The sequence below is a fragment of the Fistularia commersonii genome, chromosome 7, assembly GCF_037954325.1.
Source record: "Fistularia commersonii isolate RoL2024-O1a breed Wild chromosome 7, RoL_Fcom_v1.0, whole genome shotgun sequence".
In the NCBI taxonomy this organism is placed as follows: domain Eukaryota; kingdom Metazoa; phylum Chordata; class Actinopteri; order Syngnathiformes; family Fistulariidae; genus Fistularia; species Fistularia commersonii.
The window spans coordinates 3,890,632-3,957,500 of record NC_141290.1 but is presented as its reverse complement, the minus strand read 5'-3'; the positions used below and the strand labels follow the sequence as shown (position 1 = coordinate 3,957,500).

General features: G+C 42.8%; 4 protein-coding genes across 7 annotated transcripts in view; 2 read left to right on the top strand and 2 right to left on the bottom strand.

The window, feature by feature from the left end:
* The window catches only part of LOC147232402 (alpha-1,3-mannosyl-glycoprotein 4-beta-N-acetylglucosaminyltransferase C-like), an 82,469-nt gene extending 75,240 nt beyond the window's left edge, over positions 1 to 7,229 (top strand). The window contains exons 4-6 of one of the 2 annotated variants that reach the window (XM_086149230.1): positions 2,850 to 2,992; positions 4,263 to 4,395; positions 5,865 to 7,229. In XM_086149230.1, coding sequence (XP_086005356.1) covers positions 2,858 to 2,992; positions 4,263 to 4,395; positions 5,865 to 7,033 — 1,437 coding nt within the window. In that variant the 5' untranslated portion in view covers positions 2,850 to 2,857 and the 3' untranslated portion in view covers positions 7,034 to 7,229. Of the gene's footprint in view, positions 1 to 2,849; positions 2,993 to 4,259; positions 4,396 to 5,864 lie in introns of both variants that reach the window. The other variant, XM_086149229.1, reaches the window with a different exon arrangement.
* Positions 7,230 to 13,863: 6,634 nt separating this feature from the next.
* rnf141 (ring finger protein 141) lies at positions 13,864 to 23,324 on the top strand. The gene is made up of 6 exons (XM_086149228.1): positions 13,864 to 13,953; positions 15,476 to 15,676; positions 16,265 to 16,373; positions 17,724 to 17,905; positions 18,778 to 18,885; positions 21,134 to 23,324. The coding sequence occupies exons 2-6, from the start codon at positions 15,540 to 15,542 to the stop codon at positions 21,282 to 21,284; spliced, it is 687 nt and encodes a 228-aa protein (XP_086005354.1). The 5' UTR covers positions 13,864 to 13,953; positions 15,476 to 15,539; the 3' UTR covers positions 21,285 to 23,324.
* Positions 23,325 to 24,421: 1,097 nt separating this feature from the next.
* LOC147232400 (AMP deaminase 3-like) lies at positions 24,422 to 44,451 on the bottom strand. 2 transcript variants are annotated; one of them, XM_086149226.1, is made up of 15 exons: positions 44,352 to 44,451; positions 40,507 to 40,729; positions 40,128 to 40,305; positions 38,964 to 39,129; positions 38,086 to 38,305; positions 37,407 to 37,536; positions 37,074 to 37,268; positions 36,574 to 36,705; positions 34,954 to 35,117; positions 34,063 to 34,189; positions 33,083 to 33,246; positions 32,494 to 32,614; positions 27,194 to 27,367; positions 26,795 to 26,905; positions 24,422 to 25,991 (listed from the first exon to the last, which is right to left on the bottom strand). In XM_086149226.1, the coding sequence occupies exons 1-15, from the start codon at positions 44,407 to 44,409 to the stop codon at positions 25,818 to 25,820; spliced, it is 2,337 nt and encodes a 778-aa protein (XP_086005352.1). In that variant the 5' UTR covers positions 44,410 to 44,451; the 3' UTR covers positions 24,422 to 25,817. The 2 variants fall into 2 exon arrangements, with proteins under 2 accessions (XP_086005352.1, XP_086005353.1); XM_086149227.1 differs by lacking the exon at positions 44,352 to 44,451 and adding an exon at positions 42,996 to 43,277.
* Positions 44,452 to 51,935: 7,484 nt separating this feature from the next.
* Positions 51,936 to 55,455, bottom strand: admb (adrenomedullin b). Of its 2 annotated transcripts, none has more exons than XM_086148764.1 (5): positions 55,320 to 55,455; positions 54,865 to 54,980; positions 54,131 to 54,229; positions 53,751 to 53,998; positions 51,936 to 53,421 (listed from the first exon to the last, which is right to left on the bottom strand). In XM_086148764.1, the coding sequence occupies exons 2-5, from the start codon at positions 54,966 to 54,968 to the stop codon at positions 53,285 to 53,287; spliced, it is 588 nt and encodes a 195-aa protein (XP_086004890.1). In that variant the 5' UTR covers positions 54,969 to 54,980; positions 55,320 to 55,455; the 3' UTR covers positions 51,936 to 53,284. The 2 variants fall into 2 exon arrangements, 1 of the variants encoding a protein (XP_086004890.1); XR_015106318.1 differs by having other exon boundaries at positions 53,289 to 53,421; positions 53,514 to 53,998.
* Positions 55,456 to 66,869: the final 11,414 nt, after the last annotated feature.

Sequence of the window (66,869 nt, the reverse complement as noted above, 5' to 3'; positions counted from 1 at the left end):
TCGCTGTGGCGACGCCTAAAGGGAAAAGTCTCAGCGCCGTCTCAGACTGAGATTTTACAAAGAGCGAATCCTACAGAGTCGCTATTTACATGAATTCAACTAAATTCCATCACCGGTTGTTTCCAAACATGTGTTTTCCCCGGGTATTTGCAGACCCTCTGCTTTTTTTCTCCATGGCTTTTCCTTCTCCGCTCAATCCGCTCAATCCGTCGCCGTTCCCGTTCAAAAACCGTCTGGTGATTGTTTGCCTGCCGTGTTTCCTGTTTCCTGTTCACTTCAAGCTCATCTATTGGTTGTTGTTTGCGTCGCGTCACGGTAAAGACTTGTGATAATATCAAATACGTTTTTATTTTATTTCTCCTTTATATAACCAGGAAAGTCCCATTGAGATTAAAAACCTCTTTTTCAAGGGATATTTGCTTTTGTTGTAAACCCAAGATTCGGAAAAGACAGAAGTAAAGTAACCCTTCACGGCCGAAATGACGGGAGAAATGCGGCTCCGACTCCTAAACTTTCCTTCCGACTTTCAGCTTTTATTCCGCGACCTTGAAAATCTTTAGGTGAAATTCCAGTATTAGTGTGTAAGAAGTTACTTTAAGCTCTAAATGAAAAGCTCCCCCGACCTCCTCCTCCTCTGAAGGCATCTTCTTCCGATCTTCAAGGTAAAGACACTTATTAAAAACAGTTTATTTCTTTAGATTTTCTTATCTTGTTATTTTTTTCACACGGATTTTTTTTATTTTATCACGCACTGTTTACTTATTTGATTTTTTTTTTTTTTTTTTTTTTTTTTTTTGCTTTTACCACAATGTCATTTTAACTCTTTTTATTTCAATTATTTCTTTAAATTCTCGTTGAAATCTTCTTGTCTTGGCAACTCAAAAAATTCAAAGTCAAGACAAGAATTCACCGTGACCTGGATGCCCGAGAACCTCCGCAGATATTTCTTCAAATCGGTTATTTTTTTTTTTGCATATCTATACGGTGTTCTGAAGGCGCTTCAATAAAATCCATTATTATGACTTCAATTCATTTTAACAGGGGGAATTAATTTTATATCCAAGCAAACCCGAGTGACCGATTCAGTCACAGAAGCGTATAAACTCGCATCTTTTTAGCAAACTTTGGTCCGTCTTGGCAACTTGGAGACCCTGAAGTGACTTGCTTCTTCCACAGCTTCTGTTGTTGTCGTTGTTGTCGTTGTTGTTGTTGTTGTTGTTGTTGTTTCTTCTCCGCCTCCCAAAATGGGATCACCCGACAGTGAATATTAAGTTGTTTATCGGGTTACAGGGGCCCGGCGGCGCTCTGTTTGTGTTATGTAATACCAGATTACGGGGAGCGCGTTGTGGGGTTTTCAAATGAGTTGTCTTCACAGGGATGTGAGGAGAGTGAGAAGGGAAATAGACGTTATTGAAAACACTCCGAGAGAAAATATCACTGCGAACGCAGCGCTTTTTCTGTTGTTTTTTTTCCCCTCCCGAGCTGTCAGATTAACCACACACACCATCTATTGCGGCGTAATCCGGAGTAAAAAAAAAAAAAAACACGCGTGTTAAATGTCGACCCCCGTCGTTTCAGAGCCGGAATCGTCGATAGGTTTCGATCGGCGGCTGATCGGATGATCGGATGTCTGCAAGGGGGTTTTCACGTGGAATTAACCCCGGATTATCCACATTTTGTTCGTCCTGTTTAATCATTTTGTTTCAATCCTGACAGATGTTACCCCTTGGATTAAACACTTAATAAATAGATTTTTATGAATTATAGAAAAAATAAAAAATAATGAAGGTTTGTTTTTTTTTTACATTACAGGTAAAAATGCCCAATATGTCATGAGTAATATTCCAAAAAAAAAAAACAACAACTTTGTAGATCCAGATCGTATGTGTAAAGGTGAAAGCAAAATCAACAATAGATGTGGATAGAGGGGGTGCAAATACATTATAAGTCAAAAAAAAAAAGACGAAAAAAAGAAAAAAAATGTCATTCTAATACTGAATTTTATCATGAATAATATCGAGAAAACGATCAAATATAAAAGCTAAATCAAGGTAGAGACCTCAAATGTAAAAACTGCAGTTGAGGAGTGAAAATAAAATCAAAATAATGAAGAAATAAAGTACCACTAATAGGGTGTGTACATTGTAAATATATATTTTTTACTCCAATGCCCAATTTTGTAATGAATAATATTGAGGAAAAAATAAACATAAAAGCTAAATCATAGTAAAGACCTTCAATTATAAAACTGGATTTTATATTTAAAAAAAGTGTAGTTGAGGAGTGAAAGCAAAATCAAAGAATGAAGAAAAAAGTCTCAATAAAAAGAGTTTATGTGTCTGTGTGAGGTCTGTAATGTAAGTACACTGTAAATAAAAAAGAATAGAAATGAAAAATATTATCAGGGGCCTCTGTTGGTCGCTGTCCTTGGGTTAGAGTCAAATAAAAAATCCAAATTCACAACCCAGAAAAAAAATAGCTAAAATTGAAAAAAAAAAAAAAAAAAGATTAAAAAAAAACAGAGTTAATGATGTAATTCTGTTTTTTTGTGTCTATCTGTGTTATCAGCGTTGTGAATAATTTATGAGCTCATTGATTGAACCAAATGAAAACAACAACAGCAAACTCGGGAAAATGGACCAAAAAGAGAAAATTGCACGTTGATTATTCAAGCCGCTTTTTACAAAAAAAAATAAAACATCCCAAAAGAGGAGAAAAACAGCAGTTTTAGGTTTTCCTCATTTTTTTTTTTTTTTTTTTTTTTACAAATCAAATTTTATTCTCCAGCTCCAAGGACACAGTCTCTGGAAATGATCACCTGTTATATTGAATTTCTGGATTTTGGTCAGGGCGAGACATGATCGCCAGGCTGATGTGGAAGTCCATGGACAAGATGAGGTGCTTCAGGAAACGTTCCATGTTGCCCTTCCTCGCCTTCCTCATCACCTTCCTGCTCTTCTTCAACCTCTACACGGACGACGGATACGTGCTGGTGCGTTTTTACGATTCGATTTTCAAGCCGACCGTCGGGGTGTCGTCTTCGAAAAAAACGCGCGGAGTTCTGCAAACTTCTTTTAAAACTTTCCGTCGTATTGCGATAAAGTTAGAGGTGATTAAATCCCAAGCAGCGGATCTATTGACAAATTTAGCCTATAATTATAAGAATGACAAAAACCGGACCATAGATTCCGGAGAGGTCGGGAACAAACAGCAGAAATAAACAAACGCTCGCGTCTTTCATTTGGTTTTTGATTTTCTATTCATTGTATTTAACTTGTCGGCGACACGGTGTCACTATGAGTTTGTTTTAATTGGCTTTTAGCCGTTCCAGTTCTTAAAAAAAAAAAAAAAAAAGCTAAAAAAAAGCTAATAACAAAAGAGCTATTTTCTTTGCACAGCAGCAGAAACAGCAGGTCTTCCTTTTTAGTCCTTTGGGGGAAAATTCTACATATATATGTGTGTGTGTGTGTGTGTGTGTATATATGCATTTATATGTGTGTGCACTTATGTATATGTATATTCATGTATTTTCACACATGCATGTATATTGTGCTTTTATGCATGTGTAAATGTATACACATACATGCATATATATGTGTGTGCATGTGTATAAAAGTATATGTATGTACATTTAAATGTATGTGTAACCAAGTGTGTGTGTACATGTGTACATGTGTATATGTATGTGTGTGTGTGTACATTTGTTTGTATGTCTAAACACACATAACCGTACAAGGTATTTATGTACACATGTTTGTATGTCTATATTATGTGTGTATGAATATTTGTACATGTGTTTATATGCATACATATATATGTGTGCGTGTGTATTTACGGACACTTAGATGTGTGTTTGTGTATGTATGTATATATAAAAACTGTGTATGCATATATATGTATATATGTAAACATGTGTTTAAATGTGTGTATGTATGTATACTTATACACATATATATACATGTGTGTGTTCATATGCACGCTCAAAATGCTGTAAAATTGTCCGTCGCTCGAACGCCTCCGTCTGCGTGATTGACAGCTCGCCGGCCCGAGTTAAGCCCCGCCCCTCACCGCGGCGGATACACACAAGTCCGTGAAAGTTTGACCAATTTTTAATCGGATATCGGCTTGAAGAGGGTCAAACACACACGTCCCTCTTCACCGAGACAATCTCCACCATCGAACGCGTCGGTCCCCTCTGCTCTTTGGCCGATGGATTATTGGTGTGTGTGTCTGTGTGTGTGTGTGTGTGTTTTCTCAAGGAGGCCGAGAAAAGACAGCTGCTGCAGCCGCCCGGCTCCGACAGATACGTCCACACCTTCAGAGATCTGTCCAACTTCTCCGGCATCATCAACGTCACCTATCGCTACCTGGCCGGCTTCCCTCTGCCGCGCAAGAGTAGGTCCTCATTCAGGAGCCCCAGGAAACACTCCTGCTCTCTTTGAGTCTTTTTGAAGTTTGAGTCAGATGGGACGTCGACACGGCCGCAAAGGAAAGGATGACGATTGTGGGAAAGTTTGAATTTCAGTGGGGAGTCATCGGTAGTTTGGAAGGGAAAGGCATCCATCCGTCCATCCAACTCTCCATCCGACCATCCATCCATCCATTCATACATCCAACTCTCTATTTATGCTTCCATCGATCCATCCATCTGTTCGTCCGTCCGTCTTTCCGTCCATCCACCCGTCCATTCGTCTGTCCATCCATCCATCCATCCATCCATCCATCCATCCATCCATCCATCCATCCATCCATCCATTCAACTCTTTCCATCCATCTGTCCGTCTATCCATCCAACTCTCCATCCATCCATCCATCCATCCATCCATCCATCCGTCCATCCATCCATCTGTTCATCCCTCCATCTGTCCGTCCATCCATCTACCTAACTGTCTGTCTGTCCATTCCATCCATCCATCCATCCATCCATCCATCCATCCATCCATCCATCCATCCATCCATCCATCCGTCCATCCATCTGTCCATCCCTCCATCCGTCCGTCCATCCATCTACCTAACTGTCTGTCTGTCCATTCCATCCATCCATCCATCCATCCATCCATCCATCCATCCATCCATCATCCATCCATCCATCCATCCGTCCATCCATCTGTCCATCCCTCCATCCGTCCGTCCATCCATCTACCTAACTGTCTGTCCATTCCATCCATCCATCCATCCATCCATCCATCCATCCATCCATCCATCCATCCATCCATCCATCCATCTACCTATCTGTCTGTCTGTCCATTCTGTTTATCCATCCATCCATCCATCCATCCATCCGTCCATCCATCCATCCATCCATCCATCCGTCCATCCATCCATCCATCCATCCATCCATCCATCCATCCATCCATTCATCCATCCATCCATCCATCCATCCATCCATCCATCCATCTACCTATCTGTCTGTCTGTCCATTCTGTTTATCCATCCATCCATCCATCCATCCATCCATCCATCATCCAACTCTCCATCCTTCTATCCGTCCATCCATCCATCTGTCCATCCCTCCATCCGTCCGACCATCCATCCAACTCTCTATCATCCATCCATCCGTCCGTACATCGCACTATCCATCCATCCATCTGAATGGACAAATCCTATCTATCTATCTATCTATCTATCTATCTATCTATCTATCTATCTATCTATCTATCTATCTATCTATCTATCTATCCATGCAGTCACATGTATATCGGGTTTTAGGTCGATTTAAGAAAAGGTGGACAAAACAGCAGAATGAAGGCGGAAATGGTGACGGGAGCTAAAGATGGGCCGAGTCCATCAAGCGCGAATGTAGAGGGGAAACATTGGACCCGGTTTTAAGTTAACTTTGATTCCAAACCCTTGTTTTGTGCCAGAGTTCCTCACCATCGGACTGTCGTCCGTCAAGAGGAAAAAGGGCAACTACCTGCTGGAGACCATCAAGTCCATCTTCGATCAGTCCAGCTACGAGGAGCTGAAGGAGATCGTGGTGGTGGTCCACCTGGCCGACTTCGACCGGGCCTGGTGCGAGAACCTGGTCCAGGAGATCACCAGGAAGTTCTCGCACCACATCATCGCCGGACGCCTGCTGGTGATCCAAGCTCCCGAGCGGTACTACCCCTCGCTGGACGGCCTGAAGCGGAACTACAACGACCCGGAGGACAGGGTCCGCTTCCGCTCCAAGCAGAACGTGGACTACGCCTTCCTGCTCAACTTCTGCACCAACCTGTCCCACTTCTACATGATGCTGGAGGACGACGTGCGCTGCTCCAGGAACTTCCTGACGGCGCTGAAGAAGGTGGTCACCTCCCGGGAGGGTTCCTACTGGGTGATGCTGGAGTTCTCCAAGCTAGGCTACATCGGGAAGCTGTACCACTCCAGGGACCTGCCCCGCCTGGCCCACTTCCTGCTCATGTTCTACCAGGAGATGCCCTGCGACTGGCTCCTCATCCACTTCCGGGGCCTGCTGGCCCAGAAGGACGTGATCCGCTTCAAGCCCTCGCTCTTCCAGCACATGGGCTACTACTCGTCCTACAAGGGCGCCGAGAACAAGCTGAAGGACGACGACTTCGAGGAGGACTCGCTGGACATCCCGGACAACCCACCGGCCAGCCTCTACACCAACATCAACGTCTTCGAGAACTACGACGCCGCCAAGGCCTACAGCGCCGTGGACGAGTACTTCTGGGGGAAGCCGCCGTCCACCGGCGACTTCTTCGTCATCGTCTTCAACAGGCCCGCCAAAATCAGCAGGATCAAGATCGTGACGGGCAGCGAGGAGCGGCGGGGCGACGTCCTCCACCACGGCGCTCTGGAGGTGGGGCAGAAGTGCGTGGACACCAAGCAGGGACGCCAGTGTTCCTCTTACATCACGCTGGGAGAGTTCAAGGGCGGCGCCGTCGAGGCGAAGAACATCGACCACAAGATCGGCTTCGACGTGGAGTGCGTGCGGATCGTGGTCACCGCCAGCCAGAAAGAGTGGCTCATCATCAGAACTATCAGTTTATGGACGGCGCCGCCGCCGCCGGGTCCCCTGCTAAAGTAACGGAAGGGGCGTTTGGGTCCACCTTCTTCTGGAAACATCTCGTCCGTCTGTACAGCTTCTCGTTTGGACGGCGTCGGACGATTTAAGGACTTTGCTTTGGATGTTTTACGAATTAAAAAAAAAACAAAAAAAGACAAGAAAATCCGAATTCCCTTTGGTGTGTTTTCAGCGTGGATTTTCCCAGATAGATTAAAAATAGGAAAAGATCAAAAATTATGACTTTTTTTTTTGTAGATGGATGGATGGATGGATGGATGGATGGATGGATGGATGGATGAAGGACTGAAATATTTTCAACTCACCCAGACCCCATTTAATTAAATATTTTTCATTTCATTTTTCAATTAACTTCGTATATATATATATTCATATATATATATATATGTTATAACATATATACATGTTATATGTTGTATATATATTTTGTGTGTGTATATATATACACACGTGTATATATATGTGTATATACACGTATATATGTGTATATATATATATATAAAATATTGTTATATGATAGACATGCTCACTGCAATTTTATAAAATAACATATATATATATTATTTTAACTTATTAACCTAATAATATAAACTTAATTTACCCGCATTTTAATTTCAAGTCATAGACAAATTTTCCAATTGCTTCATTGCCTCCCTGTTAAAAGGAATATTCATTTGTACCTTTCATTTTTAATAATGACAAGAATTATTCAATTGTTATTGTTATTATTCATTTATTTATTTTTTCCAGTTATCTTGGCGGTCGTAGTTTTTTTGACCTTTGTTGAAAAATAAACAGGCAGATCTTTTTAAATGGAAATGATCACTTTATAACTCTGCAAAGTGGCACAATTGTGGCAAATGATCACTCGGGTTTAAAATTGAGTTTAAAAAAAACAATTGGCCCAGAGAACAAAAAAAAAACTTTTTTAAAAAATACCAAATCTTGTTCACGAACCACCTTTATTTCAGTGTTTCAGCACAGGATTTCCTCTCGGTCTGTTTTTTTTTCCACCTCCTCAGGAAAAAAAAATAAAAAATTCTCCGTATGAGGCTGAAGTGGAGGATGAAAGGTATGTAACGGAGCGTGACACTTGTGAAGCTATCGGATCAAACCGGGGAATAACATAAAAGCAAGAGGTCCGACTCGGAGATGGAGAGCGCAGGTCCTGGACTGCTGCCGCATCACCAGGGAAATTCATGGCGCTGTAAGATATCACCCGTGGATCGGAGGTGGACCGTACGTTTCCACCCGAGCGAAGGGCTGCGCGGCTTGGCGGCGGTCGGCGCTCCCGCCTCACAACAAACAGGCCTCTGGTTGGATTCCATGAGCTCCATGTTCTCCTGGTGTTTCCCCACACGAGCAAACACCGGCAGCAGGTTCACTGGGCACGATATACTGCTCAGATGTCTGAATGAGAGCGCGGTCGTCTAGAAATGACAGGAAATGAGAGGCCGAATGTGCGTTCGTCTCTATATGATGTGTGAAGGGTTGTATGATTCTACATGACATGAATAAAAGAATGAATTTTTGTTTATATGACATGAATGAGAGGGAATGGTTGTATGTTTCTCTTACGGATGAATGAAAGTGAATTTTTAGCTTATATGACATGAATAAAAGTGAATTTTTGTTTATATGACATGAATGAGAGTGAATGGTTGTATGTTTCTCTTACGGGTAAATGAAAGTGAATTTTTGCTTATTTGACATGAATGAGAGTGATTTTTTGTTTATATGATTTGAATGAAAGAGTGAATTTTTGTTTATATGACATGAATGATAGTGAATGGTTGTATGTTTCTCTTACGGGTGAATGAAAGTGAATTTTTAGCTTATATGACATGAATAAAAGTGAATTTTTGTTTATATGATTTGAATGAAAGAGTGAATTTTTGTTTATATGACATGAATGAGAGTGAATGGTTGTATGTTTCTCTTACGGGTGAATGAAAGTGAATTTTTAGCTTATATGACATGAATAAAAGTGAATTTTTGTTTATATGATTTGAATGAAAGAGTGAATTTTTGTTTATATGACATGAATGAGAGTGAATGGTTGTATGTTTCTCTTACGGGTGAATGAAAGTGAATTTTTAGCTTATATGACATGAATAAAAGTGAATTTTTGTTTATATGTCATGAATGAGAGTGAATGGTTGTATGTTTCTCTTACGGGTAAATGAAAGTGAATTTTTGCTTATTTGACATGAATGAGCGTGATTTTTTGGTAATATGATTGAATGAAAGAGTGAATTTTTGTTTATATGACATGAATGAGAGTGAATGGTTGTATGTTTCTCTTACGGATGAATGAAAGTGAATTTTTAGCTTATATGACATGAATAAAAGTGAATTTTTGCTTAATTGACATGAATGATAGTGAATGGTTGTATGTTTCTCTTACGGATGAATGAAAGTGAATTTTTAGCTTATATGACATGAATAAAAGTGAATTTTTGTTTATATGACATGAATGATAGTGAATGGTTGTATGTTTCTCTTACGGGTAAATGAAAGTGAATTTTTGCTTATTTGACATGAATGAGAGTGATTTTTTGTTAATATGATTTGAATGAAAGAGTGAATTTTTAGCTTATATGACATGTATAAAAGTGAATTTTTGTTTATATGACATGAATGAGAGTGAATGGTTGTATGTTTCTCTTACGGATGAATGAAAGTGAATTTTTAGCTTATATGACATGAATAAAAGTGAATTTTTGTTTATATGTCATGAATGAGAGTGAATGGTTGTATGTTTCTCTTACGAATGAATGAAAGTGAATTTTTGCTTATTTGACATGAATGAGAGTGATTTTTTGTTAATATGATTGAATGAAAGAGTGAATTTTTGTTTATATGACATGAATGATAGTGAATGGTTGTATGTTTCTCTTACGGATGAATGAAAGTGAATTTTTAGCTTATATGACATGAATAAAAGTGAATTTTTGTTTATATGTCATGAATGAGAGTGAATGGTTGTATGTTTCTCTTACGGGTAAATGAAAGTGAATTTTTGCTTATTTGACATGAATGAGAGTGATTTTTTGTTAATATGATTTGAATGAAAGAGTGAATTTTTGTTTATATGACATGAATGAGAGTGAATGGTTGTATATTTCTCTGACATATGAATGATAGATTGAATTTTTGCTTCATAAAAGAGTGAAGTTTTGTTTCTATGACATGATTGAGAGGGTGAATTTTTGTTAATATTTTTGTTTATATGACAATGAAAGAGTGAATGGTTGTATGTTTCTCTTACGAGTGAATGAAAGAGTGATTTTTTGCTTATATGACATGAATGAGAGTGAATGGTTGTATGTTTCTCTGACATGTGAATGAAAGAGTGAATTTTTGTCTACAAACCTGAATAAGAGGGTGAATTTTTGCTTATATGACATGAATAAAATATTTAATTATTGTTTATATAACATGGATGAAAGAGTGATTTTTTCTTTATATGACATGAATGAGAGTGAATGGTTGTATGTTTGTCGGACATGGGAATGAAAAAGTGAATATTTGTCTACATAACCTGGATGAGAGGGTGAATTTTTGCTTACATGACATGAATGAGAGAGTGAATGGCTGTTTGTCTATACATGACATGCGAATGAAAGAGTGAACGGTCATATGTTGTATATGTCATGCAAATGAATGAATGAAAGTTGTGTTTCTGTGACGTGAACGAGAGGGTAAGTGGTCATAAATGACATTTAAATGAGAGTGAATACTTTTATGTCTTTATGAAGTGAATGAAAGGGTGAGTGGTCGTATGTCTGTATTTGAAATGTAAACGAGAGACTGAATACATAGTTGTGAATGAAAGAGTGAATTTTAGTTTATATGACCAGAATGAGAGAGTGAATGGCAGTATGTCTATATATGACTTGTAAATGAAAGGGTGAGCGGTCATAAATGACATTTAAATGAGAGAGTGAATACTTATATGTCACCATATTACGTGTAAATGTTTGAATGAATGGTTGTACGTCTGCGTACGAAACGTAAATGAAAGGGTGAGCGTTCATAAATGACGTGGAAACGAGAGAGTGGCCTGTTGTTTTCAACTGCTGACCCCGGTGGTTATTATTTATATTCGGTTGCGTTCCTTGCCGACGTTTACGTCATGCTTTGGCACGGTGGGGGGCGAGGAATTAGTTTCTGGTCATTCGTTTTTCATTTTCACCAGTCTCTTGCTTATTTATCGTTCATTTCACGGGAATTAGGGGGCAGTTAGTGCTACAGCACCTTGGTTAGTCACAAGTTTAAGAAGGTGGAAATCCTACAATACTCAATTTCTACTTTATTTCTCTTTTTTTCAATCTTGTTCCCATATTTCCCAAGACTTCCGATGTTACATTTCTTGATGATCGGCGGCACTGAAAATAAGCTTCTTACTTGCGAAAAAAAAAAAAAAAACGTTTTTGCAGCACAGCTCCTTTTATATAACTCCTGTCAGCTTCCAACTCACTCTCACCTCATTTATTGGGATTTTGAATGAATCAAGGCACATCTGCTGGAGTTCACAAACAAGATGATTCAGTGTGACGTCAGTCTGAAGAGCTGCAGCCAAAAACCGGCCTGATGCGCTTTGCTGCCACCGAGCGGCCGAAAGGACAACAAGCCGAAATCCAAACGTGACTCCATGTAAGAGTCTTGTTATTTCGGTTATAATGATGCCAAAGATGCGTCTCTTTGCTTAAGTTGAGACGATGCATGCTTTTAATTTGACGCTTGTTTTTTTCATTTCCTTTTTTTTTTCCTACCTTGGAAGTATCAGGAAATTACCTTCGGTGGAGAGAAAGAGGAGATCTTTGGCATTAAAAGCCTGACCTTTGGCGTCACACCTGGTTTGTGCGTCTGATTCGGATGTGAGTGTGTTGCGTGTCGTCCTTTCCGTGTGTGTGTGTGTGTGTGTGTGTCCTTCAGGTGTTGCGGTTGCCAGGATATAACAGGTGGCTAAAACCCAAGCCAGTTCTTTTCCGGTGAAAATTGGACGTTGCAGGAGACGAGAGAGTTGATCCAATTTACCTGTGGCAGAAACGCTTCATTATAAATAAATGTTTGTTTTATTAACTGTAATAACGGTCACCGACAATTTTTGTCTTTTTTAGCGCGTGATGGCAAACAAGTGACTCATCTTGGGATAAACAAAACCAACCGCCATAACCAAACCAAATGACCACACGGCAACTTGGGACCGTGGCCTCGAGCCGGTCGCCTCCACCTCTGCATCGACATCATATATTCGCTTCCGTCTGGCTCTTTATTCGCAAACAGGAGGTATTTCTCTATAACCCGATGTTCTGCAGGCGTATTTGTTCAAATCCTGTATCAACCTGCTTGCATCCGTCCCCAGGCGGTTTCCGCGATGCATGCGTCTTCCAGTTCAATTTCATTCTCACTGTACTCTGGGCCGCCGCTTCTGTCTTCCTCCCAAGGTCTAAACAACCTCCAGCGGCTACGTTTCATCTGATCTCACCTCGTTCTATCCTCCCGGTGCGGGAACAGAAGGGAACGCGTGTTGTGCGGTCAGGGGATAACACGTCGACGTGTTCTGTCAAACAGCAGGTCACAGCGTGGACGCAGTTCTCTGATCCTTTGCCGAACTCAACACGATGAAGCTGACATCAAAAAATACTCCCAATTGCAAGTAAAAGGCCTGGACTGTATGATATTTCTGGGGGAAAAGTGTGAAATTTTGACTGAACAAAATGTGTTTAATCTCAAGTAATAACAGTCATTCCAGTTGAATCTATTATAATATTTCAGCCACAGGAAATATGCAAGAAAGTATTTCATATTATATTTTACCAGTGTTGATCCATTATAAGATAAGTAGTAATTAGCAAAAGGACTGCGTTATCTTTTTATATTATGCTATATGTATATTTATATACAAATTTCCCCTATGTGAACATATAAAGTATTATATATATATGTATGTGTGTGTGTGTTTGAATACACTTAATACGAACCATTTATCGAAGTGCATGACATTTTTGTAGATTAAGTAGGATATTTTGTGTTGAATTTTTTTTCAAGTCAAATCTCTCAATTTTAGTCTTCTTCTTCTTCTTTCAGCTTTTCCCAGCAGGGGTCAAAAATCTCTCAATTTGAGTGTCGCCATTTAATGATGTCGAGGTAAAAACATGTAGCTCTCGAATGACGTCACGCTTAAGTGAAGAACATCTCAAAAATCTACTTCTTCTTAATCCTTTTATAAAAGAGTGGTTTGCAAAATTATACTTTATTGAGAAAAAATAAGATGACGCTGAAATAATATTACTGCTACAAAACAGCTGTTTTGTTCAGATCTGAGGTCTCCCAGAATCAAGTCACACTTTTATTTTTGCAACCAGTTTCACATTTTTTCCCTCTTTTTTCAACCTCTTACTGAGTTGTTCAGCAAGACCAGATTTGCTCTAAATATGTAAAAAAAAGAAGACAAAACTGCAAAATAATGCAAATGCAGGAGGTGACTATCTTGCAAAATCCAGCAGGTGACTATTTTGCTGTAAGCAGATAACTGAGGGTCCAACACGATGCTGATATAAAAACAGTTACCTCACAGCAGGTAAAAAGTAAATAATAAATAACCATTTTAAGAGCTTATTATATGCCAGAATAAATGCATACTGATTTATAACATTGTAATTGAATGCGATGAGAGGTGGATCGAGGGGCGGGGCCTTGAGCTCGGAAACCTACTACGCGATTGGTTCTGAGGTTTGAGCGACAGCCTTCCGTCGGCAAATCAGGTTACAGCTCTTGTGAACTGCCGCGTGCTCAATGCGACTTCCGCTACGTCAACATCCGGCGACGGCTCCAGCGTCAACACAAACAGAAAGCTAATGACGGCTAGCGACGGAGTGAAGTTCGGACCGCCGCCTTCCAAAACCGAGGTCTGAGTAAGTAGCGCTTTTCTCTTTCGCAGAGGGACCACTTTATCCTTATTTGGTTTTAGAAAGGTTCCATAAATTCCCTGTTTTTTGTTTAATGACGTCTGCTGAATGTTTCTCGTTCTACGTCAAGGAACTCACTCCTCCGTCGTGTTAGCAAATGCTACAAACAGCAAGACGCTGCTAGCGTTCTAGTTGGGGCGGTATATTTCTTGGAGGCTCAGATAGTGATGATTTAAATGAAACCATTGAAGTCGGCTTCGTAATTGTTAAGAAAAAAATCACCTACTCCCGCAAAAGTGTAACGGGTGACCAGGGAGCTAGTCGAGACGTCACGTAATGGCAAAGTGAAAGTGCTGCGGTGAAGTTTTGGCATGAACCGATTGTGACAGACCCTGTGGATTGATTGGGGTTTGCAGGAGCTCCTGCAGGTCACCAGCACAGATAAACCGATTTTTTTTTTTTTCTTACCCTGATATCATATCAGATATTTGCAGACATTCACATGCTCACTAACCCTGTCGATAGCTCTGGCTGTTTTGCGACATTCTGGCAAAGGCTCTTTCCCACTCTTGGCTTCCCCTGACTGTTGGGTTCAAGGTTCCTGATATGATTTTTGCAAACCGATGTAAGATTTTTTTTCCAAACAGGAGGCATTCCCCAAGTCTTCATCCTATATAACTAGTAGTGTTGGTGTGGTTGAGGCTGTAACCGAAGCGCACAGGTCTGTGCCTCGCAGGCATGGATTGAATGGTATATGCAGTGAAAGACATGAAAATTGTTGTTGTGAGAGAAGAAGGTGCATGGAGTAGGGTTTGATGGAGGAAGATGATGATGTGCCAAACCTGATCCCATTTTGTAGATATCCCACAATTCTGGGCCCCTGCCAGTGATTGTAGCTTGTCAGATAGCGGTTTGGCTGATCGTCGATGCCGGCGGAGATGGTGTGTTGTTGTTTTGAGATGCGATGAGAACAACTTTATTAATCCCGAAGGAAATTGTTGTGCCAGAGTTTCAAGTAAAAGAAAAACAAAAAAAAACAAGTGAATGTGTGCAAGTGAATCTCCCTACAACATCTGATCTTCAATATTAATGGAACACAATGGAACACGCATTTTATGATATTTCATCATGTTCTTATGAATTAATGGCAATAACGTCATCAAATATCTCTAGTTTAAGCTCTTCACATGATACACCTGTTGCCGATGCTGCTAAAGTTCATCTTGGGTCTGTGCTTGGGCCGTGTGTTCACGGTTTCCCCGACAACTGTACAAGTCCACATAGCGCAAATTTAAATTTTTGTATCTCAAAAAATGTGACATTAAGTATGTAAGTACGTGCATAGTAGCGCCGATGAAGAAGCAGGTTGGAGTGGCTGGAGAAAATGCCAGCTGTGGCAGAGGATGCAGAGGTGAGGGTTAGATGGAAGCAGATGATGCACTGTGGTAGAGAAGTCCGTTCTACTACTCCAACCGTGTTTCCCAAGTTAGTGTTATCTGTTTACGCATGCCTTTTTATTTCCTGCCAGGCCTTGCAGAACTGAATGAGGTGGAACCTTCGGCTGCTCTCCTCTTGTTGCCACTGCTGCTGGGATGGGCCAGCAGATCTCAGGCCAGGGGGTGATGACCCGTCTGCCTGAGAAACTAGTGAAACACGCGGGACTGGTGCGCGACAGCGGCTTCCTCACCTACGAGGAGTTCCTTGCCAGAGTGGCCGAGCTCAACGACGTGTGAGTAACGTAATGTCCGTGTCAAACCACAGCCCGATCACGCCAAGCCTGTGTTTTCACACACACTTACCGAACGGTAGAAGCCTTTTTTTTTTCTCTTTTTTTTCAATCTCACGCTCTTAAACTTTGAATGTTTTTGCTTGAGGGGGAAACCGGCCCTGACATCACACACCCACAACTCTGGGTTTTCGCCCAGCGTTTCTCTGACATATTTTCAACATTGCTCAGCGTATTTGACAACACGGTCTGTAAAGATTTAAACTGCTCTGTTCTAGCCAAACATCACATTCGGTTTGATCCTTTTCAGAAGGTTAAAAAACAAGTAGGTCGTGGATAAACCCGATTGTTTTATGGGCACATTGTTTACACTCTAAAACATTTTCAGTGCGAGTCCTGACCTTCCTGACCTTCTCAACACGGTGAGAAATAAACTTCACGGGAGAATCATAGTCAAATATGCGGATGTGTTTGCCTGAACTGAACTGAAAAAAAAAAAAAAAAAAAAAAAAACATAGGAAACAGGGTGACTTTCTAAAATTGGAAACTCCATTCTCACTTGTGATGTCTCTCGCTCACTTGCTCTCCCAGGACGGCCAAGCTGGCAGCAGGGCAGCAGAAGCACTTGCTGTTTGAGGTGCAGCCAGGATCCGATGCCACGGCTTTGTGGAAGGTGGCCGTCAGAGTCGTCTGCACCAAGGTGACGCCGGCTGACCTTTTCGCCACATACAAATATCCCTCTATAGATTTTAGACATCAAGAGAAAAATCTAACAAATGTGCACACAATTCTCGTGCGTTGAAATGTAATTATTATGTACATTTTGACAAAAGGAGACGAAGGGCAAATGGTACTAAAGGAAATGTCTACTTTCTTTCTTTTTTTTTTTTTTTTTTAATTTTACCATTCCTATCCAGCACTGTGCGAGAAGATGATGTTTCCTTAATTTTTGCATTCATAAAGTAAGATAAACTTTGTTGATCCCCATACGGGAAATTCCTTTGTCACAGCAGCGTAACAGTTATAATGACGAAAAAAAAAGTAAAATAAATATGAATATAAATCGAAATAGAGAGACAGAAGATAGCAAGACGTCCATGAATAAATAGACAGCAGATAAATAGAAAGCAGACAACAACAGCAACAACATCAGGAATAACAGTGGACAACGTAAAGGAACAGTGAGGGTGAAAAATACACAACCAGAACTGAACAACAATATAGATAGAGTGACAGTAGCGATGAATAAAACACATAAACAAAAATAGGCAGGATGTGTGCGGGCTGGGACAAGCAAGGATAAGAGAGACAGCTGAGGGTCTCAACTCTGATCTTATTAACGTGGGCAGGGAGACGGCCGGGAGGACGAACATTTGGAATATTCTTCAATTCATCCAGTCATCATCTAGACTTCATGTACTGCGTCCAATGGGGTCAGGAACACCCAGGACCAATCAAAGGGCCAACAAGTATTCACTCATTTACACGTCGTTTAGAGACATACAACCGTTCGCTCATTCAATAAAACGTCATCGTGATACATGCAACCATTCACTCATTCATTTACACACCATGTGGAAACCTAAAACCATTCACTCATGTCATCAAGACACATAATAATTCACCCTTTAAATTTGTACTTCAAATAGGGTCATAGAATCATTCACACCTCATACAGGGATATATAATATTAGTCTGAAACATTCAATGTCAACCATAACAAAGTTTTAAAAATGTGCAGTTTCTAATCACTGCAAAATCTCTTGGTGATTTTCAGGTCTTTTTCTTGTGAAATAAAGGATTCTCCCTCTAGTATCAAGCTCATTTCTGACTGATTTTTCCTGTGTTAGCTGTTTGTTTTTTTTCTTATTATTTTATTGTTTTTTTTTTTTTTTTTCAAAGTTGAAGCGGTGCTGTATTCCCCTGATTTTATCGACTGCTTTTCCACCGAAGGAGAATGATGAAGTTTTTCATTTTGCCGCTTTAATGTAAACACTACATCACCAGTTGAGGTGAAGAGTTTCACACACTGTCTTTACTCCCTGCCCAGATCAATAAGGACAACGGCATGCTGGAGGCAACTCGCATCATGAACCTGTACCAGTTCATCCAGCTCTACCGAGACATCACCAGCCAGGCCGCGGAGGTGTTTTCAGCCGAGGGCGCCACCGAAGGCCCGTCCGCCCCGCTGCCCTCCACGGACTCGTGCCAGGCCAGCATGTGGATGGGCAGGTGAGCGCCTGGTTTCACCTCCGACCATCATTTATGTTTTTTTTCCCCACTTTCTTCATCAGTTTGTCTCGCAAACCCCCCAGATTTAGCTCCCAACTCCACTAAGAGGTATATGACGAGGACAATCAATTCTCTTGTCTGCTAGCAACAAGTGTGACCGCGTTCTCCTCCCGCGCTCCAAAAAGCTCTATTGAAGACTTCTTGTGAGAGCAAATGTTTGGATATCTCCTGTGTGTGACCCTGTGATTGACAGGCCGCTGCAGGTTAAACCCCGCTTCTCATCCGTCGGCCGCTGGGATTGGCTCATAGACACACACACCGTGAGCAATTTGGATAATGAATGAATTGATTCAACAAATATCCAGCGTTATGACCTTTGAAAAAAAAAAACAAAAAAACAAGTACCACTAAATAGATCCTGGATGAAGACTCGCTTCTCCCTCCGGGTCTCAGACCCACCTGAGGGCAACCTAGTGGATTCCAGCGACGAGATGTTTCTGGACTTTTCAGAGTGACAGGGACCCTCCACCCCCGCGCTGTCTAGATGATCAGCCTCATTAATCTCTTCTTATTGCTTTTCCATCTCTCTCTCGCAGCTCATTGTTTTCCAGACGCTCTTCATTTCTGTTCAGTTACCAAAAAACAAATGGCTTCAGGCGCAGCACAAAAGTGAAACACTTCCCCTCTCCCCCCCTGCTGGTAAAATGATAGATTTTGCAGCTCTTTTTTTTTTTTTTTTTTCCTCCCATACGGCTCGTCACGCAGGAGGAAAGACCCGCGTGCTTTTCCACGCAATCGTATCAAATCCCCAAAGGGAGAAGGCGATTCATTCGACACAATGTTAACCCTGTGCTGTCCGTGCTCCCGCGCAGGGTGAAGCAGCTGACGGAGGACGAGGAGTGCTGCATCTGCATGGACGGTAAAGCCGACCTCATCCTGCCCTGCGCGCACAGCTTCTGTCAGAAGTGCATCGATAAATGGTAAGCGCGCAGTACTCGGCCCGCAGGTAGACCCGTGCTCCATCTGGCTTTTTCATTTTTCATCTTTCTCTATCTGCCTGCGTGGCTTCTCTCCAAGTTCTCCATCCTTCCCCCACCTGTCCAAAAACAGTTTTCAATGAAGACTCTCTGTGGGTGTGAATGAGAGTGAGTGTCTGAATATGGAGTTGACAGATGAACTCCAGCCTGATTATGAGCGAATGAACGAGTAAGCAATACAATAGAGGTAGAACCGCGACTTTCGAGTGTTAAGAGTCGTCCCAGATCCATTAGTCAGACGAATTTTTGCCTTGTGATACTGGTGGAAATGTGAGTTCGGAGCGAGCAGGTTTAGCTTTCGACACCGATCCGGCCGCCGCTCTCTGTGCATTGGCGTTTAAAAACAAATCAAACGCGGCGCCCACCTCCAGGTAGCCCAGGGAAAATCATCGCGAAACACGAGCGAGGTGGGCATGTTGTGGACTCATCCGTGAAGACGCGGAGAAGTTGTTGTTGGTGAGATACCGTCAATGAGACCATCAATCTAAAGGCAGGGTACAATTGACGGCGGCAACGTCAACGGACTCGACATCGGAAGAGTCGAGAGGAGTCAAGAAGACGGCATTCCCTCCGTCACTAATTTAAGTTTAGTGATAAGATGTAGCATAGTTTGCAAGTTACATTTTGCAACACATTGTAGCATTGTGAAGCCAGTTAGTGAAGAGATGACCTTTAATTAAAAAAGTAGCAAAACTAGGAGAATACTAGAATACATTAATAGCATTGCAGTTATTTTAGAGGAAATTTAATTTGAGTTTCAAGCTCGGTCTCCGAATGAATTACCCTAAGTGCCCCTGAATATAAGCCGCACCGCCTAAAAATACATCAATATATGTATATATAAACCAGTGCTTCTCACTTATTTTCTGTTAGCCCCCCTCCCAGAGGAAGAAGAAAACATAAAATATAAAATTGTAATATGTACACCTCTGCACAACACCGTGTCCTAATTGGCATGAAAGGAAAGGAAAAAGAAAGAAATACAGATCAACTTGCAACAAAGAATAACTTTATTAACATAACAGCGCTCGTTGGTTTACTGAAGTAGCTTTCATAAAGCAGGATGATTGTTAGCGATATTCGGCGTGTTTTCGCTGAAAAAAACTCCCGCGTCTTATCAGCGTAATAGGAGCGTAATGTCTTGAAGTGGCACATTAATTTATTTGGCTTCATGCTGTCCGCTGCTAACATTTTTAGCCTCTGTAAACACACCGGTCTTTCCTCGCCTCCCAAAGTAGTCACGTCATATTTAGCTTTCGGGTGACTTTCGTTTGTCTCATTATCTCCGCCTCTTACTGCCTTTCTTATCATCCCTGTTAAATATTTTTTCCCTGCTGTCTCTTGAGGGTTTGTTCTCTGCGCTTCATATCTCCTGCTCTGTGCTGTGTGTGCGCACGCGCAGTGCAAAAACAACAACACTGTAGCGCTAATACAACACCATAAGCATGTTCCCGGGGCTCACACACGCTACCCCAGGCATCGCCCCACTATTTGAGAAGCAATGGCAAACACATATAGGCTGCACTTATAAGCCGCAGGTGTCCATGTAGTAACATGGGATATTTACACAGAAACATTTTTTTTTTAATCTTTTAATTAAATACATACCGGTATCATTCACAAATACGCATTGGAAATGCTTTTTTCTGAACAGTGCTTGCAACACGAATGATGAAAAAGATGAATAATAAACAACAAAAGGAAAATCCATCCATCCCATTTTCTATCCCTGCTTTGTCCTACTCCAGCCCATCGCTATCTTGGTCTTCCTCCTGCACGCTAAAACCAGTAAAGTCAGTCGTTTTCTTTCACAGTAATTTCATTGGTCTGATGTGACCAGGCAAAATTTTTCGGTGGCATGAAGCTCATTAGCCTCCCCCCCAATTACATAAATTAACCACATCATTGTTTAAGCTGCAGTGTTCAAAGGGTGTGAAAAAAATAGCGGCTTCTACTCCGGAAATGACCGTAATCTCAAAAGTCAAGGTATTACTGTACTTGTTAAAATATCCGATTACTAAAGCATCTGTTCCTCTACAACTTGTATTGAACATAAACTTTCCTGTTCTACAATCTGTCCTGGCTGGGACTATTACCTGGAAAAGTGTATGAGAACAGAAAGGGGGGGGGGGCCTGCAATCCCGCCATCGATCAGCCGCTAACCGCTAAACCGGGCCATCTGTGTTTTTAGGAGCGGGCACAGCCGAAACTGCCCCATATGTCGCCTGCAGGTGACCGCCGCCAACGAATCGTGGGTGATGTCAGACTTCCCCACGGAGGACGACATCGCCGGCTACATCCTCAACCTGGCGGACGAGGCGGGCCACCCACACCGGCCTTAACCCGCTGAGCCCAAACCACCCGAAAGCAAGTACCATTTACATGTCACAGCACGAAACATACTGTGGGTCGGGACACGGGAGGGGCCAGAGTGGTTTCCCCGCTCCACATTTTCTCCGGCGGCAGATCCAAAGAAAAATTTGTTTCTTTAGAGTCATAAAGAAAAAAAAACAAAATACAAACCCGCTCTTTGCACCCCACTCCCCTCTCTCTGCAACCCGTTTTGACGATGTGGTGCTTTATGGAAATTAAGTGTGCGTCAACATTTCGTCTACGTGGAAAGTCAGTGTCTGTAAAAATGTACCAAGTATCTTTCACACACAAAATAACCACCCACACATCCGTGACTGCAATTACCGGGTTGACTTAGCCCGCGCGCGAGCGAGAGGAAGAGGAGGAAGCTGGAACTTAACCAAGTGAAGTGTGTTCCAAGTAAGAGTTGCCTTTTTTTTTTTTTTTTTTTGGAACTTTTAACGCGAATGGAGGGGACGTCGCCGAGGAGGACGATCATTTTCAAGGTTTGATAAACCAAACGCACCCGCCGTCACTAGAGTTCTCCGCCCAGAAGTGTTTGTCTTACAGCTTGCCTGATTTGTCTCAATACCAGATCCCAAACACGGGCAGAAGGCATTGAATTTTGTTTTTTCCCCCCAGTCGTGCACGCCTGAAAAAAAGCTGTTTTCAGAGCTGGGAGACTCCGCGAGCTGAGCCTAGAGCATCTTTTCCATCCGAGCAGATGCAAACAGGGAAAATAGGAGTGAATCCATGTATCTTGTCCACTGCCAAGCTTTTTTTTTTTTCTTTTTAATTTTTTTATTCCTTTTTTTTTTTTTTTTAACATTTCAGCGGCTTCGCGAGCCACGTCTTCTGTCCTAAGAAGAAAACATTTCTAATTGTGCAACACAAGCAGGGCGTAGTCTGTTTTTCCCCCACAGGTCAAACGGCCATATTCTGGTGCACACACTGGTAACAAACACAAAATAAATCAGCGGTATAATATAATAATATAAAGAATTGGATCTGGTCTGTTTAGACTCATAATGGGATTTACAGTGATTTTTGCCGTGTGGTCGTTTTTTCCCATCACACATGGCTTTTCACACTTTACGTTGTGTCTTTATCGCAGACTGAATTCAACACTCATGTTGTTCTCTTTTTTTTTTTTTTTTTTCAATCTATTTCAAATAGCACCTCGACATTAGTCGATTTCATCATTTTGGATTTTAGTTTTAACAGACGTGGGTTCGATCCTGCAGCGCTCGAACCCCCGTTTTGAAACATTACGTGAAAAATGTGAACATGCGTAAAAACGTCACTTTCGATAGAATTATAATTTTCTATTCACCTGAAAAAACTAATTCACTACTTACAGGGGATGTCAGTTCAGCTGAGTTTTTGCAGTTTATAAATATCTTAACATATTTTTCCAAGTTAGAAAAAGCGACTTAAAGTGGATTAAGTCAACTATTGTGTAATATAGGATGTGAAGCGTACCAGAGTGAATCACTTTTTTTTTTTTTTTAATTATTTGAAGAAAATATATAGAGTATATACATACAGATTGTGTGGCTTTAGTTAATTTTTTGGGCTGTCAGATGCTGGCAAAATGCACTTTGAAACCTCCCTCGAACTGTACTTGCACTACGACATGATTCAATATTATCAGACACTGTAACGCTGTTGCCGACAGCAGATGCACGGTGCATCTGTGAAGTCTTAACAGTCTGGCTGTGATAAAAAGAAACGAAAAAGCTGGAAAGTCTGATGTTCAAGGTATTTAAATTGTACCATTTGGTCGTGATGATGTATTAAAGTAGATTTTGAGTCTACGGATACTTAAAATACACCCCAGCATTCAGTGCTGTGTAATGTGAGATAACAGCCTTCAGGTGGTAGCATCACTCTTCCTGATATCATGCACACACACACACACACACACACACAAAGATCCAATGTTTTGTTTGCAATGCTGAGCAGAAGAAAGTGTATTAAATGAATAATTCTTACTGTATTGTCATTAATAAAGAGATCACTCTTTTGCATCTCACGAGTTTGTGTTTTGTTTGTATTTAAATACACTTAGAAATTAGGCTGCACTCTGTTTGCTATTGGCTAAAACCATTTTGATCTGCCCCACTGCAAGATTTAAATCACAATATTTGTTTGTGAAATATGTGTCGAAGTAATATCTGAACACAAGTGATAATTTCCTCTCGATATTTAAGATATTACAAATGTAACATCAACCAGTATAGTGGAGAGATACTTTCTAAACGGAATCTGAGTCTTGTCACACCATCTATTTCACTGTGAATACATGAATATCATTATAGGAGGTCCCAGATGCAAAAAACAAACTTGCTGAAGAAGCAACTGGAGTTTTTATTTTTTTAAACCATGACTTCTAGATAATTAAAAAAAATGTTTTTAATGGAGTACTTAATTAAAAGTGACATCAATCTGTGTCGATTAGTTTTATTAATATTTTAAATCCTAAATTATACATTCATTAATGTTCATGTTTTCTTTCACTCCTCTCAGCAGGTGAACGCCACCTGCCAACTCGCTGGTACGCATGCGCACCAATACGCGTTCACCCAGCCATCGTGATTTTTTTTTTTTTATCGTTTATTAAAATCAAAAAATAAAATGAATAGTCCACACATGAATGTGGCAATACGTCACCAAGGTTTTTTATACGACAAAATATTTTATTTTGAAGAAAGATACAACTTTTATTTGATGGACGACACGAGCGTACCGTAAAAATCACTTCGTCATGATGGCCCGTTTCGAATCATCTGGCGGTAATACTTAAAAAAACATTTTTCCGAATGGAAGAGTTTCCTCGATAGACCTTCGGAAGTCTCATTTTTAAAGGTAAGAGAATTGTCTGTACTGTGTAGTTTTTTTCTTTATTTTGAAAACAATAAAGCTCTCGTAGCACCTGCGTGCGAGTTAGCTAATTAATGCTACGCAAGGTGGACGTTAGCTGAAGCTAAACTGGAAGCGTGCGCGTTACCAACACATGCTAAGGGAAATTAACTCTATCTTTGTTTAGTCCGTTGTTATTTTTTGTAATGTAAATAAACAGTCTTTATTAAAACACACATCCCAAGAGAAGCGAAAAAAAGCGAAGTAAGCATTGCAGTGTTTTATTTATATCAGTTATCAAAAGCTCCGGGAACAAAAAAACACTCATTAAAAAATTAACTTGACCATACTCTTACATTCATCTTATGCTGAAAATTTAATTACGATTTTCTGTGAAGAAGTCTGGGCCAAATACAAACTTGTTTGGGAACGTTTTCCCTGTCATTTAACTACTGCTGCCGAGGTAATTCAGTGTGACAGAGTCAAATCTGAGTCAATATCCCATCACACATTTTATAGTCTGTCATTTGTTAACAGGGTGTGCTAGAAAGAAAGATTTCTTTTTGACAATTTCCTCCCCCTGTGAGAGTTTTTTTAGTAGTTTTCAAGCACAGTCACCTATTTGCCGCCTTTTGACTCACATTTCCACAAACTGGTATTAAACCTTCAACTTTTAAGATATATAAACACCATAAAAAAAAAAACCTGATTGTTTAAACTAGAGAAAAGATATAACGGGATGTATACGTGGCTGTAATAGAATAAGTGGAAATGTAAACTGTTTAGCTTCACCTGCCAATGCTGTTTGCACCCTCCTTTTTTAAAATGTGCTTCTTTTTTTGTAAGTTGTAATGTAAAAGTGGACACATTGCACATAAAACTTACACTTGGTTTTGAATCAAGGTTACACTGACCTTGATCCCGCCTCTGGCGTCAAACATCAAAACCTGTCTAAGAACCACCTGCATATTGTGGTCAAAGTGTCCCTGTTTTTCAATGTTATGGCATGAATATGTTCCCATTGGCTTTCGGATGTTGGCACTCAATTGAATAGGGCCATCAACTGTTGCCAGTCATAGACCAAAAACTCCATTAATGTCTGACGTCCTAGAATTCCATGACCCAGGTTACAGTTGTATGGAGACCTTAGTGAAACAACCATGTCTCATTTTAAAAGTGGGTCCATCAGATGTCGTTGTTGATCTAATACATCCTTTGAAACATGCATATATGTAACTCAAGTATGAAATCTCCCTTGTAATTGGAGTTGGGAAATGAACAACTGTAATTCTAAGAAAAATTATAAGAGACTACATTTTAGAAAATATCCACAGTACACAAGGTGACGTGGCTAATGCCCATTGACATGTCTCAGTCTTCAAGAATAGTAAAACTATATTTCTGATGTAAAAATAGACACTTCTGCCCAGTTTGTTACAACATTAAATTACATTTTGAAAAAAGAAATCAAGCAAAGTACTAAATAAGGTAGCCTTATTTAACCTAGTCCCTTTAGGACAGGTTACTCCCACCAAAAAAAAAAGAGAATTGTGTGTGTGTGTGTGTGTGTGTGTGTGTGTGTGTGTGTGTGTGTGTGTGTGTGTGTGTGTGTGTGTGTGTGTGTGTGTGTGTCTTCAGGCATTTTGCGTTGTGCTATGGAGTCATTCGGTCAGACCCGTGCCCTCCATTTTCACCGCGTCCACCAGAAAGCTGAGCTCGTTGCAGAGAGTCTCTTGGCGGTAGGCCATGCGAATTTGCGCTACGTTGGTCTGCCGGATATCATTGCCCTCTGGCCCACCCTGCAGGTAGTTGGAACCGATGAAGTGTTTCTTCTCCTGGGCACAGAAGAGGAAGAGACACGGAACACACACTGGATGTTAGGGGGGCGTCTTTTTTTTTTTTTTTTTGGTTTAACTGGAGAATTTAATGCAAAACCTTTTGACCTCTTCCCAAGGGTCCACTGAGTTCACATGGAATATGGCAGGCAATAGAAGGCTTCTGTATATTCTATGCAATTATTTTAATAATGCAGCTTTCTCCAAATGTTCTACTACAAACTAGATGTAACTGTTAAACTCTGCCAAAATGAACCGAAGAAGAATACCTGCAATATGTGTTTGACTTACGATGTTCAAGTTGTATATCAACGCTATTCTTTGGCACGGTGATGCAGGGGTCACTGCTTAGAAGGTCCCTGGTTGGATTACAACAGGTGGACCTTCTGTGTGGAGTCTCCATGTTCTGTGCACAGAGTTCCCCCGTGTTCTCCAGTTTCCTCCCACAGTCCAACAGCATGTAGCAAGTTCATTGGAGACTCCAAATTGCTCAGATGTTTGAATGGTTCTATGTCTCTATATTACTTGAATGAGGAGTTGAACGATTGTACGTATCTATATGATGTGTGAATGATTGAGTGAATAGTTCTATGTCCATATTTGGGCCTGTGATTGACAGCACTGTAGACCCGGTCAAAGGGTGGATCCTGCATCTTACCCAGTGACAGCTGGGATAGGCTGCAGGATCAGCAGTATGGATAATGAATAAATGCCTCCTCCCTTGGGCTGTGACACCTGGCTTGCACCCTGTTGGATTCCATGTGAATGCAGCTTTGGAGGCCGAGCGGGAGTTGTGCGTTTACCTGATGTGAAAGGCCGCTCTGCAGAACACTGTTTCTGGCGATCTCGCACAAATCACAGGTGCTCAGCTTCCACAGCTGAGCTGCAATGGCGTACTCCTCCATCAAAGCTTCCTGCAAGTTTTATTCAGAATACAATAGTGAGAATATTTGTATTTTTTTGCAGGGATATGAGTGATATGATTCTAATTTTTGTAAGTATATAACTGTCGCAGGGCAGGCAGGGTGTGATAAATGGATCATTTTTGATTTGGATATGTATAAAATCACCACATTCTCCACATAATCATTAGTTTATTTCAACTGAAGAAAAAAATGTTTTTTGAAAATACATAAGTGGTTTTGTATCAACTTTTGGATATTTTTTTTGCTATTTTTTTTAAGTTGTGTATTGGCTCTGACCTTAGTGTAGTGGAACTGCATGGGGTCGTCAGTGGACAGCGATACACACAGGCCTTTCTGGAGGAACTCCCGCAGGGGGTTCTTGGAGTACTGAAGGAATAGGCTGTTGTTGCTTAGCGGGGACATGGCGATGGGAACCTGGGCCAGGTAGTACAAGTACTGCAAGACTGGACTCTGGGGAGCAGAGGAAGGAGGGGCCGGACACCAGGGACATCATTGCAGATGATTTACCACTTGAGCAAAAAGCACTTAAGTGCACATTTAGCACTAGCTGCGGGGGACTTTTACAGCTATTAGTCATTCCACTCTTGTTGCGTGTGTCTGAGTTTAATTCTTATCCTGTTTAAGAACATAATATTACACAACACTTGTTTAAATTTTTATCAACACGGCTTATCCTGCAGGCAGGCAATCACAGGCCCACTGTTTCTGCTCTGTGGGAGGAAGATGGAGAACCCAGAAAACATCCTGAGTCCACACGGAGAGAACCCAGTCTGTCACCTCTTTGAGCTGGGGACCATCTGAGCGTGAGGCGCCACTGTGCTAACCGCTTTTGATAATCTATTTATAGTCCAGTTTATACACTGAGGAGGAGTGTGACTCATGGCAGTGGACACAAAACCACACAATATCCCTATGTTCTGTGTCTGGAGTTCGCCTCTGAAAGTGGACCAGTCTGGACTGACTAACAGTCCAGACTGGACTGTTATTGTCGTGACTGAAGACGCATATCAAGACAGATCGTAGCTGGCAGTATTTTAAAGGTGATTAACCAAAACAAGACTGTAAGACATTATTTCCTCATTACCTTTACCAGAATCCCATCTTAACTGATTCACTGAATTGAATAAGCACCACCTCAAAGCATTCTTTTCTACATAATTCTGTGACTTGTCACATTTGAATTCAAGGCTGGTGTCAAGGCTTGTAGTTTGTCTGCAGAAAACATGGGGAATGCAAATTAAAAAAATCTCAAGAAAAACAGGGGTTTTGGTGATACTATGTTCGGGAAATGGCTGCCCACAGACTTTTGTCATGTTTCTGCAGGGATGTCTGGCGATCTAACCAGGAACATTCGATCACTCTAACCATCTGAGCCACGGCACCCTTACCAAATTATAATAATATTGATAGTAATCTGAAGTAGAGTTAGATCATTTAAGTCCTGGGGAATGTAGCGCCGGTTTTGTGTCTCAACTATGCAACAGTCACCAGCAGTGCTCATGGATGTGCTTGCATTTTTTGAGAGAAACAGTACCCCCTACTGGCCGAGACCAGTAATGCATGCCAGAACATCATCGTCCTCTTCCCCTTAGGGTTTTTCCCTTCAGGGGTCACCACAGCGAATCAACCTTTTCCATCTAGGCCTATTCTCTGTATCCTCCTTTCTCACACAGACTATCTTCATGTCCTCTCTCACTATGTCCATAGAATAGATCTTCTCTTTGGTCTCCCTCTAGACCTCCTGCCTGGTAGCTCCAAATCCAACATCCATCCACCAATATATTCACTATCCCTCCTCTGTGAATGACCCAACCATCTCAGTCTGGCTTCTCTGACCTTCTCTCCAAAACGTTTAACGTGCTGTTCCTCTGATAGACTCATTCCTGATCCTATCCATCCTGGTTACTCCCAAAGAGAACCTCAGCATTTTCATCTCTGCCACCTCCAGCTCTACCTCTTGTATTGCCTTGAAATGAATTCACGATGAGTGATTACAAAAAAAAGGCATTTAACTGAGCGAAAAGAAATTGCCCGAAAACTGAAAAAAAAACTACCTGATGACAAAAATGTAAATAATTGAGGAAAAAAGGTCAGGAATTTATAAAGTCACAGGTGGGGGCCAGGAAAGGAACAGCATCAAAAAAACACAATTTGGAGTAAATAACATTTAGAATGCAGCCTCAGGGCGGCACTGGCCCGTGCCTCTCCAAGCCTGCCTTGGGGGGGCACGGAGCAGTGTCTCCCTGTGCCGGTCCCAAGCCCGGATAAATGCAGAGGGTTGCGTCAGGAAGGGCATCCGGCGTAAAACTTTTGCCAAAACCAAATATGCGAGACAACCAAAACTATACCATACCGGATCGGTCGCGGACCGGGTTAACAACGACCGCCATTGGTACTGATGACCTACAGGGTACTAATGGAAATTGGGCTACTGTGGGTCGAAGAACAAGAACAAGAAGAAGAGGTGGAGTGCGTGTTCGGAAGCAGAGAGAGAGGAGGAAGGGAAAGAGTCTGGGACTGAGAGTAGGGACTTTGAATGTTGGGACTATGACAGGAAAAGGTAGAGAGCTGGTCGACATGATGCAGAGAAGGAAGGTGGATATACTGTGTGTCCAGGAGACCAGGTGGAAAGGTAGTAAGGCTAGAAGCTTAGGAGCAGGCTTTAAGTTGTACTATTATGGTACTGACAAGAAGAGAAATGGAGTAGGAGTTATCTTGAAGGAGGAGTTTGTTAGGAACGTCCTAGAGGTGAAAAGAATGTCAGATAGACTTATGAGTCTGAAACTGGAAATCGAAGGTGTGATGCTCAATGTTGTTAGTGGCTATGCCCCGCAGGTGGGATGTGAATCTGAAGAGAAGGAGAAGTTCTGGAATGAGTTAGATGAAGTGATGCAGAATATTCCCAGAAATGAGAGAGTGGTCATTGGTGCAGACTTCAATGGACATGTTGGTGAAGGCAATAGAGGGGATGAAGAAGTGATGGGCAGATTTGGTATCCAGGATAGGAATGCAGAGGGACAGATGGTGGTAGATTTTGCAAAAAGGATGGAAATGGCTGTAGTGAACACCTTTTTCCAGAAAAAACAGGAACATAGGGTAACTTATAAGAGCGGAGGTAGGAGCACGCAGGTAGACTACATCTTGTATAGACGAGGTAACCTGAAAGAGATTAGTGACTGCAAAGTAGTTGTAGGTGAGAGTGTAGCCAGACAGCATAGGATGGTGGTTTGTAGGATGACTCTGGTGACAAGGAAGATGAAGAGGACAAAGGCAGAGCAGAGGACAAAATGGTGGAAGCTGAAAAGGGAGGAGTGTTGCATGGTTTTCAGGGAGGAGTTGAGAAAGGGTCTGGGTGGTCAGGGTGAGCTTCCAGATGATTGGACAACTACAGCTAGTGTTATCAGGGAGACAGGTAAAAGAGTACTTGGTGTGTCATCTGGAAGGAAAGTAGATAAGGAGACTTGGTGGTGGAATGAGGAAGTGCAGGAGTGTATACAGAGAAAGCGGTTAGCGAAGAAGAAGTGGGATACTGAGAGGACTGAAGAGAACAGACAGGAGTTCAGGGAGGTGCGGCGAAAGGTAAAGATAGAGGTAGCAAAGGCAAAACAAAGGGCTTATGATGACTTGTATGCTCGGTTGGATAGTAAGGAGGGTGAGAATGATCTATACAGGTTGGCGAAACAGAGAGATAAAGATGCAAAGGATGTACAACAGGTCCGGGTGATAAAGGACAGAGAGGGAAATGTATTGACAGATGCTAGAAGAGTGATGGGAAGATGGAAAGAGTACTTTGAAGAACTGATGAATGTGGAAAATGAAAGAGAGGCAAGGGTAGAAGAGGTGACTATTGTAGACCACAAAGTAGCAAAAATTAGTAAAAGTGAAGTGAGGAAGGCATTGAAGAGGATGAAGAGTGGAAAAGCAGTTGGTCCTGATGATATACCTGTGGAGGTGTGGAAGTGTCTAGGAGAGGCAGCGGTAGATTTTCTGACTAGATTATTCAACAGGATCTTAGAGAGTGAGAAGATGCCTGAAGAATGGAGACAAAGTGTGATGGTGCCTATTTTTAAGAATAAAGGGGATGTGCAGAATTGTGGCAACTACAGAGGGATAAAGTTGATGAGCCATACAATGAAGTTATGGGAAAGAGTAGTGGAAACTAGACTGAGAGCAGAAGTCAGCATTTGTGAACAGCAGTATGGCTTCATGCCTAGGAAGAGTACTACAGATGCAGTATTTGCGTTGAGAATGCTAATAGAAAAGTACAGAGAAGGCCAGAGGGAGTTGCACTGCGTTTTTGTAGACCTAGAAAAAGCATATGACAGGGTGCCAAGAGAGGAGCTCTGGTATTGTATGAGGAAGTCTGGAGTGGCAGAGAAGTATGTTGGACTGGTGCAGGACATGTATGCTAGCTGTGAGACACTGGTACGGTGTGCTGTAGGGGTAACAGAGAAGTTCAAGGTGGAGGTGGGACTCCATCAGGGATCAGCTCTGAGCCCCTTCTTGTTCGCAATGGTGATGGATAGGCTGACAGATGAGGTTAGACAGGAATCCCCATGGACCATGATGTTTGCGGATGACATTGTGATCTGTAGTGAGAGCAGACAACAGGTAGAGGAAAATCTAGAGAGGTGGAGGTATGCTCTGGAAAGGAGAGGAATGAAAGTTAGTCGCAGCAAGACAGAATATATGTGTGTGAATGAGAGGAACTCGGGTGGAGCGGTGAGGCTACAGGGAATGGAGATCAAGAAGCTGGAGGATTTCAGGTACTTAGGGTCAACAGTCCAGAGCAACGGAGAGTGCGGAAAAGAGGTGAAGAGACGGGTCCAAGCAGGTTGGAATGGGTGGAGAAAAGTGTCAGGGGTACTATGTGATAGAAGACTATCGGCCAGAATAAAAGGAAAGGTGTACAAGACAGTGGTGAGACCAGCGATGATGTATGGACTAGAAACTGTTACAATGACCAAAAGACAGCAGGCAGAACTAGAGGTTGCAGAGATGAAGATGTTGAGGTTCTCTTTGGGAGTGACCAGGATGGATAGGATCAGGAATGAATCTATCAGAGGGACGGCACATGTTCGATGTTTTGGAGAGAAGGTCAGAGAAGCCAGACTGAGATGGTTCGGTCATGTACAGAGAAGAGATAGTGAATATATTGGTAGACGGATGCTGGAATTGGAGCTGCCAGGCAAGAGGTCTCGAGGAAGACCAAAGAGAAGATTTATGGACGTAGTGAGAGAGGATATGAAAGTAGCTGGTGTGAGAGAGGAAGATACAGAGAATAGGGTTAGATGGAGAAAGTTGACTCGCTGTGGCGACCCCTAACGGGAAAAGCCGAAAGAAGAAGAAGAAGAAGAAGAAGAAGGAGTAAATAACATTTAGCAAGAGAGGCTTGATTGTGAGTTGATCTTCACTTGAGCATGAAGCTGAAACCAGAATTCTCAATGTTTTAGCTACATCTCACTCAGATCTACATAACCAGAAGAGTCGGCTTACATGGTGTTCAGCATCATGTCAGAATCCTTCCCTCTGTGGAAAATATACGCTGCAATTTAAGCATTAAACTGTGACCTCACCTTCTTGAGGTTGAGTCCATGGGAGATGTTGTCTGATGTCAGGAAGGCTGAGACCAGGTGGGTGATGGAGCCGGCCTCGCCGCAGTGGGGACGGAACTGGAAGGTGTTCAGTCCCCGCTCCCTAAGGTTGGAGCAGATAATGTTGAAAGTTGAAGTTTTGCTAAGGTTTTTCTTGATAATATTGATAGACTGTCTTCATGTCCCACCGAAATTGTGATACAATAATGTTGTGGTACTTCTGTTTGTTCTGTGTGGCCTAGCTGTTCTTAAGGGCCATAGTTCATGTCCCATCTGTCATCTTCCTTTTTTTAGAAACACGCTACGCTTGTCTCTCCTCTTTTGCGTCTCTTATCTATGAATTTGTTTTTTTTAAGCCGGAAGAATTTTAGTTTCAACCACTGAACCGAAATTGATTGTTGTTTGTTCACCTTTGTGATAAGTGACTTTTTATGAGACATGATAAAATAACCGACCGCTTCATCAGGTCTTTATGGCCCTGTGTTTGTTTCGTCTCCGTGTGGCAGGACTCACTAGATTCTCAACACTTGAACAGTCACCGAACCGGAGGTGTGTCGAAATTGTAACTCACTTGCGCAGGTTGTTGAGCACCATGATGTTGGCGTACATGTAGAACAGGTAGTAGCTGTAGGGCGGGTTGTCGTCCGTGGTCCAGGAGTCCGGTTTCGGGCTCTTGTAGGAGAACATGTGGTTGCTATGTTTGGACTCGTCGTCCACGCTGTCGAACCCTGTCACCTACGGATGACAAAGATGAGCCGCCCACACGCTCAACGCTGACTCACAGCAGAGCCCGATGACCTCTGACCTCTAGTGGGCTCAATGACGAGTCCAGCTGTGGCCTAATTCAAATCCTCCCTATTAAAATCTAATTTTTCTTTTTGGCTGCTCCCTTCAGGGGTCGCCTCAGTCAGTCACCCGCCTCCATATAACCCTCTGCGATATCTTCTCTCACAGCCACTAACTTCATGCTTGCTTATTTTTTTTCTTTAATGTAATCTTTTCTTGACTGTTTTGCTCTTGTCACTAATTTCGGGTCAATGAATGAATGTAGATGATATAAATATACTTTATTTTTTCTCCCCTATGACTTTGAAAGTATAGCAATTGGCAGGTTGGGGGGAAAAAATTGTAAGGAGAAAATCAAGGACTGAACAAAAACATGTTTTTACCAGAATTTTAACCAAATACCAAACACCCAGAAAGATTTATTTTATTTATATATTGAAGCTAAGGGTCAGCTGTGCTGGCTAACAGGCCACACACATTCGTTGCCTGAGTTCAACCGAGGACACGTTCAACAAAACTCCAGGTCACCGCCTTTTAAAACGATCAGTTGAATAAATCAACAGTTCTTCTCAACGGACCCAATAAAACCTGAACATTAAGAATCTCACGAAAGGGGAATTTATTGCGGGGCAGTTGATATCGCGGATTAGTTTGATCTAGTCAGTTGGACTGGCTTGTTCCCGAGGAGCTCAATGTTCTTGAGAAAAAAATAAAAATATGGCTGCCGTTTTCATTCGTCACAGGACCCCTAATGAAAATACTCACGTATTTCATGAACACATGTAGCGTCGGGTGCTTTTGTGGGTTAACCGTCGCCTCGAAAAGGGGGAGGAAAATGTTCTCCAGCATCTTGGCGAAGTGCGGTATTAGCTTCTTCGACCTGAAAATATCACTGAAGGGAAAACACACACAGACACGCAACACAGAGCAGTTCAATTTCATTAAAAAAAAAACCAACACAAAACAAACATTTTTGCTTATTCATAACAGCATCTTGAGGAATGAGTTTACAATTTACAGCCAAATTTTTGGGAACATTGACATCATACTGAACCGGAGTTAGATATCTGCAAATTTAATACCAAAGTCTTTTTTTTTTTTGTCTGTCACGAACATGAGATGATTATTTGACCCAAATGACGTTCATCCTTTTTGGTTCTAGAACATCTATATTAAAGTTTAGAAGGGCAATAAACAAGTAGCCAAGGGCTAAATAAAAGTTAATAACACACACAGATAGCAAAAATTATGTGCGAGTTACAGCGAGTCTGTGTGTGTGCATGATAATATGTGTGTTCGCGTTGCGTCCTGTTTTATTCTGAAAGCCCCTGCATAGATCTATGCTTGATCGAAAGTCCTCTTTCCTCCACACTTTTTCTGTATTTGTTCTGTGTGGCCTAGCTCTTCTAAAGCTTCATCGGTCACGTCCTGTTTGTCATTGTTCTTTCTTAGAAATACGCAATGTCCTGTTTTGCGTCTCATATATGAATTTGCTTTGTGGCCGGAAACATTTTAGTATCAACCACTGAACCAAAATTGGTTTGGACCCCCTTGTTGTTTGTTCTCCTTTGTGAGAAGTGACTGTTTATGAGATGTGATAAAATAGCAGGTCTTTATGGCCCCGTGTTTGTTTCGTCTCCGCGTGGAAGGACTCACTAGATTCTTGGCACTTGGATTATCCATCTCATGTTGGGGGAGTGGACCTTGTGCAGGATGAACCAGGCTGCCAGGTTCTCCCACTCATGGGCAGAAGAGCCATAAATTGACAGACGAGGCTCGGCATGCTGGTACTTACTCTCCTCCAGCTCTTTGGCCACTTCCTGAAACAGAGGCCAAAACCACAGGAGGTTCACGCAAAATATAAAAGAAGAAGGAAGGGTGGCAACTTTTCACAAGACTGATAAGGCACAGTTACTTCCCCTGCCGAACTAAACAGATAACAAATTTCTCTCGTTCTACTTCATATATGTATACATTCACTCTTGATCAGCAACCAGCTGTGAGTAGCTGTCAACCAGCTGTCAGTATATTTAAAAAATAATCCTTATAGTGTGTTCAAAACTGCTTACTTTTTTTATAAATCTTTCCAACCTCGCTCATTTGCTCATATTTGTTGCAAAGTATTTTAATCATGTCTAAAACGAGGTTGCGGCTGCTACACTAAACAGGCTGAGAATGACGCAAGAGTAAATGTCATGTTGAGCCTGGCTGACATACAGTATAGCTCCTTCACACTAAGCTTTACAGCTCAGTTCTTTTTTAACCCGTTGGGATCTGTTCAATTTTTTTTCCCAGTCAGACACCAAACGCTCTTTGGACATTGGTATAACTTTCATGATGTGGATATAAAGATGTCGGGTGTCATGATAGGTGATTTAGTAAATGCTAACGTCAGCTAGATATGGATTCGGTGCTGTTAGTTGATCAAATCCACATCTCTCAAAGGTCTGAATTTTTATTCATATGTCTGTGTGTATATGTATGTATATGTATATATATATGTGTGTGAACACTTATATATTTACACATACAAGTGTGTGTCTGTATATATGTATATATTCCACACACACACACACACACACACACACACACAACGCATGTATATACCATAGTGACATGATGTTGCTCGTTCGAGGTTCTGTCATGATCATCTTTTGAAATATATCTCTAGTATCACATCTTAATGCAGCTTATATGAGCTGATTTATTGTTCTTAAGATTTTTTTTTTTTTCTTGTCCAAAAGATGCATATCTGTAAACTTCGTAGTATCGACTATCAGCTCCAAGAATCTGGGATTTATCAGAAATTTGTGAATCCCTGAAACAACATAAAGTTTTGATGAGAAACTGTGATGGGATAATGGTGTTTTTGCACTGTCATTCAAACCCTTTCTGAAAAGAACACATCATTATACAGAACACACTTCCTCAAAGATAAGTTTAAGTACATCCAGTCCAGAAAAATCTTAATAACGTCACATCACATGTGTCAAGGTCAAATGCAGTGTTTTGTTTTTGTTTTTTTTTGGGTGGGGGTGTGATACTTCTAATAATCAAATGTTTGAATTATCATTTGAGAAGTATGGAGCCCATTCTGAAATATTTAGACCTTTGAGAACTCCGTGTTTAAGTACGGGCCAACACCCCGACTCTTTGCACTTGTTTAGTGCAAAGAAACGAGCATGATCGTCATCGCCGCCGTGGCGTCACTGAATCTGGCGATTCCACTGAAGCTCTCACTCACATGAAAAGCACGACAGAGAGGTCATACCACACCTTGACCAGACGTGCAAAGTACTCTCCTTTGATATAGTTGTCCGTTTTCAAGTAAATCTCCCGCAGCTCATTGGCCCCGACAGGGTTGTATTTGGAGTTGAACTTGTCAAACCGATGAAATGTTTGCCTTCCCTAGGAGAGTTGTTCGTGAGAGAGAGGGGGGTGTCAATCTTATGTACCGATGAGCACACTCTCATTCCAACAAAGTGACTGTATTGATTATTTTCAGATTATGCATGAACGGGACTTTGCGTGGAACTTAGGAAATGATTGATTAATACCATATGAAATGCATGAAAAAAAAACATAATTGCATCCTTATGTCAACAAATACTAAGTTGGTGAAATGTGCTGCGGATATTTTGAAAATAACAAATTAATTCCTTGCAGGCGCGCGTTGTGATTACGTCAAGGACGCTGTATTTTTATGTAAATATGCGGTAGATGTGATGTAACGTGTAGCGGTATTAAAAAGCAATTAATCCCGTTTTATCTCTTACAGCGTGAACGTCCAGCGAGTCCACGGTGAGGTCATACGGATCCATGTTGAGGCTTTTGAAGACCTGCTTGAGCGTCATCTTCTCGCCACCGTTTTCCCGCACCACGCGATCCGCCTCCGTCTGGTACGTTGTCTTGATAAACTCCAACAAATGTTTCTGGTTCATGCAAGCGGCAGCGTGTATGTGTGTGTCCACCTGTGACGACGTAAACCAAACGGTGTCAGAGCGCATAGCTGTATTTTATAAGAGAGAAGCATTTGATTTTTCCGACCGGGCCACTGGGATAATGCAAGGCCAAACGAGTTTCTGCCGGCCGACGAGATGTCGGCTTACCTTCCTGACGTTGTAGAAGTCTCTGTGCGGAACGCGTTTCAACTCCTTCAGCTCCGCCATTTCGTTCAGCATCTCGTGGAGGTAGAATTTAGAGGCCAAGAAGTTCAGCCGTCTGTGACAGTAGGTTTTTCTGCAGAGCGGTGCAACGAGTGTTGTCAAAGCATGTCATACAGAAGAAGGGCACATGTTTGGAACTGTTGGACTAATATTTCCCTCCAGGCGTGCTGCTGCAGACCCGCTGACAGCAGTTTATGGACCACAGTTGTTTTGTTTCTTTAACAAAATGCTAACCTTCTGTTCCGTTGGTCTAAAATAGCAAAATTAATAATATAGTCGATTTTATTTGACAGAGCTGCAGCAGTAATTCTTTAACTACATAGTAGTACTGACTAACCAAATAGTTGAATAACACAGTCCCAACCATGAAGTACTTGTGCTTTTGCTGCCTAAGCTTTGAATCCTTCATATTTTGGTGCATGGAACCGTCTAATATGGACAGGTAGCATAAATCTCTGATCAAGTACTCGGACTGGGGTGCTTTGATTCTGTAATGGTTTTGGTCTGCAGCAACCTACTTTTTAGCCTTTGTAATCATCATACTATCTTGTCTTGGCCACTTAACTATTTTCTTAAAGAACCGAGAACCGCCACGGGTATTTCGTCATGATTGCGTACTCACGTTGGGCCGTCGCCTATCATTGCGAGGACATGACTCAGATCAATGGCGAAGGTTTCGAGGTCCGGGTACGGGAGGCTGCGGGGCTTCTGCTCCTTCAAGGCCTCGGCGTTGTCATAAACGTGCACGATGCCTTCCTTCATCTGCAGTTCGTAGTTGAGGTTCTCGGGAAGACCCTCCATGGAGTACGGGTCCTCCCCTTCGTGAGGGCAAGGCCAGATGTCTGTAGAGGATGGAAGCAGATTAGAACCCGAGCAATAAATAGGCCAGCTGATTTTATAGCCTGATACGTCGGACATCTAGCGTCAACCTCATTAAAATTTCCAACTTAAAATTAATGCCTGTACGATATGGAGCCAACACATTTTTGGACTTAAAACTCATATCTCGTGCCAGTAGGGTTGTTACAGATCCTTCAGCACTATCATGTGTTGAACTTGGCCGTGCTGTCGCATTTAAAAGCTGCTCAAACTTTTAATGTAGTGATAAATGAAAACCCCCTGGGTCATTTTCCATAATGGCTTATTTTAAAACATTTTGCATGCATTACTTAACTAACATATTGATAAGACCCCTAAATATCCTCCTCATTAGTGTCTGAGGCCAACAACATTTCGGTCTTCATTATCGTGGAGGACACCGTTGTATTGGTGTACTTGTTGTCCTTGTAACTAGAAACTCTTGCTCTTGCACGTTTTTTGTTTTTATTTTCCCTTCGAGACCATATTTACTGTGCACTCGTACAGACAGAAGTGTGAGAGCCGGACAAACGGTCATATGTGTTTGAGTTGACCTGGTGGTTGTATAGCACTCCAATTGAAGGCCGCGCTTATACACACATTAGCACCAGCGATAGGAGGTTGACATCTCAAACACCTTACCTGGCAAGATCTCGTCCTCCTCGCGCCACTTCTCGTTCTCTGCCGTGCGGAGGTAGCGGGCCGTTGTCCGGGGAAAGCGGTGATAGGCCAGCCTGGAGTACTTCTCTCTGATGGCCAGAGCTCTGAGGAGACTCTTGGCTGCTTGTTCATAGTCCTCAACAGTGATCTGGAAGTGTATGGAATTTAAAACATGCAAAATCTTTTGATTCATACGTCAGCGGGAAGTGATGAAAGAGAGAGGATTTTTTTTTGTGTGTTTTTTTTTTTTCATATTTGTCATAATTTGAATCTGGAACACAACTAATGGAATGGCCTTGGTTTAGCCTCGTTTGTTGACAGGTTACACCTGCTGCGTGTTTGCATAAACCAACTCCTAACACGCGTTGTGAAGTATTAAATCAGAACGCGTTTGCGGAGGAAAAAACAAATCCGTTCATTCGGGGTCATTCGACATCGCTTTGATGCTGATGCATGAAGGAATGAGAGAATAAAACCCACACTCTGTAAAAACTTCAACTTGCATCATAAAACACATTGAAGCCTTTACTTACAATATCTTTATTGGAGTCCAGGTTTTCATTCCCGATCCACGGGTTGAAAAGCTCAAATATAATCGATAGACTTTTTTGATGACTTCTCTTGGCGTTTTCCTCGCCTGGCTTCACTCAACCGCACTTTCAATGCGTTTTGACGCGGGCTACGTTTGTTCAGACTTGTAACCTCTCAAGACTTGAACAAGTGACGTAACAACCAATCCGAGTTAACGAAGGGCGTGACAAATGCTACCGAAGGCCATTAGAGGTCCAGATGAAACACTGCATTTGACGTGTTGCCTGAATTTCAGTAAAACAAAGGATCAGCTTCCATGTTTGATTTTTAAAGATGCATGTAGCTACACAGTCAAGCTTCTTGGCTCATCTGCAGCTTTTGGCCAGGTCTTGTATCAAAGATTGGGCCTTTTAATTGCAATGCCATCATAAATCTTAGTGCAGGCAACAGAATGGTCAGCTGACCAAAATAACTATATCTTGAAAGACTCCGGTCCGGTTCCCAGGCTACTGTTCAAGTGGACAAACAGACAAGTTCACAGAAACGACGCCTTTACTATCATTGCACGCCTTTATATCATGTATTGTACATGCATGGAGTATGTGTGGTGTTTACCCCCGCGCAGTAGTCTCCACTAATGGTCACCCTCTGGAAGTCCAGAAAGCTCTCCGGAGGGAAGGGTTCTGGCGTTGCCGGGGAGAGCAGAGGAGAGTGGATAGACAGGGCCCATTCACTGCTCGCTGGTATCTGCAGAGTCACTGAGTGTGAGCGCTTCATCATGAAACTCTTCTTCCTGGTCACCCAGAGAGTGGGAAATTAGATGCCGAGAACAGCCATAATTATTATGAAATTGTCTTCTCCTCTTGCTTGGATCACTCGACTGACAAAAATCTCTGGCTCGTACAATATTCTCCCATTTTTTTTCCACCTTGATATGAAAGCGAAGAGGAAATTAGCAACCTTAATTTAAACCCAATGCTGTCCTGCTGGCTACCTTTTCGCAGACTCTTGAGACTGCTGCTCCGCCAGCTCCCTCTGCAGGGCCCGCTCTCTGTCCTCGTGTAGCCCGATGGGACAGTCCTCCGGGACGGTGAAGAGGGCCAGGGCGTCCTTGGTGTCTTCCTCCTTCATGGCGGAGGCGTAGACTTTCTCTGCTAGCAGGCGAACCTTCTCATCCACCTCGCTCATTGACATTCTCGGGAAAATCCGGGGCATCTCTGAGGGAGTTGAAATTTTTTTTCATTTTATGTACGTCATACCAGCTGAGCTGGACCCATGTGTAATTTGAAAGCTTGGATTTGCACATCAACTGTACAGAGTTGGACTGGTATATAGATTTAAAAGAGGGCTTTGGTTGGTCTTTACTACTTTTGTTCGGCCACAGCAAGCAATGGTGTTGTTATTGTTGATATATCAGTTTAAAAAACTCATTTTCAGAATGTCCAACTGCCTGATTGAACACCATGGCAGCTTAAAAACAATGTGACAATCTCTGAGGAAATGTGGTTCCAATGGATTAGACCCATTTTTAAGCCACGTCTTGATGCTAATTCTATTGACAAGCTTCAGTAGAATAATCTCCCAGGAGCTAACAAGTTGTAATACTTCTGGCATGTGAGAGGAAATATGACGGCACTTAAATGGGAATAATATTTAGTTTGTGGTGGCAGTAAACGCAGAATACCTCTGTGATAAACACGAGTGTGAGGCCACCGCCGGATTGGGTTAAGGGCGGCTGGCACGTTTTGTGGCGCCTTGTCCAAAAACACAACCCGTAAACAGGACTTGGGTTTCAGTGTTGACCGCAGAGTTGTCGGGGGCGAGCAACTGTAAACTAAAAAATTATCTCGGTGCTCGGTGTCTTAAGTCTGACACTGCAACATCACAGTCCCCCCTTTCTTGGATTACGTAGCTCGTATTTTAACACTCAGAGAACCAAAATGTTTGTAAGGGATCACTTAGGCTCCTTAAAAAACAGTTAGATGGGGCGCTATGTCATGGGAGATGCTTCCAGCCATGAGGCCTGAGGACACAACTGTTCAACTCCCTGGCTGTAGTCAGTGGTTGTCTAACAGTAAATCATAGGGGATCCATGTCACTCCTCTAATATATCATTTGAAAAGTACACAAAATTAACTCTGTTGGCTATCATTCGTTTTTTTCCCTGTTGTTTATTACCTGTTTCCGGATGCATTGTTTTATCCATAGAGAAGATGGGCATAGGAAACTTCTGAATAGTCATGTGTAAATATTAAGCTTGTGTTTATTTCAATAAATACAATTTGAAACAATAGCACAACATCGAAACACTCTGGTTTTTCCACCCAGCCCGCCTGTAGCTTTAAGAGGTTCAGCAATCATGCAGTAGTTTTATTTTAAAGTGTTTGTATGTCTTAGACAGAAACCACTCATCAGGGAGGCTCGCGTAACGTTCCCATTTGAATTCCTAAAGTCTGACTGTGACTGAAAGAGAGAATATTTGACCCTTTGTTCTTCGAAACATTAGCATCGAGTTTGGTTCTCAAGACCTTGGTGGTGGGAAAGGGGTCATGTTTGTTTCTATTAAACTGTTTCCCAAATACGTGGGCAGTGGCTTCAATTCTATTTTCAAGCCTGGTACTTTGAATTCAGATTTTGATACGGCTAAAACATGCACACAGTGTTTTTTTAGATAGCTTTACTGACTTGCTAAGTCCCTATGACGTTCAGCTAATCTGATCCGTGTCATCACTTACTGTCGGTGTCAGTGTTGCAGCTAGCTATGTGTCCGTGGAGGTATTGCGGTCAAAGTTACATGTTGTTTGTTTACATTTTAACTGGGAGACTGACTGTCTGGCAAAGGGCTGCGGATAAGGCTACGGTAAGGATTACAAAGTTTGGAATCAAATATGGAACAGCAAACACAGGACACCACCAACACCACAACAACATGGCAGGGTGTGGTAAAGTGCACTGGGCCACATTCAGCTGTGTTACTCAGAAGCCGTTTCTATGACAGGCCTTCCTCTCAAGCCTCTCGGCACGTGTGTGCTAACCAACAGCTGAGCAGCACTTTCACCTTGACCTACATCCCCCAGCCCTTTCCAAAGAAACCTGATCCATCCAAACAAGTGCATTCGGTCACTGGGTGAGATCTTCTGGCGTATTCTTTTGCATTATCATTATCGTGAGGTTGCTCATTTTGATTTTTAATATGACAATATCCTCGTAATTCACAATATAAAATCTTAATATCACCAGGCCCATTAAGCTACGTGCCGGTTTATCATATTATATTTCAGCTGATGATCTTTTACTGTTCTAAACAGTATGTTATTTGGAATAAGAGGCTTTTTTTGGTGGCGGGGATTAAACCTGTACCATCTACCGTCTTGTGCCACTCTGATTCAGCTGCCACTTTTCTTTTCACTCAGTTTTCACCCACCGGGTGAGGCTGATCGCTGGTCATTACCGTAAGATCGCAAAACTCCCACCATCTCTTACCTTCTGCGGTGATTTGCGCCATGACCTGCTGCCTCGCTCTTTGCCTGTTGACTCAGGCCTGTATCGTCTATACGCTCTTCAACTTTTTAAACTAGAACTTTTATGTCTTTGCCTGATGCTGTCGAAAGTTCCCTGAGATCTGTGGCTGTGTGTGTTTTCTCTCCGCTATGGATGACGCGTCCGGACTTCTGTGAGGCTCCTCTCTACGGCGGCTGTGTGTATAATGCAGCTGCTGGTTGTTCCTGTCTGGAGTGTCCTTCTCCATCTCTATTTTAGGGCGGCGAGAAGCGTCATGACAACAAGGCCCGCTAATCCAAGCGGAGGGCTGGCATGTCACAAGTGGCTGCTGATATGTGAATGGCTCTTTGAGACGGGCCAATAAGGAGAGTGAGAAATACTACCGTTCTCAGGAGGGGAACAAAAATGGCAGGAAAACATTTTGAAAAAGAAAACATCTCAATTTTTTTTTAAATGTATTTGTTTTTACATTTTTCTGGCTTTCTAAAAAACTCACCATGGGCCAAAAGCAAACAGTTCCTTCCCTAAGGATCGCGTTCAAAAAAACCTTTTTAAAAAGGAATGCACAGTCGCCATCAGGTTATCATCAAGTTACAGAGCTGCAGTCACTGCCTTGCCTGCTCACTGATAAACTAATACCTCCTAGCCAAAAAACATCTCCTTAAATGGGGAAGTGACTAATGAATATCTAGTGACATCCCCAAGTACAGTGGAGGATTTATCTGTTTCCTTTTGGTGTCCATTCATCCATACGCATATAACAGGAAAGAGACTCCCAGTGGTAATTACAGTCTACAGGGATGGTTGGGACACAACAAATTGCTGATAATGGAGCAAAATAGTAGCGGTTTAAAACAAACCACCAATGTTAGCCATTCTGTGGGTTTATTAATGAAACCATGCGTGCCGTAAAAAGACAGATGTTTTTGTTTTCGGTTTGATTTATGGAAAAAAACAAAAAACAAAAACACAGATCAGATTTTGATTATTCTCATGTCAGCAAATCATCTCGGGTGTGTGTGTGTGTGTGTGTGTGTGTGTGTGTGTGTCTTAAGATTCATTTTGTCATGTAGTAAATGATTGCATGAATCATGTCATGTACATGCTGCATGGAGTGGATAGAAAAGTGATTTCTTCTGGGCCGGTCAATGATAGTGCAGGGTATCAAGCAGGAGGCGGCGTTTAGCTCCTTCTCGTTGGAGACGCATCGGACTGTCACCTTACTGACAGGATTGTGGCAAACAGAGAACTTTTGCTGATTTTTTTAAGTAATCCAATCAGTCCAATTTAATTCACTGTCCAGCAAGGATGTTTGTGTTTGATGCAACGTTTACTCACCATTCCCAAGGCAAGGTGTCGACTGCTGCTTACAGAGGGGGGTTTGGCTTCTCCGCATTTTTGCCTGACTTCTTCTTTTTCTTCCCCTTTCAGCTTTTCCCTTCAGGGGTCGCCACAGCAAAAAACAAATTATAAATGAAATTACTTTGGAGGTAATTGATTGGTGATGTCTGACTTAGCTGGTAGAGTCAGCCCTTTTGATGTTCCATCGCTAATATTCTGTTATTCAAGTAATAGAACTGGTTTTACCCTGAGACTCTATTGAAAGATTGCTACTATTCAAGTGGTATATCAACTGGCTTCTGCTGACTAGGGTACATGATAGTTGATATAGGATCTTTTGGCATGGTTATTTGCTCCCATGTGAACTATTTCAATGAGCAGAAACCTGTCTCAGAGACGATCTCTCAGTCAAAACTGTCAGACGGTCATAAAAAATAAAATTGAGCCCGTTGTTTGAATAGTCCGGACCTCCCAGATGGGACTGACGCGCACGTGTCGCGGGGGTCAGAGATCCGACCGAGGGATTTCAACCGCTCATCTGGCCAATGTATCGTGCTTGCCGCGGCAGAGTCTGCGGTCAGAGGTGTGCGAGGGGCCACATAGATGTCGGCGATGACCTTTGACCTTTTCCTACAGCGGTGAGTCCGATACCCAATGAATCAAGGGCCAGGAGGGTTGACAGCCCCGGCGGTTCAAGCAAACTGAACACATCAAGGTCAGTGAGTGCAGGAAAGGTCAATACATGAACTGGATTTCAGTGGTTTTCCAACAAACGATTTGATTGAATGTCGAAAATTCAATGTATGGTTTGGGAGAAATGCAAAGGCAGAGTATGAATCTGTCCTGGCTTCGAGTGCTGAGTCGGATGGACCGTGTGCTTTCAGTGGAGAGTGAGCTTTAAAACGCATGCGTGCAGGTTGTCAGAGGTAGGGGGTCAAACCCAGATGTCCCGACCGGTCGTCTGCTCTGTGAGCCAAATGAAAGGCATCTGTTGCTTCTCTTTCGGTTGCTATGGGTTACTATCACGTCTGATTTTGCTCACATTGGCATCGCTTCCCGTTATGCTCCGTCTTCATTTTTGTGGCAGCAGTCAGACATTTAACATCATGAAGCAGAAAAATGACCAATATTAAACTCAGATTTCATTTCACGCTATGCATTGTTATTCTGTTTACACAACGAGCGATTCAACTTTTACAGCCCTCGTTTGTTTTCATCATTTTTGTTTTTATCAGATTTTGGAAATGACTCGAAGCGTGATCCTCTTATGATAAAGAAACAAGTTTTTGCCAGAAAAGTCCTCATGATCAGCATGTGATCATCATGGTACATTTACTAGCTCAGTATCACCCTCAGCCTCAGGAAGTGACAGAAAAAAAAATTAAAGTATTCCTCCCTTCGTTTCAAAACTGGCATGATCTATGACCAGTGGGGGTAAAGGGACACACGATAGAGTAGCATCAGGCGGAACAGAGCACAGAAAAGAAGGTAAACAGAGGACCTGCTGCTACTAAATACCGGAAGATGTTCAGCAATTGTGTGAAGTTCTCACACAGAGATTGTTGGTTTTCATCTGTTAACAGTCCCATGTCATTCAGGGACGATCAGTATTTAACTTGTAGTGCAGAGTTATCCATAGGCTTCGAGTGTGTGTCGCTGGTTAGCCCAGTTTAACAGCTCATGCTAGCTGCAGCCCTGCCAGAGAATCATGGCGCTCACCTTTATTTTTGCAGATTTGCATACAAATCCCCTGGATTAATTTGGATTTGAAATAGTCACCTGACTGGCTGGTGAACTTCATTTCACTCTCCCTTTTATATTTCAGTGTGTGGGTGTGTGTGCATGTGTGCATGTGTGCCTGCGTGTGTGTGTGTGTGTGTGTGTTACCAGACACACTGCGTTACCCTAAACCAGTGCTGCCAGCTGTGATTTATCAACGTCGCTGCCTCGAAAAACCTGTACGTAATCGGACTGCAGAACTAAACATAGAACGACAAGAACTATAAGGAGGCCCCACGCTTACTGAGTCCACGTGCTGTCTGTGGCTCATTTGAAGCAACAGACACAGAAATAAGATACATGAACTGAGCACGGTTGAAAAAAGGTGCATTATTTAATGTAAATAAGTCATCCGGATCACGAAAGCCCACTGTGACAGAAACTGCGGTTTTCTCATGCGTTCATAAGAAAAACTGATGAAATACCACATCGGGCATTTCCAGCCGTGTCCTTGCGTTGGACCCGACTCACCTGAGGCGACGTCTCGTGACTGGTCTGTTTACATCAGACTGTGGGAAAACCAAAAGGAGAGGAAGCTAGGACTCTTCCAACCACTCAGCGATGTAATGATATTATTCTGAGCATGTAACAGATTGACATTTCTAACATGAATGTTTACATACGGTACTGTGGGCTAAAAGCTGTGGCAAGTGTATTCCTGCAAGGGGGGCGGGGGCTTTTTGACTCCTATTATTCTTTCTGGGAGGGTCTGAAGGTCTCAGCTTATCTCTGGCCAGTCCTTCAGCAACCCTTCCTTTAAAAGGCATGTCTACGCGTTTGGATCTGCGAAGAAACGCCTGGACACCTCCTCCCTCTCTCTCCGACGATGGAATGTGCAGTCTTTCGGGTCCCAATACAATCGCTACACTCTGTTTCATGACCACTGTCCGCATACTCTGATGCCTCAACGACAACAAACACCACAGATATCTGAAGGATGCATGTGCTGTCTTTTTATGACAGCAGAGAGATGCATGAGAGACAGCATGAGAGATGGGATAGAAAACAGAAACCACTTGCTTCTTGCAGTTTTAACCGACAAACAAACTGCGTGTGTGACTGCATTCACTTTGCTTGTATTCAGTCATTCATGGCTATACTGCATATTCAAAGGTTCAACCTGAGCCGGCCACCTGTCGATCACAGGGCCATGTATAGACCATTCACCCTGTCATTCACACCTTCAGGAAATGCACAGTCGTCAGTGAACCTGAGGTTGGGGAGGACGCGAAACCGCGTGGACGTATGTCGATATAGCTGACCACTTCCCTGCTATTTTTAGCAAATTCACCTCAGGGCTTAAAAAAGTCTGGAGATAAAACTTAATGTTTTGTCAGAATTAGTCTAGATTTAACAAAAAATTTGTTTTTCAACCAAACACATTTCCACCTACAAAATAAAGCCCCCCCCCCCCCCCCCCCCCCGGTTAAAAATATTGAAACACAGTAATAATACACAGAAATTTTTGATTAAGAAAAAAAAAATTTGTAAGTTTCTTTATCAAGTTTAATGTGAGCTTCTGTTAAGCCAGAGAGGAGTTGACACGACCTTTTTGCAGCAACCAGTCAACACACTTCTGTGTTTCACAAGATTCACTTCAGCCTCAATGCAACATGCAACAAAAGGTTTTTTTTCTCCTCAAAGTTTAGAGTAGTTTTAAGTGCATCTGTAGTTCTATTTACAGGTTGTACCTAAAGTGGCTCATCTTTCATGTAAGAGAAGAATAAATACATCAGTTGCACAGAAGTAAACTCACTCAACCCGCGTAAGCACACTCAATTTCTACAGTTCAATTCAATTTTGAACCCCGAGCATGACAAAGAATGATAGTTCCAAAGAAAAGTCCATCAGGGAAGGAGTGAAAACAAGAGTACTCACAGAGTCCAGTGTCAGAGCTTCTCTCTGCTGCTTTGCTCCCTGGGCGTGTCTACCGGGCTAACCAGGAAAGCCATCAAGCTCCCTGCGTCATGATGGTGAGATTCAGGAAGTCAGTTGCTATCTGTGTACTTAGGGGAAGTCTATGCATTCAGCAGTACATACCGGAGTTTTCAAAGCCCCGATGGTTGCACAGACCCGCCCACCCGCCCCTGGTTTGTTTAGGATGTCAGCAGACCGTCACTTCTCAAGAGCTCTGACAGTCGGGCCCGGTGTTTGGTAAATGTGTTTACATGGAGGTGCGGTTCAGCTCAAGACACTGGTGTCCCAGTGTTTGTCCCCTGATGGCAGCAGATTTAGACGTTTCTGTCATCTTCGCTTATCAGTATTGAGTTTGACAGATGACGATCGCTTCTCAAAAGTATTTGAACTTTTTATTGACTGGCCACACCCCACTAATCACCTCTATCTCTAGTAGCCCAAATATCACTATCCAGCTGGCGTCATTATAATTGTTTACATTTTTGTTTTCCTTGAACCGTAAAACAAGTGAACCCGCCACTGGAGTGGAACCGCCTTCACTCTTCTCTGCAAACCACACCGACCAAAGAGGTGTGGTTTGTGGTCCATTAGACTGAAGACACGGCTTGGTTCTCTTTTAGTGGGACCTTTGTAAAGTAAAAAAGGCATTTTAGCCATTAAACCCAAACATAATCCCTTTAAATAAAGTTCCTGGGACGCAGATGTTGATAATGTAACAACAGTCAGTCCCTATTTCAGTTTTTTTTGCTGAATTATGCTGTTTGGGCTGGAAAGTTTACAGAAAACCCCTCTGCAATGAATGTTTTTTTTTTTTTTTTTATATTTTCGAATCTCACTCTTGAAACAGCCTCTTTATGACTTGCGAATGGTTGTATATCTGATATGTGATTGAGCAAGTGAACAGTTGCCTATAAAGTGTGAATGAGAGGGTGAATGTTTGTATGTCTCTATAAGAGTTGAATGGTGACTGAATTGACTGAATGGTTGTATGTTTTTATAAGGTTCTAAATGAGTGAATGGTTTTATTCTCCATATGATTCTTAAATGAGAATGAATGACTGTATGTTTATTTGACTTGTGAATGAGTGAGTGAATGGTTGTATATCTCTTTAAGTGGCCCTTTGATCGACCATTCTGGGGGAACCTGCCCCTTGCAGGATTGTGTGGGATAAGCGGTATAGATAATTAATGGGTAAATGAATAATTGAAGAATCTTGAATAATAGGGTAATCACAGGGAAACCATGTGGGGGAAAGAATTAAAAAGCTCACAAAGAGATTCTTAAATGTGATCAAAACTGGGCTTTTATCAGGTATGTTTTTTGAGTATAATATCGAATAAAGTGACCAGCTCTAAACCATACAAAGCAGTTTTTCATGACACTGAAATCTTTCCAGGTTTATAGCAGGTGAATTTCTGCGATGTGTTCGTGCCGCTTCAAACCCCGTGTTGCTGTTTTACTCTGCAGACGTGATGTATGACGCAACCATCTGGACAGCGAATGGAAATGACATTTTTCTCATGGCTCTGGACTGGAGTGCTCCACCTCCTACATAGTTCATAGTATTACGCTGTGTTTCAATACCTCTGAAATCCTTCGGTGTGTTGATTTGAAGCTGTTGCATACAAGTATTGTCAAAAATGGTGCTTAGTATTTAGTCATGATTGTAGTAATTATTTTCGACTTCATCACTGGACCCTTAAAAAACAAGAATTGAATGTAAAGTAGCAACGTAGATTCTTGATGCAGCACGCGCTGTTTTCAAAAAGCAGGCTAACATCTTGCAACGCTTATCTCCGCTCACATTTACTCATCCTGCGGGAATATCATGCCGCTTTGACCAGAGGCCAACTATTCACTATATCGTCTTTTTTAGCGTGTTTGTGTGTCACGGCCGTAATACGAAACAGGAATGTTTCCAGGATGTGACCTACATTTTTTTCATTTTTCTGCCGGTTCCATGTTTCGCGAAATGCTCCGACTGTAAAGTAGCACCGTAAACAGTGCTATATAATAAGCAACTTGTTTGGAATTATTACCAAAGCAGGCATTAAGTATATTCTCGCCCACGCTCAGGTGACCACTTCTCAGCGAGATGATACCCGATCCCTTCGCTCAGCATGCGCAGTGATCTTCAACCCCCTACGTGAGCGGATCTCCACGTCCTTGCCCTAAGCGTTTGGCGAGTGGCTAAAACAGAAAAACACAGAACCCGGCTGAAACCAATTAAGGCTGAAAAAGAGCGTTGTCAGGAGATTTTATCCCTGCCCCGCTCCGTTCAGAACCTGGGACAGCGCCACACGGCCTCATACAACAGCACACCTACTCAAAAGTGGGCAGAATCTTTTTTTGCGAGTGTGTGTTTGTTTCGATATTTATTTTGTGCTGACAACCTCAGGGTTCGGTTGTTACATACGTACTGTGCACTAGTAGAGACCGTATTCGTATTCCAGTGGGCCAGTCCCTCTGCAGCTACGAGTAAACCGCATCAGTCTGTCATTGTCGAAGTAACCGTGGCGACCAAAAATCAAAACAAACAAAATGCTGAAAGACACCCCTATAAATGATTCGGGACCCAAGCTCGACTCCCGCAGCTCTACGTAAACCACATTTCGTTAAACCGACGTCCGGGGCAAGCGTCAAACAACTTTTGCTGACAATCGCGAGGAACCGCGTCAGCGAAAATCGCCAAAAACGCAGACCAGATTTCCATCAGGCACGAGTAGGCGGCGGATTTGACAAAGATGAAACCCACATGTTCTGAAGACGCTGATTACCAGCTACATTCCGAGTTTCTTCCGGAATTTCCTAGTTGACACTGAGAGTGAATGGTTGCATGTCTGTGATGTGTGAATGAGAGGGTGAACGGTTTGTCTCTTTAGGACGAGTGAATGAGACACCGAATGGTTGTGTGTCTATATGACCTTTGAATGAAAGTGAATGGGAGAACGTCTCTATATGACATGAATGAGAGGGTGAATGGTCAAAAGTGCCTGACATGTGAATGAGAGGGTGAAGGGCGCGTGGTTCGAAATGACTTCTGAGTGAGTAAATGAATGGCTATGTCAATATACGATGTGTGAATGAGAGAGTGACTTCTTGCTTGTCTCCATATCCGGCCCCGTGATTGACCGGTCCGGAGAGAACCTCTGCGATAGGCTCCGGACCCTCGTGAACTTTAGAGCACGATAAGCGGTAAGGCGAATGAATGAATGAATGTAAAACAAAGCATTTGTAAACACTATTTCTTACATAACATCAGAGTGGTATTTTTTGGCAGTCCTGAACTCTGAAAGCTACAGACTTTCTGGATAACATGTTTTTTCACTTGGAATAAGAAAGATCCAGTGCGGTTGCGTCCGACTTGATGAACAACTCTATGATTATATTTCACTTTCCTGTGTGAATTGAAACATCTGTTTCAGGTTAGATTTGAATCAATACAGACTGGTACGAATTAGGAATAATCCACATTTTTAATACCAAGCATTACCTATCTCTGAGGCCAAGTACGTGCAAACTATTCTGGGTTATTTGCATTTAAAATGGGTCTTAAAGTCTTAGCCGTGAATGACTTGTTCCAAATTAAGTTAATATGCAGCTTGTCACTGCAGGGTGGAGGGATACCCTGGCTGTGATGATTTTTTTAATATTTTTTTATGTTGTTGTGCATTTGCTAAAAATGTGTTAAACCACCTCATCCCATGGTGTGTTTGTAGTGAAGAGATCAAATCTGTTCAAAATATTTATTGGGAAAATTCCAAGAGTTGTACATAACTGTTTTTGCCGACACAGTTTTTATATATATGTGTGTATATATATATATATATATATATATATATATATATATATATATATGTGTGTGTGTGTGTGTGTATCAAACATCAAACACATTAAACTTAACCTGAAGAGAGCACAATAATGACGCCCTTCCTTCCATATATGCAGGGAGACTGACGCATCGACATCCATTGCTAGTCAAATTTTGTTCTTTTGTTCTTTCAGAGGCAGAAAAACTGACAATTGCTTTGATTTAACGCCGCTGACTATTTTTATTTCACAGTCCGACATCCGCCATTAATTTTGTGATTGAGCAGGGGAGGCTTCTCCGCTGAGGTAACACTGAGTTTTTGTGTAGTTTTCGAGGGCAGCATGACTGCGCTCTCCGGTCAAATTCCCAATATATCAAGGAGTGCGGCGCATTGTCTGTCACCAGTTAGAACAGGAAAAATTTGTTCGTTTGCCAAGAAAATAATGTCGAAATGCTGCGGTTACACAAGGTTTAGAAAACAAGTCGTGTTTAATTTCACATTTTGAGACAGCACAGCTGATAAACATATCATTATTATTATTAGTTATTTATTTTTTTAATTGTTTTATTTATAATGGCATGCACAACTTCAGTTTTTTTTTTTTTTTTCTTACAACACATTTTATCACATGATGACACACAGGCATTTTACGTACTGCTGGGACAACTGGTAAAATTCAAGTACTGCCTTTTGAGTTCCTCGTTTACTGCTGACACCAAAGTAAACTGGGAAGTGTAACCGTATAAAAAAAAAAGACGTAGATGAACACCAACAGCAGGAAGAGCTGGAGGATGTGAACCCCCTCCCACCGCGCCACCGCACCACCCCACCTCGCCACCTAGTCAACGCTGCGCCGGTTATTAAAAGCAGCTCGGTCCCAGTTCATCCACCTCGCCCTGCACGAAACTAGATGGCAGCACAACTCTTCCCAGCGGACGGGTCCCCCTCCCGGGGTAGCAGCAAATGTTTCTCAGTCCCACTACGCGGCCTCCGAAGAATTATCTGCATCCCCCCCACCTCCTCCTCCATCGCTGGACTTGAGCGTTTCCAGGAATTAGCTGTTCCAAAAAGAATGCCCCTTAAATCCTCCCCCCTATTACAAGTACAAAGGATACTAATAAGGCAGTTGGTATAAAACAACCTCACGTAAAACATAAGGAATACGGAATCAAAACAATGAGAATACGTGAAATACTTCACTGAAGTTACAAATCAAGACGTTTAAGCATGTATTTTTAGGCTGTATAAAAAATAGTTGTATTATATGATTAAATATGAGGTTAACTTTTATATTTTTGTCTGCGGACACAAGCGGATAATTACATTAACTGAATATGCTCGGTAAATATTTTCGTAAATTGCACGCTTGCAAGCAGTCCATTGGATTCTCTTCCTGCGGGGAGGGGATCCTGACAGACAGTTCAGGGGCGAGTAACGTCTGTCCCGTTACGGAAGGGAAAAAAAAAACACCGTCCCGGCCTTGGCTCCTCCTTGGCTCTCGGGATTTCACTCTTCAGGAATTGGCTTCTAATGTCACCTGCCAAGCTCATTTTGGAAGCTGAGGAAGACACAGACATTCTTGTCAGGTCCCGAAGGTCCGATTTTTTTTTTTTTTTTTCCCTTTTTTCACGTTTCATCCACAAAGCTCACCCTTGTTTAGACACACCGAAGCCTGCATGTAAAGCGCGCTAGCACGCCATCTATTATTGAAATATCAGCTTTTATCCTGAGCTGTGTGTAAATCTGGGAGGGGGGAAAAAAAACAAAAAACGAAGAGGACTTAGCTTCATCTGCTGTGAGCAAATAACCCCAACATGGATTCTTCGCTGTCTTTTCATGGTCTTTAGGCCTCAGTGCATGTGAGTTTGTGTGTGTGGACTCGCTGACCGGCCTCAGAGCCCCGCCTCTGTAGGTCCGTATCCAGGGCGGGCCGGGTGGCGTCCGGGAGGGAGCGGCGCCGGCGCCCGTATCCATTGGCGCCCAACTTATCCGGGGGGGCCGTGGGCTTGGGTTTAGGCGGGGTCATGGCAATCCTGTGCACCTTCTCGAGCAGGACATGGTACGTGCATGTGAACAGGGCGCAGCCCGCCGCTCTGGGCGACGGCGATCTCTTGGCTCGGATATTTATCCCGGGGCTGTAGGAAAAAGCAACACGCTGTGTTTCCATGGACGCTTTCTTTTCTCTTGTAATTCTAATTTTTCAAGACCAATCTCTATGAACTTTCTCGTCACTCATGCAGCCCGCGCTGGTAGCACTTCATTCATACCTGGATGGCGGCGCTCGGGCGTTTCCGCTGAGCTGTGGCCCGACGTGGGCGACACCGGCCGCGTCTCTCTGCTTAGAATTCTGCAGCCACATCCTGAACCTGCAGTTGGACATAGCACGGGAAAAAAACAAAACTCGTCAATTCATCCCTCAGGGTGTAACAGTCATCTTACTAGGTTCTCTTCTATTGAATGAATCTCCAACTTATGGTCAGTTAGGTTGAGCCACACTTTGAGAATCTTCTTGTAAAACCCTTGCATCCAGTATGATGTTTTATGACTCTCTTGGTTGCGGATGCTTAACTTATACCATCTTTATTTGGCAAATGCCGAAAGATCTTTTTTTGCCGTTCAACCCATTCAATAAGTACCTTATTGTCGCTAATCGAGAATAATTATCAGTTGGAGCCCTGCTGCTGCAATACAGTTGGGTGAGGGAAAACCGCGCAGGCTGTAAATCTGCAAGGGCTGATTTATTCACTTATAAAACCTAATCGCAGATGAAGGGGAGCACATGTGGGGTAATAACTTATATATCAGGTTGTTGTTTCTGCTGCAGCCAGGAAAAGCCCATCTGCTGATTTCCCGCCCAGGACTTTTTTCATTTCAAGAAAAAAAACAAAAAACTAGACAGAACTTGATGCGAAAGGTTAAATTCCCTGCACGCATGCACCTGATCTGTGCGGCAAGACTGAACACAATGTTCCCTCCGAGCCGGTGTCATCAGGCAACTCACCTCTTTTTCAGACTTGGGTTCAGGTCCCCCGCAGCACCCCTCACCGGTGGCAGCATGGCGGTGAAAACGCAGCCGCAGATGATGGTGCGCAGCACTAATCTCATTTCGACCGGAGGCTGCAAGTGAGACATGTTAAAAAAAAAGAAAAAAAGAAATGATCCCCGGGGTTTTCAGCCCTGGACTTGTGCCATGCAATGTCCGGTGATTGATTTTGGGGCTCACACCTCACTGCTGTTTTCATGCTCGAAGCTTAACACAGCTTGAAAACACTTGGTGCATTTTTTTTAAATCGATATTGATGCATCGCAGAAGAAAAGTCTTTAAGGAATAAAGGAAAAGAGCCTTCACAGTACTAATTTTAAAACATGAAGTATCCTTTTAAAAATCTCATCTTTACTACACTTCACTGCAGCCACTGAGCACAGTTTTAAATATCAGAAAAAAAAGTCACTCACCTCTAGCTCTATCTTGTGATGTGACAAACAGGATTTATGGTGCACATCCAAGCGTGTTGTGTGCTGGTGAGCTGCCTTTTCTTCTTCTTCTTCTTCTTCTTCTTCTCCTTCCTCACCCCCCCAGCCTAAAGGCTGTAAAGACTTTACAGTGAGTTGAGGTCTGAAGTTTACACTGCAAACATGAGAGGCTTTATAGAGGGAGGGAGGGAGCTGTACCTGAATGCCAGACCCAGTGGGAGGGACTGTGGGACAGTTCATGTCAACCCCGTCCACCCCACATGTAGACCTTCAAAACAACAAAAAACAACCAGGCACATCCAAGACGTTTGTTTTGCTGGGATTCAATCCGATCGCACGCATTGCGGCCATTTCACATTCATATTTCATCCGGGCTCTTATTGACTCTTGCCATCTTTTTCGCTGATATTGAGTTTTTGCTCACTCCTTTATAGCGAGGCGTCGACGATCACCCCATGACGAGTGAAAGTGCCTCAGGGACAAAGCGGCCGGTGTTTGTCTTGTTTATCGGGGTTATGTTACGGTGGAAAACGCCTCCGGGTTCCAGCCTCCATCCGCGTTTGGTTTGCACGTTGTCGAAAACAAACAACCCCGGCTAACTTCGGTCCACGCAAGTGTTTTTCCATCGTCAAGCGAACAAACAAGCGAATCATGAGTATTCAAGCCCCCCTAAGCTTTTCCCTGAGTTTATTTTGGGGTTATCACTCGGCTGAGGATGGCGTAGCAGAGGCGCCAGAATCTCCTTTTCAGCACCATTAACCACCCCGCCGTCGTTAATAGCAGGATTAATCCTCCTGCCGCGGCGGTGTTCTAGCAACTGCACGCGCCCTGAAACTTTAGGGATGAAAAAGCGACACAGCGGTGGTCATTACAAGAATTGTTAAGCACGGGGAGCAGCCGGGGGGAGCACAGAGGGGAACGTGCATCAGTGTCTTCAGCTCATTCATTTCTGTCAAAATAGGTCAAATTTATTTTAAGTTTTAGCATTTAATAATGTCTCACTGACACCAGCTTGAATTTACCATTGGGACGGAGTAACTTTGCAGGAATAGCAATCGTTCGTCGATGAGTAATGCTCTCTGTAAATATTTTCAAGGCCAAAAATTTCACAATGTGGCACAGGGATATTTCATAATGAATAATCAGTTGGTTTTACTATGATATGGAATGGGATACTGCCATTATTCTTCATAGCATTAGAGCACTTACTTCATAAAAGTATTTTATACACAATGTTAACTTGTGCCAGACTCCAACAGTGGATTTCCAGCTAATCTGCAGATGTTTTGTTTTTTTTCCCCTTGGATATTCAAGTTATATTCTTATTTCAAAGACCTTTTTACTTGATCACTCACCCATTCCAGCCATGTCTCCCAAGACTTATATCTCGGTCTCTTTTGAGATTATTTTTTGTTTATTTGTTCATTTTTTAAACAGCCCCTTTTAGTTTTTTATTTGAGGGCGCGGGGATAAGTAAAGATAACCCCCCCAAAAAAATCTTTATTGCATTAACCCAGTTCACCAATGCACAATACATCGACATAAATTGTGAACTGCTAATTTAAAGCGAGTCCGCTTGCTGCAATGCATCCAATGCCCTAAGCGTTAAAGATAAGATACTGTTTCGTTTGGCCGATCCAGCCGCTTAACTATTAAATAAGTAACCGGGAAGGGAGGTGCAAAGATATTTGAACAGTTACTCCTTTTTAAAGTGAACCCTAACCCATGTTTTAACTTAATTTTCTTGACATGACACTGAGATCATTGGCGGTACACTCCGCGGGGGGGCTGCTCGTCCAGTTCCACATCTTCCCCTAACTCCTTCCACCTGCTAATTCACCGAACAAGGATGGGTGCAGATGCCCGTCTCATCAAGTTTATCACACAGGGAGCCAAACCCTGGAGGGATTAGTTGACTAATTGATTGCTCAAGTGCGTAAAGATGGCCAATTCACAGATGCGTGTGCATCAGAGTTAAACGTTTTAATGGGGAGCATTTGTTGTGAGCCCACTTGCCAAATGGTGCAAAGCATTAATTACATCACTATGATCAAATAAATTTTAAAATAGACATTTGGTACACAATATGAGTAAAAAAAGAATTACAGTTCCAAGACTTGGTTTTTATTTTGAATGAATATGTAACAGATGCTGGGAGAGTGTGTATTATCGAAGCAAATACTAAGGTATTTATAAAAGTTGACTGCGTCCAGAATTCAGCTGTTGGTTGTTGTGATATCTCCAAGAGGTTTGGCTGACCTTTGTTCAAACCACAGTAAAAAAAAAGGAAAATAATCAGTCCTGTTGAACTTTCAGGGAAAGATCATTGGAGAACAAACAAAATTTCATCTGGTTTAAAATAAATTGAGTTGTTACAGTGGCGATTCTATTGCTTCTATGGACAGAAGAGGATGGGTACAAGACAGGAGCCTTGGGGTACAGAAATGCCATTTCCTTCTTCTAAGAACTACATATGCAGAGCAAGATGGAATTAACCAATAGTATCAGTCTAATCCCAAAGACTTCAGAAAAGGATTTCAGTCGTTGGAAGGGAAACAGTTGCAATATCAGGGCAGTGTTGATGGGAGTAGTCACCTGGGAGAAGCTTGATTTCTTTCTTTATTCACAATCTACACTGCTTATCCTGCACTCAGGAGTGAGAGGGCTTGAGCTACTCCCAGTTGCCATTGAGCAAAGGTCCCCGGTTGATCCTTCAGTCACGTATAGAGGCATACAACCACTCACTCCATCATCCCCACAGTTGGGCAATGTAGGTTGGTTCCCGTTCTATTGCTCATGTTCTTCTGCTTCCTCTAAAAAAAATTGTAGTTGTCACTTCTTGTATTGTTGCAAAATTACTTCCAGTTAGTCGATGAGTTAACCGCCGATGTGACTCTTGTTACTGTAAATCAGTTTCCTAATGGGACCTGAAAATGCCAAGATGGGCAGCTTTAGGGTGAGCTTCTATGAAACCTTCAACAGCAACTCGAGTTTTGAATTCGAGTTTATGTTATCTTCCACTGAGGAAAATATCGCACCGAATCCAAAACTCATCTAGCCGTGGCGTTCTCACCTTATAGTAGATCACTGTTATCTCTGGCAGAGCCGTGCACGAGCTTACAAGGCATGTCCTGATCCGTTTCTTGAATCCAGGGCCAGTTCATTGCCTACTGAAAAACACGCCTGTTTTTTTGGGACATATCGCAGCACGGGGCCAAAATCGACCCTGCCGTTAAAATTGGAGTCACCCATGTTCTTGTGAATATACTAAATATCTTATATTATCACCTGCACTCATCGCGCAGTCACTTTGGCTGGCTATTACTGTTTGAATTATTTCTGCCGCTATTATGCCGCTGCTGGGGCCATTTCCAAGTTTGGGTGTTATATGAGAGGTTAAATTCTATTTTTATGCACCCCTCCTTCAGGAAAACGTCACACTTGGATTGGTGAAAACCAAACCAATCAGGGTCAGTTTTTCTCTCAGGAGAGGTGTGTTTGACATGAGCACTGGTCAGGAGCTACCGAGGAACGTAAGAGGCCAAAGTCACCTCTTGGCCTCCAAATGGAAGCCATGATGCGTCCAGGGTCGTGGCCTTATTCTTGTACTTTTGTTTTTTGAGCTGTTCTTAAAGGTCTGTCACTAGAGAGGAGCATCCTTGGATTTCAGTTTTCTAGCCAAGTATGAATGTAAACTTCATGAATATCCTACTTCGGTAGGAGTTTAGCGCGATGTGGTAGAACAGAGCTTAGCACACCCCACTCAAACAGAAAGAACCTTGAGTTACACGGTTCATTCGTTCCATGGCCAAGCTCGTAACTCAGTTTGTTTGCCCCCGTTTTTGTTGGACGCTTTAAATAAGAAAAATTGACTTTGCAAATAATGGGGGGAAAATAAAAATCGTAATACCTAAGTAAAGAGAGTGTAAAGAGATGAACTGGTCACCAACAACTTCTCCATCCCTTCATGGACCGGTCGAAAACCCGCACAACCAGCTTGAGCGACGGCTTGTATAAGTTGACGCACTTGTACGCTGTATAGCGACTGTCTCTGGCAAACGGAGACACTACTGACTCGGTTTTTTCATTTGACTAATTCAGTGAAACCTTATTTCCGGACTAAATGACGGTCAGCATGAAACACCTGGACCATGGCCAACCGCCATGATGCCGCACCTTTAGCCCGGCAAAGGTAATAGTGTCAGAGCGGCGTCCTGCTCTTGCGCGCCCCTCGCTGCCTGACCCCGGCCCTGCAGCTCGCCGCTCGCATGTTTCCCCTCCACCTCACCTTAGAGCACAGCCTTTCTGTGCATCACGTGGCAGCCGGATGTACTTGCTATGTTTGGCTGGGATGTGAATGAATCTGTGATTGATTTCCACACTCAGAGGTCAGCCATGCGCAATACGAGCTTGGTCTAATATCACGGGATATTATTAGATACTCTGCATCTATATATAGTTCTGGACATAGCCCTGCGTTTTTGTTTCTAACGCCAAAAAAAAAAAAAGCTGTTGGGGGTTTAATTAGGACCAAGACACTCTTCAAGGGGCCGAAGAGATTACTTTGTAGAAATTCACTGGGCGATACGCACTGGCCTGGGTGTTAGTCGCCAAACATTCCCCTTAGCTCCTCTTGCAAACAATGGAAAAATCAGTCTGTGTGGATTTCAGCGGAAAAAAACAGAATCAGATATTTGCCACTTTCAGGTGGGGACTATCTGAAGACTATCCCTGAAACAAAGACCAGACAACACCAGTCTGGACCCCGTAGCTACTTTTGTTTCAGAGTGTATGCTTTTAACAAAAACAGTCTTTATTCAGCGTAGATATTCATTTTTTGGCCAATTAAAAAAGAAAGCCATAACCTCTTTCCGTTAATTTAGGGTCCAGAAATCACCCTCCTAAATGTTTTTCTTGTCCTTTTTTTTATTTTTTGTTACATTTAGAATTTTTGCCGTGCACAGTCTCATAGGTTTGTCACAAACTGATAGACCGCAAGAAACAGTTAGCATTAACTTATGTTGTCAGTAGGACTCTAAGATTAACATTACAACACTATCATTGATGCTTAATGCTAAAGACCTCTATGTGCTTTATCTCATTCCCTTTTTTGCTTTTCTGATACAAAATATTTCTTCAAGTGTTATTTCGGTGAATGCTGATATACAAATAGACTTAATTGACGCAGCAAAGGCTTCTGAACACTCCAGGCATGAAATTGTCCTGGCGTTTTTACTTCCACAGGCCGTCCGTCTGATTGTCAAACTTCCCAATTGGCTCTCAGCAGGTGTAACATGTAAAACTACAATGATACACCGCACATCAAAGTGCCAAACTGTGACTCCCTGGACAAATGAGAGGGCCGGTGGAATTTTTCTGCCAGAGGAATCGTTTGAAAATGGGAAGTACGCATTCTTAAATGCTCGCGGCCCAGTTTGCCTACAAGTGTGCAAGTGATCGGGTCGCCGTGTTTTGATTCCACAAAGCGCGTGTTTGTTTGTGTTCCTGCCCGGCGCTCCACGATGGAAACAGGAAAGTCTGCGTGTCTGCGGCGGTGATTGCGGGACGCTCGCCGCGCACGCTTTCAACACACATGTTGGGTCACGCTCAGCCAAGGACCCTCCGTGAGCTCTCTGCTGACGCAGACAGGAATGTTTGAGCTCGGCTCCGGCGGAGCGGTGTTTGAGTTTGCGTGCACAACAGCAAACACACGACACGCAAAGCAGCGGCGGGGGGCGGGGGGGTGGCTGACCAACAGATGAGATTAGAGATGATGAATTAAAATTAGATTAGATCAGACATTTCCCGTCCCGTCACAGTTTTGATTCCCCCAATAATCCATGTCGGCTTTGAAAATAAACACATGTCAACAGCAAGTGTAGTAATACCACACGTAGATTTAAGTAGCCTAAGCTAGTTCCCCACGCTTGCAGTCCGCAGCGCTGCCGTGCCGAATCGAAGCGCATAAGGCGTGTCGAATAATTGCACCCTTGGAAAACCCGGCGTCAGGCATAACAGAGATGCTCTGTTCCACCCTGTCATTGATCAAAACAGCCGGTTTCCATAGCAGCCAGGAGCGCTGTTCGCGGTCGGAGGTACTCCTCAGACACAAAACGCGCAGGTCCAAAAAGAAAAACCTTCATCGTTCTGCTTCGACACAATCCGCGTGTGCAAATCCGAGCCGGCTTTGGGTTTCACAACGAGCTCACGAAAACCTCCGCAGACCTTCCTGGGTTGCGGAGACACGGTGTGTGAGTTGTCCATGGTGCTGAAAGAGCAATCGCGCATTCGCTGGAAACTTCCAGCGGCTTCACTCGCTGCTCGTCAAATTAACAGAAGGAAACGTACATTTCCATCGTACGCAGCGCCGCAGTGCTCCGACGGAGATTTCAAGTCAGGGGCAATTGTTGATAAACCTCAAAGTCTGCTAGCAGTGTGGAAGTCGGGCCTGAAACGTGAACGCTGGATAAGCTGTAAAGAAATTATTTAAACCCTGGAATGTCTGTCATTCAGCTGAATTTTGGAAATACCGGAATAATACTCCTGACAGTTTTCTCTGATGTCTCCTTGGCTCGCCAGTGCTCGGTATTTGGAGGCTGTAAATGAGATTAATAAGATGATGTACTGACGGCTCTTTTCTCTTTTCTTTTCTCTGGTTTAAAAGTTGAAGACCTGAGTTTTCTCAAGAGCTCACCTACATATTCCTGTGGGAGAGACCTTCAGGAATTTGGTTGTGAAAACTTATAAATTCGGCGTCTGAACCGCCAGTTGGTAGGAACTCGACGAGTCTTGTAGTCAGAGGATAAACAAGGCGTCGCATCCGGTGATGGATGTGGGGGGAGTCCAGTTTTCTGCCAGTTCTGTTCACTGCAAGAGAGAAAGGAACCTCATTTTGGCCCGGACGCGAAGGTCTTAATCCTGCCTCCTCCTCAGGACAGTGTGTACTCTGTTGTAGCGGGAGAAAAATTGCATTTTTTCTTTTGTTCAAATTTTTTTTTCTTAGATTTATTCGTAGGGTTTTTGTACAATCACTAAATAGATTTTCACATAACTCCTGTAAGATGCAGTAGAAGAGAAGTGGCCGGTCAGTGGATTTAGTATCGCATACTCTACTTTGTTAGCTCTTCTCCCCAAACAGTGTCACCATGTTTAATGTCCTCCGTCATTCCTCGGAGGACATTAAACATTGATCCTCCTCTCGTCTCCACTCCTTATCTTTCTCAGTTGTTTCAGCCGGTGCAACTTAGGTCAAATATTAATCAGCGTCACGCTAGCTCTGGAACTCAGACTTCACATTTGGTTTTAGTGATGCTAAAGTGGCGGCGAGGGCACGTCGCCCGTGCTAAGCCGGTGCGGAGGTAATTAGAAAACATCCGTCTTACAGTGCAATGTTTGGTTGTGAGAAGTCATCACAGGTGACTGGTGAGCAAAGATCCATGAAACCATAAATCTTCCGCTGTTTATCCGAGGTCGGGTTGCCGGGGGCCGCAAAAGCGACCTGGACCTTTCTCTCCCAGGCCATCTGAGAGACCTGATCCCTCCTGCATGGCCTGGGTTTTCCCAAAATAATAAATATGCAGGGGGTCTTCGACTTATGACGTCTTTGACTTGTGGTGTTTGGACTTCACGGCAGTAGTCGCCATAGTCTACTTGAATTAGCAACATAAAATCAAGACATCGCAGGTGGATGAATTGTTTGTGAGCGCAGTGGTAGAATACTCGGTTATGCGTCTGTTCAGGAGAGGCGGCGTCACTTCCTTCCTGGCATACACGCTTTGGACACTGCATGCTGAATTTGCATGCGAGCTCTCATTTTATTTTTTTTTTTTTAATTACAGTTTCTTTGACTTTTGCCATCTTTTTGTACTATAATTATGATCTGTTCAGTTCTAGTTCTGCTCCTAGATATATACAATTGAGTTTAGGGTGTATTTGTCCTTGTTGTTGTCATTTTAGTTAACTATTTTCATCCTTGTTGGATCCTTTTTGTACAACAAAATCATGTCCCTTGCAGGTTTCCAACTTCGCTGTAGTGACAAAAGCTAGTGTGTCAGCAACTTGACAGATCGCGTGGATTCATCGGTTTCTTAATCGTGCTGAGTAAGAGGTGAAAACTGAACAGGCCAAGCGTTGAGGAATGATCAGCAGCAGTGCTTGCATGGACATGTTGGGTTTTTTTTTTTTGTTTTTTTTTTTTCTCCAAACAAAATCAGAAACATCAGATGCAGTTCACAAAACAACAGGCACAGCTAAATGCCTCGAAGGAACAGCAAGGGCCAAAAATCCAGGAGACGTAGAAAGAGTCCCGTGTCAAAACACGTGGAGGACCGTGAGACCGGTCAGTAGACAAGAAACAGGTGAGCATGTGGGCAGTGGAAGGAAAGGAGGTAAGACAGCACGCACCACATTAGAGAGGCTTGCTTCTCAAAGAAAATAAAGAAAAATGTGTGTTGTGGGGGGTAACACACTCGGGAGAACGCAACACTGTCCCCCGACGGGTCCTCAACTGAGAACGCGACCGGTCCAAACAGCAACGTGACAAAAACAGTTACTGAACCCGTTTGGTATTTGACTGCGTCAGAACTCAAGCTGCTCTTCTCTCGGAATTCGAAAATCCTCCTTGTTGTCCTCGCTCTCCAACCGAGCGAGAGGGGGAGGCGCTACTACTCAGGTGCCGCGCTTCGGGTTTCGTGTCGGGATTGTATTCGGATTGGAAACAGAGGTGAAGGTCCTTTCTAGTCCCCATAGATCGTATGATCTGATGCAAACAGCGCTGTGCATGACGTTAACTAGAGGAGGACTCCACTGCTCACTATTTATCCAAAAAAATCCTATTGTTTTGTTCTATATTTAATTCTCGTCTGGCTCCCAGCTGGAGAGCGCCGCTGTTTAGAGGCGGCTGATTGGCCGTTTGTCGACCACGACGTCTTTCGGCTGGCTAGCTGTTGAAAGCCAAGGCTGACGCTCGGTCGAGCCGCTTCCCAACCCGAAGTCCATTGCCTTCAAAAACAACTGTCAACGTCAACACAAACTATCATTTCACCACCCCGCGATGGTGATCCTCTGCCAGTTTTTAAATATAGCTTTCATCGGATGACTTCCATCTGTTCATCTGAAATCCATCTGACCTGAAATTGTTTTTATTTTATGCTAAATATGCCAAGAAGCTGTGGCTCAGTCGATAATGCGGGTGTCCTTGCAATCAGAAGGCTCCTCCATCCTGCATGCTGAAGTGTCCTCTGGCAAGGTGGGCTAGCGGGTAGGTGGGTGAGGGAGTGGGTGCAGAGGGGCAGCGTATATGATGAAGGTAGGTGGTGTATATGGTGTAAGACAGGGGTGCTCCCACTTTTTCAGCATGCAAGCTACTTTAAAATGACCTACCCACAACAAATATGCAAAACAATGTATGTTGATACCTTGCATCACCGCATGAGCCAATATTGCACATCGCAAAATAAATATGTACATTTCTTGTCATGACCCACATTGCACTTAATTGAATCATTGTCCAGACAGCAGCTGCTGTTGAAGTATGTTGTGATAAAAGCGACTGCTGTCCGGACAACTGGGATTTTAGTTCCTTCACCTTTCTCTTTCTCGGCTCGCTTTTCGGCGGGACGTCCGCGTCATATTTTTTACCAACGGTCTGAAAATGCCGCTCCACATTACCCTTCTTTGGTATTGCGATGGTTGACCGGCAGATGAGGCGAACCCACTTCAAAAAATGTCATTGTGAAAAAAAAGTCCTCCAATTCCGTATGAAAGTGATAAGTTTTTGTCTTCCTACTTTGTCCAGCTACCCCACTCATTTTATACCCTTTCGTAAGTTTAAGGGAAAAACCGAGGGCTAAAAGTTGGAGGAAACTTGTTGACTAGCTTGTTAGTTATGCTGCACTTTGTGCTGTTTGTTCATGCGCAGTGACCTCAGTGGCAGGAAAAAATCAGATGTCATCTTGCCGGCTGCCCTGTAGATCAATCAGGTGACAGGATGGATGATAGGCTGACGTTTATTTTTTCTAATGTCATGCGATCTACAGGTATTACCTTTGTGATCAGCTGGTAGATCGCGATTGACGTATTGAGCACCCCTGGTGTAAGAGATATGGTGCAGGAAGGTGGTGTATTTGGAACAGGAGGGTGGTGTATATGATGCGGTAAGGTCATATATATGGTCGATGTTGTATGTGGTGCAAGAAGGTGATATATATGGAACAGGAGGGTGGTGTACACGGTGCAGGTAGGCGCTGTATGTGCTGCAAGAGCATAACGTATATGGTGCAGAAGGGTAGTCTATATGATGCACGAGGGTTGTGTCTCTGGTGCAGGAGCATGGTGTATTTCGTGCAGGAGGGTATTCTACACGATGCATGAGGGTAGCAAATGTGGCACAGGTCTGTGTCGTATATAGTGCAGGAGGGTTGTGTATATGGCCACAAGAAGGTGGCCTTTATGCTGCAGGAGGGTTGTGTATAATGTGAAGGAAGGCAACGTGTGCTGCAGGAGGGTAGTGCTAATGGTGCAGGTAAGTCGTGTATATGGTGTGTGGGAAAGTGAGTAAGCGTGTGGCTGGGCAAATGTGTAAGTGCAAGAGTGTGTGAGCGAGTGAGTCACTTAGTGAACAAATGAACCCCAAGGTCGCCCTTCAAGTTGAGACCATTTCACATGGTTCCATTGGGTAGCCTATGGATTGGCTTCCCAACCCATTGCTGCTACAGACGCTAGTTTTCATGTATCTGTGTCATGTGATTTATGGATACATTTTTTTTGTTTGTTTTTTCAGCCCTCCCCCTACCAACCAGTCACTCGCGTATTGGAAAATTCTCCAGAGACCCCTTGGGATGCTCAGCAGTTACCAGTTAACATTCTGACAGTGTCAATGGACGGGTGGATTTTGCTCCAAAGCAGGCCTTGGAAATTTCAACACACTGTTAATCCTGCAGATGTTGGCTAATCCAATTTTATTCTGGTCGCTACGAAGTCCCGCCAGAGCACACCGGATTCTCGTTTCAGCCCCGCAGAAACGTGTCATTGATTCCCCCCCCCCAAATATCGGCCCGACTGCTGTAATCCGATGGCAACGGAGGAGCCACAAAACAGTGAGACAGATGGAAAAGGGTGTGAATGATTTTTATAGGTTTTATACCTTCGGTCTTCATGCCTTTTGACTTTGTCATGCATCAGATGTCTAGATAGACCTCTTTTTTTTTTTTTTTCTTCATTTGAAACCGATAAACTACCCCGTACCTGTTGCACCCCCTAACGAGAGCCTGAGCATCAACGTCTCATAAATTCCGTACTGAAACCATGAGCCCACCTCTGTTCTGTGGAGTGTGTGAGCCTGACCTCAGTGGATGACGTGAGTGTGACACGTGATTTCTAAAGACGAGGCCTTGACATCACCGCCTGGACCGGGGGCCCGGTCAAATATAGAGCCAATGATGCAGAGACTTGTGAAATGAAAAGTATTTGGTTTTTGATAGACTTGTTTGCTTGTTTGTTTCCTACAAATCCTAATGTGTCATATAGAAAGTA

Excerpts from the sequence above, each read along its gene's own strand:
- rnf141 (XM_086149228.1), top strand. The coding sequence starts at position 15,540 with ATGGGCCAGCAGATCTCAGGCCAGGGGGTGATGACCCGTCTGCCTGAG. Across the intron at positions 16,374-17,723 it reads TCAGAGTCGTCTGCACCAAG|ATCAATAAGGACAACGGCAT; the intron begins GTGACGCCGGCT and ends CTCCCTGCCCAG. Across the intron at positions 18,886-21,133 it reads CAGAAGTGCATCGATAAATG|GAGCGGGCACAGCCGAAACT; the intron begins GTAAGCGCGCAG and ends CTGTGTTTTTAG.
- LOC147232400 (XM_086149226.1), bottom strand. The coding sequence starts at position 44,409 with ATGCGGAGAAGCCAAACCCCCCTCTGTAAGCAGCAGTCGACACCTTGC. Across the intron at positions 39,130-40,127 it reads GTGGAGACTACTGCGCGGGG|ATCACTGTTGAGGACTATGA; the intron begins GTAAACACCACA and ends ATACACTTCCAG. Across the intron at positions 34,190-34,953 it reads ATCCAAGTGCCAAGAATCTA|TGATATTTTCAGGTCGAAGA; the intron begins GTGAGTCCTTCC and ends TTTTCCCTTCAG.
- admb (XM_086148764.1), bottom strand. The coding sequence starts at position 54,968 with ATGAGATTAGTGCTGCGCACCATCATCTGCGGCTGCGTTTTCACCGCC. Across the intron at positions 53,999-54,130 it reads GCCCGAGCGCCGCCATCCAG|CCCCGGGATAAATATCCGAG; the intron begins GTATGAATGAAG and ends TTTTTCCTACAG. Across the intron at positions 53,422-53,750 it reads GAGGCGGGGCTCTGAGGCCG|CTTCCAAAATGAGCTTGGCA; the intron begins GTCAGCGAGTCC and ends TGTCTTCCTCAG.